The sequence below is a fragment of the Brassica napus genome, chromosome C3, assembly GCF_020379485.1.
Source record: "Brassica napus cultivar Da-Ae chromosome C3, Da-Ae, whole genome shotgun sequence".
NCBI classification, from domain to species: Eukaryota; Viridiplantae; Streptophyta; class Magnoliopsida; order Brassicales; family Brassicaceae; genus Brassica; species Brassica napus.
Window position 1 is genome coordinate 18,801,225 of NC_063446.1, and position 72,089 is coordinate 18,873,313.

Genomic DNA, 72,089 nt, shown 5'->3' on the forward strand with positions numbered 1-72,089 from the left:
ACTCATTTTGTAGCTTATCTGAAGTAGAACAACACTCAAAAGTGCAGCTGAAGCCTCCCCCACCTTCTTGTCCACTCCACCAAGTAATAAAACTAAAAAGAAAAAGGAAAGAGAAATGAGAAAACTATCTTCAAAATCGGATCACGAGTTGGGAGTTGCGTCCTCAGTTGCCTCTTTAATGATAGGCAGCGTTTGCATCAGTGATGGCTTCACCTCCTTGTGCTGTATGTCAAGTCAGATGAGTTAGAAAAAAAACAATGAGAGAGAATCAAAGCAAGCGAAGTAAGAGTGTTGTTATGTTCATATACCTGTTCATAGAAGGCTCTGATCTCCTCGTCTGTGAGGGCTTCTACCTCAGTATTGTTTTCGTCCCACCCAAGGGATTTAAGGAACTCCGCCTCTTTTTCATCTGGAAGGTCTGTCGACTCAAAAACGTTAACCCTCTCCGCAGTTTCAGAAACTTTCTCGACCCTTTCCATGACCATGTCATCTCTTTCTACACTTGAAGGGTCACTAGCTACAAGCTCCTTAGAGATGGTGCAAGAGCTTGTTGAGATGTTTGTAGATGTCTTGTTCTTCAAAGCACTGAAAAATGCATTCCTGCTCTGAGTTTGAGCCAGGGAAAGCTTCTTTTCTGGTGGCATGTTTACCGAGGATCCCTTGAGCTCCCTTGGATTGTTTGTACTTTGCGCAGAAGTAGTGGATAGTGCAGATGGAGCAGCGATCATCTGGCTAGCAGCAGCAGCCAGGCTGTTGTTTGTAGGACGTGGACTTGGAGATTCTTTGACGGCAGGTTTGAGAACCACCATCTTCTTAGTAGTATCAGGCTTGATCTGACTACCAGAATTAGAAGGAAGATTACCTAGCCGAAAAGAGGATTGCAGGTGGGTGTTTCTAAACGAAGCAAGACCAGTTTCACCACTTCGAGCCATTGGTTTGGTCTTGGATTTATCAGAAGAGCTCAGAACCTGACGAATTAAACCAAAGTAAACTGAGTATAGCCTAAGGTAACAGGAGGAAATTAATAATAGCTGCGGGAAAAAAAAAAAAAAAACTTACTGAGCCCTTTGGTGTAGAAGGCAGAACCGGTATTAGCTTAAGAGCTCGGTCTTCAAGTCTCTGTATCTTTGAAGATTCCTAATAAAAGTTAACATGTCAGATAAAAAAAAAAAAAGAAAAAAGGCAAGTGTAGTATAAAGCAACACAAAGATACAAATCATATACCTGGGGAGGTGTACCAGTTCTAGGAGGCTGCAACAATGCTTCAGCCATGTTACGAGTCTGTCCCGTTAAGGTAGCAACATTAGCAGCAACGGGGTCGGAAGCACTCTTGTCAATAACAATGGGAACCTCTGCCAGAGCGGATGTCCAAGGTTCCCCAGGAGTGAAGCCTGAGTTACCACCAACAGCAGGACTTAGACAAGGAGACGAGATTCTTAGAACGTCTTGAGTCCTCTCAGAGCTCTTTGGAGGAGGAAGCATACCATTTCTGTTGTAAAGGCTTCTACCATCTTTGAAACCCATAGAAAACCCTGGGTCGTCCTGTTTCCTTGCTGACATTGAATTAGATCGCCTTAACTGAACTTCATTTAAAAAGGTGCCGAAAGGGAAACAAGTATCATGGTCCCATGGGTGGTCTACGTAGCTCTCCCTGCTCCGATCTTTATCTCTATTGCTCCTTTGAACATTGAAGTTACTATATGCATTTTTTGTAGACCCCCTCCGGGAATTGGTGGAACAAGACCGATCAAGAAAAGGAGACCCAAGTGAATCAACATCGGTGGTTTTGGTCCTACTCTTGCTATTATTAAGTAACAAAGAAGAATCTAAAACAAAAACAAAAACAAAAAGGGAGAGTCACAATGCTATTCAAACAATGACACTAAACGTAAAGAAGAGGATGGAGCATACCTGAGCGAGCAGACGATGAAAGAATGTGATTTTTACTCCCAACACTAGAACCATTCCCTGTACTTCTCAGCCATTCAGGTACCAAAGAGGGTTCACGTTTCTCCATCAACCAATTTTGCAATTCCTCTTCCTATCTCTAATCACCTAACACCACAACGAACAATTGATTCGTTCCAAACCCTCTCTCTCTCAGATTGCTAGAAGATCATCATCACTCACTGTCAATAAGAGACTAGCACAGTGATGGCACCCTAACAACTAGGGCAATTATCTCTGTATATGATGACTATCACTCCCGATGTTAATCACCCTAATCCCAACACAGCACGATGGGTGCGAACACCAGACCGAGATTATTTGGATGAAATCGCTCGAAACGAAACAATGGCAAGGAGGGAGAAGAGAAACCTACGACAAATTTGGAAGAAGAAAAAAAAAATAACGAATTCGAGAGACAAGACGGGGAGCGATTGGAGTAGAGGATGACGATGCAATTAGGGTTTGTAGAAGCGAAATTAGGGTTTTGCGATGGGAAGACGAGACTGGTAGGCCGAATGTTCTTTTTATTTGCTCTCTCTCTCTCTGTGTTTTGGGAATACTTGGAACAAGAAAACTCATGAACAAACAGCAGCCTCTCTCTCTCTCTCTCGCTTTCTCTTTTCTAAGAGAAGAGAGGACTACTCAGTTTTTATTTTTATATATCTTTTTTTCTTTAGGTTTTTTATTTCATCTACAAGAAATTGTTTTGATACACTCTTGAAATGTTTCTTCTCAATTCAATCAGTTTATAGTAATACCAAAATTTAATACCCCTCAGATTATTTCCTTATTTAGTTATTAATATATATATTGACAATTGTAATTTAATTAAATCACTATTTTCACTATTACTGTTTATTTAGTATATATATATATATATATCTCTGAACACGTTTTAATTAATTTATCACCATAATTTCATAAACTTTACATATTTATATCATTTATAAGAAAATCTGAAAATTTTGTTCATAATTTAATATATATATATATATATATATATATTCATACTTAGAACATCATCGTCATTCACCGACCAACGCGGAATCGGACTAATGGTTCTGTGAAAGGTCGAGCTCTTTAGTTTGATTCTCGTTGAGAAGACAGATTTACACCCTTCGGAAAAAAACTATTTCGCGCATTTTTAACTATTCTAATTTAGTTACCCTATCTCTAAATATAATTTATTAGAAATAATATTACTATTATATATATTTCACTCATATACATAGCATTTTTTTTTACCTGCTACAAAGTTTTGACATTTAATAACTCATGTCTTCTTGTTATTTTTTTATAACTCGGAAAATAAAAATAAAAGGTAAATTTTTTTTTGTAATCTACTTCAAAATAAAAGGTAAATTTTGTTTTGTGACACTGCAATAGCTCGAGCTTAGGCTATGCTCTTCTAAAACTCATTAAATGCTTCTCATATATCCTCACTTTCTGTTACTCATGAGGATTTCTCTTTGACTCCTTGGAGTTTCTTTGTTATAAGGTGCCTACTGGTATCTTGATTTTCTGATTGTTTTTGTTGGCCTTGGCTATGTAAGAACTATGAACCTTACGGTTGATTCAATATTACACAAAGCGTTAAAAAAAAAAGATCACTGTTTGCTCCAACAATGTTGCATTGCAATAGTACAATAGTATGTAGTTTACTCTTTAGAGCATTATTTATGGGGTTTTTTTCAATTGTGTGTCCTGCACCCCTATAATTGCCATTTAAATCTCGCAATACCCATCTCTAAATATCTTATTTTGCTTTTATTAGTTTACTTTATTTGATATTGATTTTCTTTTATTTTTAAATATTTTTTTTAGAATATTGACATTTTTGAAAATAATAAATTAAAATAACGATTTTAACTTTTATATAGTATAAAAATAAAAAATAATTATTTATGTTGAATTTCGAAAATTTATTATAGATATTAAGTTAATACATTTATAAAGTTTTTAACCTTTTTAGTTTACATTATTTGATATTGATTTCTGTTTATTTATAAATATTTTTTTGAAATATTGACATTTTTGAAAATATTAAACTAAAATGATGATATGTCATACTTTGATCGGTGGTTTTAAATCCTATGTGGACGCCTTCGATGGCTTATAACCTCGACTTTTATATAATATATATATAGGTTTTTTGAAAATATTGACATATTTAAAAATTTCAAATTCAAAAATGTTTATTTGTCATTATACGATTGGCCGTTTAAAATACTACGTGGACGTCTTCGATGGATTATAGCTTCGACTTTTATATAATATATATAGATTATATATTGTAATACTAATTAAGGTTTTCTTCTTTTATTTAAGAAACTAGGTGTTTTCCTGCACCATGTGCAGTGATAAATTTTTTAAAAGTTAAATTATATTTAAAATGAAATTTATTAATATTATATATTTTATTATTTGTAACTAATATTTAATATAAAATTGATTATTTACGCATAAAATTAAGAAAAAAATAATTTTGTTTATTTTAAATTACATTTAATAATATATATGAAATATATTTAAAATTCGAATCTTAGATAAATTTTTTATCTATTTATTTTGGTTAAATGTACTAAATAAACTTGTATAAAATTACTAAAAATCATATAAAATTGTATAGTTATTAAAAATTATAACTAAACAATATTTATAAATTTTGTAGATATCTAAAAGAAACTAATGAAATTACGATTAACAATTTATTAATTTTTTTAAAAAGATGTAGAAAATTTTGAAAATATTAGTAATAAAAATTGTATAATTATAAAAATACAATTAAATAATGTATTTCGAAATTTATAATGCATATTTCAATATATTTATTTTATTGATGATTTATGAATTATTACCATATTTTAAGAAGTTTAACAAAAATATAAATCAACATTAAATGTAATGTATTGGTTATTGTCATATTCTATAAAGTGTACCAAAAATATATGTCAGTAATAAATGTGATTGTCCATGTCATATTAACTATAAAAAATGAAAATAATTATCTAATATTCTTTTACAGTTTTTTAGGATTTTAGAAAAATAAATTAATATTACATAATCTTTTATAATTATATTTTTTCTAGGATTTAGAAAAATAAAATTTCTATCAAATAATTATTTCTAGTTAATATTAACTATTTTTAAAAGTTTCCATTTTTAAAATTCTTTTTTTTTCAATATCACTAATATTTTTACAAATTTTCTTGTTAGTATAGTAATTTTTACTATCATCCTTATCATTAATGTTTTTAAGTATAAATTACTATTAAATAAAATTTTACAATTCTCTCTAGTTAGGATTTTGGTTTTAAAAAAGAAAAAAATCTTAATTGGTTAAAATTAGAAAAAAAATATATATTGTTTTTAGAAATCTCTTTTATTTAGGATTTTAGGAAAAGAAAAATTTATTTTCACATAATGCCAGTTTTTATTGACACATTCAAAATCTAATTTTTTTAATTGACATGTGTCACAATCATATCAGGTGAAATATTTAAAGTTAATTTTTGATTTATATTTTTTTAACACAAAATTATGAAAAGGTAAAGTTAGTTAATTATATGAAAAATAAGATTATTTTTTATTTTACTTAGACTTTTAAAAAGAGAATTAATTATTTTATAACTGGTTTTTCTTTTAGATTTTTATACAAATATTTTATTTTTAATAGAAAAAATCTGTTTATTATTTATATATTTTTTTCTTATACACACGAACACATATTTATCATATTTACACATACTCATGTACGACAACAACATCAAAAATAAAAATTACGGCAGCATCATAAAAGATAATAAGGATAATAAAAAGTTGAGTTGCATCAAGAAATTAAAAGCAAATACTTAGGTAATACTTTCCGTGTAAATACTATTGTGTTTTGTAAAAATAATTAGTGGAAGATTAAACCTAAATATAGATGTGAAATATTTGTAATTTTTTTGTCATAATTTTTTAACATACAATTATCTATTAAAAAAGAAAGTTAGTTACTTATAAGAAAATAATAAGAGTACTTTTATAATTTTATTTTAATTAGGCTTTAAAAATGTAATATTATTTATTTAAAAGTTTATTTTTCTTTATGTTTTTATTAAATAATTTATTGTACTTGTAGGATTTTACAACTCGTTTTTGTTTAACATTTTTTCTTGAAAGTTAATATTTATCTTTTATAATTCTCTATTTTTAGTATCTTTTAAAACAAACATTATAATAAAGAATAATAATAAAACTATTAAATAATATTTATCATTAATTTTTAAGAAAAATCTTTTTTATTATTTAAGTATATATATTTTTGATTATGAGATACTTTAACACATATCACATTTTCAAATATATAATTGATATTGTCACAATCATGTTAATTACCAATTTTGACAAACTTTTTATAAATAAGAATAATAATAATAATAATAATAAGACTATTAAATAATATTCATATTTAATTTTTATGAAAACTGATTTTTATTATATATATATATTTGATTATAAGATAGTTTAACACGTATCACATTTTTAAATAGATAACTGACATGTGTCACAATCATATTAATTAGAAATTTTGAAGAATCAAGATCAATATAATCTTTTATAATTTTATTTTCATTAAAATTTTAGAAAAGGAAAATTATATTAAATCAATTGTTTTCAAATCTATTTTTTTAGGATTTTGAAAAAGGAAAATTTCTAAAAAAAATACTACTAAATATTTTTAAAATTTTGTTTTCACTATTAAATAATTTTTAAATGTAGTTTTTACAAAATTCATTTTTATTATCTTATTATATATATTTTTAAATTATTATATATTTAAACACATGTCACAATATTAGAAGAAAAATTATTATAAAATAATCTTTTGGTTAGGATTTTAAAAAAGGAAAACTACTATTAAAAAGGAAAATTACTATTAAATAATATTTATATTTACTTTTTAATAAAATTCATTTTTAATATTTTAGTATATATATATATATATTTTTTAATTATGAGATAGATTAACACATGTCACAATCTTAAAATATATAATTGCCAAGTGTCACGATTATGGTAATTATCAATTTTTATAATATTAAAATACTACTAAATATTTTAAAATTTTTGTTTTTACTATTAAATAATTTTTAAATGTAGTTTTTAAAAAATTCATTTTTATTATCTTATTATATATATTTTTAAATCATTATATATTTAAGCACATGTCACAATATTAGAAGGAAAATTATTATAAAATAATCTTTTGGTTAGGATTTAAAAAAAGGAAAACTACTATTAAAAAGGAAAATTACTATTAAATAATATTTATATTTACTTTTTAATAAAATTCATTTTTTTTTAATATTTTAGTATATTTTGTTTTTAATTATGAGATAGATTAACACATGTCACAATCTTAAAATATATAATTGCTAAGTGTCACGATTATGTTAATTAGCAACTTTGAAGAATCAAGCTTTATATAATAAGATTTTATATAATATTAAAACAAAAAATTTCTATTAAATAATATTTATATTTACTTTTTAATAAAATTCATTTTTGTTAATATTTGAGTATATTTTTTGTTAATATTTTAGTATAATTATTTTTTAATTATGAGATAGATTAACACATGTCACAATCTTAAAATATATAATTGCCAAGTGTCACGATTATGTTAATTACCAACTTTGAAGAACCAAGCTTTATATAATGAGATAGATTTTTTGGAAATATTGACATATTTAAAAATTTCAAATTCAAAAATGCTTATTTGTCATAATACGATTGACCGTTTAAAATGCTACGTGGACGTCTTCGATGGCTTATAGCTTCGACTTTTATATAATATATAGATTATATATTGTAATACTAATTAAGTTTTTCTGCTTTTATTTAAGAAATTGGTTTGAGAAACTGTTGAAATGTTTCTTCGTAGTCCAATGAATTTATGGTAGTATAAAAATTTAATACCATAAAAGTATTTCCTTATTTATTCACAACCAATTAATGCATATTTTACAAGTAAAATATCATTAAATAATTATGTTTTTACTATTAAAATTTAATTAATATATCGTTTAACAGATTTTAATAAACAATTTACCATAATTTGTACACTCATCCTATCTATCATTTATATAAAACTGTTTCTGTAATTTTTGAGGAAAATAATAAGTATTGACCAATGAAAACCATTAACTGAAAAAACTGTTTTGCATATTTTTCACCATTATAATTTAGTTACAGTCTCTACAAATACATTTTGATAAATATAATATAATCAGAAATTTTACTGTTAACAGAAAAGAACATTATCATAATTTCATTTAATTCACTTATATATATATATATAGCATTGTGTATACTTTCAAAAAGGATTTGACATATATTTGACAGATATAATATATATATAAAATATTTATGCATTTCGTTTTGTCAACAACACACACATATTGGTAGTAAAAGATTTATGCCTGCCTGTTCTTTGCAAGTGGAGTGAAAATACTTCTCTTTAATTTCATTGATTTCTTTTTTTTTTGACAACATCAACTAATAACTAATTAGAAACTCCAACCGGTCTAACAAGCCAAACCGGTGTGATTGAATCGACATGAAGCAAAGCAGAAACATTGATTACGTTTCAGATGAAACCATCATCTTAGATATTGTCCTTAGAAATTATTTTAATTCTGCATGCAAAAAGAAAAACTTCATTTTAGACATCTAACTTTTTTTGAGTGATGCCTTCTTAAAATAATGCCACCCCAAACTCACATTCACAATTATATGATTTCATAGACCATATATATAACACCAACATCCTCTTTAGTCCGTTATTTTTTTGGAAAAAGGAAAGTCTTTAATCCGTTATTGATAAACCGGAAATGAATTATGGGTTTCATGTGTTAATTATATGATTATTTTGTGTTGATTCCCCATTTGCCTTTGATTCCCGATCTCAGAGACTTTGTAAGGGTCTCTATCTAGACTCGAGTAAATATCACTGTTCTATATTTATTTTTATTTTCTGACATCTGAAAAACTATTCAGTTATTCAATCAATAGGTGGTATAATAAGAATAGAAAAATCGACAAAAACAATTCTCTGAAAAGTTTGTGCAGTTTTAAATCATGACCAAATGTAATTTAATTAAATAACTATTTTCACTATTACGGTTTAATTAGTATATCTTTGAACATATTTTATAAATTTATCATCATAATTTCACAGACTTTACCAATATATACCATTTATGAAAAAAAATCTAATTTTTTTGCACATATATTAATATATATACTGATATATAGAACATTATTCACCGAAAAAACTATTTCACACATTTTTAACTATTCTAATTTAGTTAGTGTATCTATAAATATAACTTATTAGAAATAATATCAAAATTTTATATTATTCACCCATAAAGATATATATATATATATATATATATGTATATATATAGAATTTTGTATTTACCTGCAAAAAAGATTTGACATATATACTACATCATATCGATATCACCCCCTCCCCCCTCCTTATTTTTCATTTTTATGGATGAATTCTGCATATTGTCATATCTACGACTTACATATACACCATATATTACTTTTAAGTAACAGATTCTAGCCAATTGAATGGATCTTCTGATTAATTCATAGATCCTATTAATCCATGTTGACTGTGCTCGCGAAAGCATTCTCTAGAGAAAACATTTGATCTTTGGTGGTGACTGTATTTTCCATATGTTTTGTTTAGTCCTCACATCTCCATGGATTGGTAGAACATTCACATTACCTGGTAAGTGTTTTCTCATCTATTAGCCAGATCTAACAGTATAAATTCCATCCTCATTGTAACTCCACCCCAACCTATCCAATTTCGCTTTTGAACTGATTTTGATGGACAACATCTTAACGTAATCCCTGAGTTATAGCTTTAACCTTATACGTGATATATGTGACCATATCACTCTTCTTATTTCTAAAATGCTCATGTAATCCGAGGTACTTTCCAATTTCACCTACATTATGTAGTCCAAGGATGTTGCACATTTTTGTTTTCACTTCTGCAGATACTTTTTTTTTTGAACACTTCTGCAGATACTTTACTTCCAAAATTTGTAGATGATTTGTTGAGATTGAGGGCTTGTCCTGACACTGATTCGTACATACCAAATACATACTTTAACTTATATGCTGCTTTCTTGTTTGCCAAAGAGAAAAAATTAAGAATCATCTACAAATAATAGTTGATTCACTTATGGAGCTTGATATTTTACTTACCCTTTTAACAAACTCCTATCCGCCATTGCTTTATTCATTAAATGTGAGAGATCTTATGCACAAAAAATGAATAAATATAAAGAGAATGGATCTCCGGCGTATACCATTCTCAGGTATTATGTATCCCTCAGGTGAACCATTTATTAGAACATATCAGCTAATCAAACTAACACATGTCATAATTCAGCGAATTCACTTCTCATCAAATCCATCATGCGCACATGATTTCTTCCAAAATTTTCCATTCCAAGAGATCATAGGCTTTTGTGATGTTTGTCTTTAAGGCCATATAGGACTTTGCCTGACATTCCTAACCTTTAATATATGGAAAATCTCACGTGCCACAATAATGTCGTTAGTAATCATTCTTCCCGGTATGAACGCAGTTTGATTTTGATTGATTATATTCCCCAAACTTTTCTGGAGACATTTGACGAGGATTTTCGAAATAAGCTTATATGAAACATTTCAAAGCACTTTTGGTCTAAACTCAGACACATATGTAATTAGGATACACTTTTGGGATCAAACATAGGTTTGTATGATTGTGTTGTCGATCAAACTCACCTTTCTCACAAAAATCTGTGACTTCCTCATTGATCTATGGTTTTAAATCCTCCCATAACTAATGAAAAACACAGCAGTTAATCCATAAGGTCCTGGTGCCATGTGTGGTCCAATCTCATAAATTGCATGTTGAATATCTTACAATGTTATACTTTGTGTTAATTCTTCATTCATCTCACTGGAACCCCGCTTTTCAAATCCATTAAAACTTCCTCATACAGTATGTGATCCACTTGTGAAGATGAGTATAGTTTTTGAATATATCGTAGAGCTAAGTCTGCAATGTCTTTTGTCCTTTATGAATCACCCCATTATCATCTTGAATTGTTGAAATCTTGTTCCTCAAACTCTTTCATTTTGTGATAGAATGGAAATACTTAGTGTTTTATGTCTCCAGCTCTCAACCACCTAACTGTACTCTTTTGTTTCCAAAAGATTTCTTCTTCCACGTAAGCTTGGTTGAGTTCTTCTTTTAAATTTGTTCTTTTGCAAGTTTAATAGCTTATGAGTTACTATTGTATCAAGATGTCCTCTGAGCAGATCAAATTTCACAGCTGTGTTGCTCCTATTATTCCTTTTCCTTATGGAATTATATTGTCTGCAACGACTGAGAAGTTGTACTAGAGGAACTTGTATTAAGTGCATCTAACTATTTCCATTCCAACCTCTTTGAACTGAGTCTCTAAATCCATCTTTAGAAACTATTCTACTATCAAACCTGAACATTATCTTAATTAGGATGATTTGTGTCATAGGAAATGTAAGTTACCAGGGAGGGGCATCAGATTCTCCTTTTTCTAAAAACTCAGTTTCTGAACCTATATTCTTCCAAACTTTATGTATTTGCCATTTTACGGTCCAAACAACATTGACCCAGATGACTTCCTCTCTATCCCACCCAGGAGAACCGATTGCCTATGATTTTTAGATCCAGAAAATCACATGTATGTATCATTGTCTTATTATTTTGGAAAGAATAATGGGGAATCAAAGAGTACCCGACAACGGCGCCAAAATATGATATGCTCAAATATAATCCCTCTGAGCTACTCTGCAAATTTTGAGGTGCAATAAGTATTCAAGGGTCAAATCCACTGAGACTCAAAATCACTCAATAGATTTAGTTTTCTAATTAATCTAAACAATAATAGATGACAAACTAAAACAGTTGTAAGATTGATAGAGAAAGACGCTAGGCTCAGAGAAGTTCCCAGGTAAATCAGAATTATAGATCAAACGAATTGATAAGGGTTTATTAAGAACAGTTCTTGAACTCAAATCCCAATATTAAAATCAACTAACTTTCTTTGTAGAGATTATTTATGTCTAGATCTTAAAATTCCAAATTTCTTCGCGAATTTAACAATTTAGAGAAGAATTAAACACAAGTTTGATAAGTTCAAAAAATCCTTAAAGTAAAATTCTTTGCATATATGTATTGTTTTCATCTAAGACTAAGTCAGACAATCAATAATACTTTTGTATCTATTAATTATAGTAAGATCTTGATTCCAGGTTGTTAATCTAGAACTAGCTTTAAGTTCAATCCAGATGAACAATATAAGACTATCCTAATAGTTCAATCAATCTAACAATTCATCCTTAACCTTTGAAAAACCTAAATCTAACAAAATATTACTCAGACATGATCAATGAAACATAAATCATTATTTGAATAAACTGCATTAAGAAAACAAAAGGGGAAATAAATGAGTTCTAAAACTTCTCTTTACTGAGTTTTGTTTTGTCTCCCCTCCAAGATCTCTCCAAGTCTGAATAATGATGTTAGAAAACTTGCAAAACCTAAATATAGTCTAAACACACAAAAAGGACTTATTTGAAAATAGTGGAAACTTTGGGCCAATCTTCAATCTTTTGAAATTTCTGAAAAAATCCTCTGGAACTCTCGTCTGCGATCAGTGTCAACCGACACTCTGTTGAAAGAGGCAATCCGACTTGGTGTTTCAGCTGCAATTCTCTTTATACTCAAGTTCTCCAAAATCTCCAGTTAATCTTGTCCAAAACATATATAAATCTAAAATCACTCATAAAGACTCGAAACATACGTAAAAACTCTAAAATGGATGTATATCATGGTCAAAAACCCATAAAACTATGATATATCACACACCAAAGGAAGATGATGGGCACTCAACCTAATATGCGATCCTTGAGAGGAATGGGTAATACCACAAGAAGCAACGCCAAAATTAGAGGAGCTGATGGTGAGTGAATCAGACTTGGATTCTCTTATCAAGAGCATCACCAAGTTAACCAAATCTGCCTATTGAGATAGAGGAATTAGAGAATTAGAGTTGTATAGCAAGAATTATGAGGCTCTTTACATGCCATAATTCACATCTAACTTGCTATCAGTTCAAAAAAACAACAAATGATTTAGAATTCTTGGCTATGATTAGTTCTAATGATATATGGTTTCATGACACTATGTGGGGAAGACTATTTGCTAAGGATGGTATCTGTTTATTTATAGCATTCAACCATAAATTACTCATTAAGCTATGAAGTCTGATTGTCATAACACTTTTTGTCATGCTATACTTGGTCATCCTCACTCCCAAATTCTTAAACTCGTTCTACCACAATTAGATGAAGATCATGTGGATGTGAAGATTTCATCTTAGGGAAGCATTATAGAGTTGTTTTTTCCTGAGTCAACTACAATTTATGATGAGTGTTTTGATCTAATCCATTTTCATGTTTGGACAGTCCCATGTACTTCCCAAGAACATTAAATATATTTTGTTTCCTTCACTAATGAAAATTATAAATATACATGGGTTGCTCTCTTGCCATCAAATTGTTATGTCCTTGAGCATTCACAAAGTTCTACAACTATGCGTTTACTCAGTATAAAGCTAAGATGAAGATTTTCAGGAGTGATAATGGTAGAGAGTACATGAGAAATCATTCCAGAAGTTTCTTGGAGAAACATGAGACTGATCACCAAGCCTTTTGCTCCTACACACTATTTGTAAGAACGATTTATTAGTATAGGTAAACTGAGTACACACCATATTTGGGAAGAAAATATTTAGGATCAATTAAAATGAGAAAAAGATCGAAAAATACATGAATATAATAAGTTGTCACATATGAAATCATAATTTCACAGTAAACTATTTGTAGAGATGCAAGAATCTTATATTTTTGCCATCTTCGGGTAAGTTGTTAGATATGACGTGATATGTTTCTCCATGAATTTTAAAAACATATGGACCACGATATTTCTTATTCAAATCGTGAATCATTTCCTTCTTACTCGTTTGGCCATCCATAGAATAATTAATATTGATCTACATGAATTTAGTAACGATATTTTCAATTCTAAAGAATTGTCACCGCGTTATGAAACTATTAAGAGTAATATATTAGACTGTATGAGTTCTTACTTCATGATATTTTAGCTTAATCTTTGTTTGCACCTCATATTATTATTCTACATTCTTATGCATTACATAACAAAAATCATTAGTATACAAATAATATAATAAAAAATTTCAAAATAACAAAACTCAATATTGTAGTACCTTAAATTTTACATCTGCTTGTATACAGAGATTTTTTTTAATAGAAAATTACAATATAGGTAAATAAAAAATATGTAAAATATGACAATTATGGAATGGTGAATTTGGTATTCAGTGTAGTTAACATTCATCTGCATTAGATATGAATAAATAGTACATGAATGAAAGAATAAAGAATATTAGAGGAAATTAGTTAATATGTTTGGTATTCTGTGTAGATCAAACATATCAATATTAAGTGGTATATTCATACAATCGATAGAATATCCATATCAAACAATTGATAGAATAATGATAGATCAATAATAAGGGAAATTCATTAGACGGCCAGAGTACTCACTTTATTATTCATTGTCTTTTTCAATTGTTTGGTATTCAGTGTTGTCAAGATTCATGTGCATTAGATATGAATGTTAGTACATGAATTAACAGCATAAAAATACAAAGTGTAGCTAGGAAGGGATCTCAATTCATTATATAGAAAAGATCACTATACATATCCATATATACATGGCAATTGAAAAATATACTCTGTTAGGAAAGGATCTCATTCATCATATAGGAAATATTTGGAAGGTGAAAATTCTTTGAGAAGAATCAATTAATATTTTAAACATAATATTTAACAAAAATTTCAAATACATTAAACGAATATTCGTGTCTTGCATTCTTTACTTGGCGTATTATGTTTTTGAATAAGATTTACTAGGGTGATTTAATTTAATATATTTCGAAACCTATATTATATTTCACACTAACAAGTAACACCTAAAATAACCATAAACTTTTGACATCAACCTCAACCCTTAATCCACAAAGCACATAACATGTAACTTTAACATGAGAATAACGTATTATCAATTTTTGTGTAACAAACTGAAATTAGAGGATAGCAACCCATCGAGTTTTGATTATGATAACCAAAGAATATTAATACAAACTGAGATAACCGAAAACGATAATTAAAGACAGTTTAGGAAAGCTAATCCCGCAGTACACATGTCAGCAAGTGTAGAGAGGCTTAATGATGAGTCACCATCAAATTTAGCTGAATCACAAAAGCGAGCTAATGATCATGTTATCACTTAATTGTGTTCTCAGCGAACAAATGATCATATCAAATTAACTTAGCTGATATACTGGTAATTAAGCTTTTATTAATTTTTAAACTCCGTTTTTTTATTATCTCTAAGTTCAATCAGAATGTACTAATAAGTTACAACTCTAAACGAATTTCTGTACAAGTCTTATCCGAAGGCCAGTCTTCTTGACGTCATGGATGATGCAAGCAGATGGGCTAACTAGTTTTCGTATTTAATTGACGTGTAGGCCAAGTCGTCATGCATGACTACTACAGTGAAATAGTCAACGTGGATGACAAAGTTGATTTTTATCTGAAATCCACTCACAATTAAATCATCACATGGACTTGAAAATTGATTTTTTTTTTTTTGAAAAAGTTGAAAATAAAGTTGACCTTTTGATTAAAAAAATAAAAGGTCAACTTTATTTAAGATGGATAATTTACACTTAAGACGTATTACTTTTAATGGCCGAATCTAAACATTGAAATGATTATGGATTTTAATTTACTCTGTGAGGAGGGAGGGTAATCAACGGAAGCATGGAGAATCTCCTACACCTTCATCGATTTTGATATTAAAAAAAGAGATAAACTGGTGCGCAACCGCTTAACATCAATACGGAGTATGAATGGCCATTCTTACGACAGAAGGCTGCAGGAATGGTTTGCTACGAGACAATATCTACTGCTAGATAATTAGTCTTTTGATCTAAACTCTCATAAACAAAGTTACATACATTGTGAAAACATTTTTTTGTTTGAATTAATTTAACATTCTTTTAAAAAAAAAAATTTATGGATGAAAGCTTCTTATGCTTTTACATATATATCAAATTAAAAGACTTTTGAATAGTGGCAAAGTAACTATATATACAGTGGGAAATGGCCGGGATAGAAGTGACTAAAATCTAAAGTGATTAATATTAATATTAAGACTCGCGCCTTGCGCGGAATGAATGGTGTATATAGATACTATTTTATGCATTATTATTTATTTGTGTTTTTTACTTTTATTAAATTAGTGAGAGGTTAGTGACTATTATATATAAAACTAAACTGGTGCGGACATAAATATCAAAATAATCATTGTTGTTTAAAATTATTTTATGGTAAATAAATCTGAATAATATTTTTTATCTTTTATATTGTTTATAATTAAATTTAAATTGATATCAACATCGATGTATAGTATATTTATTAATATGACTATTTATTAAATAAAAAATTTCTTTTCACATGGTTTTATGATCATTTGTATTTTTATAACAAAAAATTGAAACATTGATAACAAAATTTTCAATATGAAACTTTTACTAATTTATAATCATTTTTAAAAGTTCAATGAAAAATTTGAAACTAAAATATTAAATTCTAAGTATTTGTTCAATAAAAAATTTTAAATTTAAATATTTATACATTTTATATAATATATAATTTAATTTAAATGATATTAATATAAATAAACATAATATTTAATATAATATTTATTAAATAAAACATCTTACTAATATAATTTTATGAATATTTCTATCTTGTTATAAATAAAAATTAAATCATTGATCACAAATTTTCAAAGTGAGTTTTATTTAAAAGTTTATTAATTTATATTCGTTTTTAAAAATTGAAAATATAACATATATAGAAAAATTGAATTTTTTTATTATTTGGTTAATTTATTGTCTTATTTATTTTAATAATAATAATATAACAAAATGATAGAGGATGTATAAATTATTATCAAATCTTTATTATTTGAAATCATTAATTATCATATATATTTTGATCAGATTAGGTAATTCCGTTTGTTCTATTTAAGAAAATAATAAAGAATATTTTTATATTAATAATTAATTATATGATTAGTTTAATGAAAAACATATTATATGTGTAGATGGACCAACTTATTTTTTAAGGATTTTGAAATTGATTTTCGTGATGACATGTGTTATGGTTCAAATGTTGTAATGTTTTTTTTTTAATATACGGGGATATAATAAGGGTGGAATTAGAACCTAATGTTTGTCAATGATTTTGGTTGCATGTCGCCTTTATGGTAGGTAGATAATCTATCATCCATTTCTTGGTCCCGAAGCAAAAATGGCTTTTACATTTCCCATTTTATTTTATCAATAAATTTCCCATTTTCTACGTTATTATTTCCAAATGGGAAACCAACAAAAAAAAAAAGAAAGCACAATCAAAATTGGCATCCCTGTAAGAAAGTTCCATGTAAGTTCCCTCACACAACCTTATAAATAAAGTCATCCCTAAACCTCCTTAGACTCGCATTCTCATTATCCCCAGTAAAAAAAAATTCAATTAAATTTCAGACCATTTTATTTCTCAAATTGATTGGCAGTCTTGCTTGCGGGAGATGTACGGTGTTGGTGGATCGGGGACAGCGGGGTTGGCAGAGGTATACGCGATGAGAAAAATGTATAAGGAAAACATGAAGAAAAAAATTGAGGCCGCAGCAGCAGCAAAAGAAGATAAATACAATGTTGTAGAGAAGACCAAAATCGGGGAAATGAAGAAACCAAAGAAAAGTCTCCAGACTAATTCGAGGGTTTCCTCCGTAGATATTTAACAATCTCTGTAGCTTTGCATTTAACTTTTAACTGTTTTATGATGGGTTCAGTTTGTTCTTTCCTGTAATTTATTTTTCGTTATCAATAATGTTTTTTTTTTTTGCTTTTAGGATTAAATCATTCGAGAAATATATTATACAGTCTGTTAAACAAATTTATGTACTCATATTCACCTGAAAGTTAGCAAGTTTTAGTTCATCAGTCATACAGATTTCGTGAAGAGAGATGTTTACCAGCTTGAAAAGAAGGAGATTTTCCCATTTTGATTTGGAGATTAATAATCGTAATTTAAAGATAAGAGTCTTCTTTCAAGATCTTCTCAATATCGTCTTTTATTTTTACTGAATTGTCCATCTCTACTATCTTCTACGTGTTCCTCTCAGTTATGCTCCCACATGGATGTTGGATAAACGTGAATAATACTTGAATTACAAGTTTTTTTATTATATATGTTGTGTTTATCTATAAGGGATTAGGAAATATCTAGTTGTGTTAATCCTAATGATTTTAGGATAATTAGAGAGTTATATAAGGAGATGCTAATGTGTAGCATAACTTAATGAGTTTGTGAGTTTGAAGTTTTGAGATAGTTTCCTCAAGAGATTAATAAGAAGAGTTCTTATTTGTGTGATCTTACATTCGAGTTCGTGTTATTGTGATCGTGTTCTTCAGACCTATATTCTACATTTGGTATCAGAGCCACACAAAACAATGGGTAATATAGTTGCAGCAACCGGAAGAGCCAAGGAAGGAGGAGGACCGTCGTCTATACAGTGTCCTATGCTCAACACAACAAATTATACTGTATGGACCATGAGGATGAAGATTCTTCTTAGAGTCCATAAGGTCTGGGAGGCCGTGGAGACAGTAGTCGCAAACACCGAGAAGAATGATATGGCGTTAGCCCTTCTGTTTCAGTCAATTCCCTAGTCTTATACTACAGGTCGGAGAGCTTGGGGCAGCAAAACAAGTGTGGGATGCTATCAAAACTCGGCATGTAGGAGCAGAACGGGTCAAAGAGGCAAGACTCCAAACCTTAACGACCGTGTTATGATCGTTTAAAGATGAAGGAAACATAGAGCATTGATTATTTTGGAGGAAAGTTGTCTGAATTAGCGTCAAGATCAGATGCCTGAAGAGTGACCATTGAAGAAACAAAACTCGTTAAGAAGTCATATCTCATACCTTAAAACGCGGACAGCCATAAAATCGTCGACCTGTGTTTTCGTCAATCCAAGCTTGACTTATACGCGCCGGTAATCCATAAAAATACAATCTTTAACCAGAATTTTGGCTCTTCCTTGACGATCCCGAACCCACTTCCATCTTCACTTTTTGTGGCTGAGAAGTGCAGAAAACGTGAAGGCGAAGAAATTCAATTAGATAGGAGAGTGGGTCGGGTTTAATTTAATGGTCGGATTTAGATTCGGATATGGGCGGGTTAAAGTTTCAAAAATTCGATTTGATCCCAAGGAGTTTTTATAAGATCTAATTAGACCCTGCATGGTTAATTAGCTACATTTAAAAGAGTTTATGTAGCCCGAGACACATTTTAATACTTCAGAAGGTTTAAGATACATTACCCAATAGTTGGTATAGCTAGAAATCTTTTTCCATAAATTACTTATTTTCAAGGGGGATTTACCAAATATGACTCAAAACTTGACTTTGATTGCAAAAGTATATACAAACTTGAATCAAATGCAAAACTAACCTAAAAGCCTTGTGGAAAAAACATAAGCCATTTTTAGGAATATAGCCCCAGTAAGTCGTCTGAGTCGTCTGAGATGCTCGAAGTCGTCTGGTGTAGTTGATCTTAAAAATAATTTATAAATTTTATAAAAAATATTTTGGCAAATGAAAAATTAAAATCATTTAATTATAAAAATTTTTAAGTAATGTAAATTAAGATATAATAAAATTGAATAGTTTTCAGCATAGATGAGTGAAAGTAGTTAATCATGATATTCTTTGGTTTTATGGTTTGACAACATATGTTGTAGTATTGTATGTATTCTTAGAGTTATATTTAGGAAAGCTTGAATGTTTTTTTGAAAAATTAATTTTTTACCTATAAGTGTTTATTTTTGTGTATAGTAAACACTTTTGAAGTTTAATTTGATTTTATGAAGTGTTTAGTTAGTTAATTAAGTTTAGGGGTTATGTTTAGGGTCTAGACGAGTAACTTGTAAGTCGTCTGGTGAATAATTTAAACCAGACGACTTACATGTAAGTCGTCCAAATATTACCGCCTAAATTTTTTTAAAAAATTATTTTTCCGTTTAAATAATTTAAACCAGACGACTTATCTAGGAAGTCTTTTATTTTATTTTCCCGCTAAAAATATTTTAGTTTCGCTAAAAATATTAAAGTCTTCTGGGTGACTTACAAGTAAGTCGTCTAGGAAGTCGTCTGAATCAAAAATAATTAACCTAATTGGATTTTTTTTTGTCTCCCTATATAAAGAAATTTTACAATTCTCTGTTTCTCTCAAATGGCTACAACAAAAATGTAATGTTCATCATTCTAAAACTCTTCAACCTCTCTCTAATCTCTTTGAACTTATAAACTCTAAGCTTTATATCAATTTATTGTTTTTGTCTCATGTCTTTCTCACTAATTTATCTTGTTTTTGCAGGTTTTTCATCACATGGTTCTCATCTTCCACTCATTTAAAGGTAGATCTATCAATTTTATATATGTATTTTTGTGTGTTCTATAAAAGTAGATTTATCTAATCTTCCACTCATTTTCTCTGTTTTTAAGTCATTTGAACGTTTTTGGATATGCAGGTTTTTCATATCTAGATTTGGATATGCAGGTTTTTCAGATCAGGAAGACGTTTGAGACCGACTTACCTGTTAGTCGTCTAAAATATAATGCGCTAGACGACTTCCAGGAAGTCTTCCTGACGACTTCGTCTGACAGAGTCTTCTCCCATGTCTCTCCCTTTCATAACAGATCTGAGCGTTTTGGTAAGTTTTTATGTCTGATTTTTTTTCATTTGGTAACTTTCTGTTGTATAAAGTTCTTACTTTATTTCTGAACTAAAACTCTCCAAACCCACTCTAATATCTTTGATTTGAAAACACCAAACTTTATATGAATTTTTCAGTTTTATCTCATGTCTTTCTCACTAATCTATCTTTTTTTGTAGGTTTTTAATCAGATTGTTTTCATCTTCCACTCATTTAAAGGTAAATCTATTAATTTTATATATGTATTTTTGTGTGTTCTATAAAGGTAGATTTATCTAATATTCCACTCATTTTCTCTGTTTTTAAGTCATTTGAACGTTTTTTTATACGCAGATTTTTCAGATCTAGATTTGATATGCAGGTTTTTCAGATATGGAAGACTTCTGGGACGACTTACCTGTTAGTCGTCTAAAACATAATACGCTGGACGAATTCCAGGAAGTCTTCTGACGAATCTTCTTTCATATCAAGTGGAGTCCAAGTTTGTCTTTGTAGAGGAATGATCTATAATAATTTTGTTTGTGGTGTTTTTTTTTTATTTGCATGTCTACTCTTTTAGTTGTGAATTTTTTGTAAAATCAGTAATAATGTTTCCCAATATGTAATATATGTGCTAACAATGTGTTTACACATTTACAAATCAATGAGATAATATACTTCAATAGTCTTTTTCTTATCTCTGGATCTCCCATATGCAATAATAAACTCCAATGGCCTTCTTCTCATCTTAATAAACAAGAATGTTGGTAGCCTCATATTGATACAACATTTTAAGAAGCATTTGAACCTTTCTTCCAACTCATAACAATAATCATCATTGGTGTCTATAAGAATAATTAATACTTAAGAGATGGAAACAAACAATAGTAACTAGTCAAAGCATATCACATTTATTACAAGTTTGTGTTGAAAAACTTAGTCAAATTTAGTAAAACTAAGGGAGAAAACATATTTTGAAAATATGAGTTTTACATATCTTGAAGTTATTTATCACTCTTAAATATACAAGTTATTCAAACACTAGCGTAGAAGACTTCTACGGAAGTCTTCTCGGATCAGTTAGAAACTTTAATTAACGTGAATGTTGGTAACTTCATAAATATCACCAATTAAGTTATAAATTTTATTCAGTAGCCCTAATATTGACTAATATACATGAATTAACAAAAAAATATTAAAAAGTCTTTATAAGTTTAGAGAAAATGAAAGTTTATTAAACATTGACGCAGACGACTTCCACGGAGGTCGTCTGAGTCGTCCATTTAGGTTAGTTTTGCAATTGATTTTTAACCTAGACGATTTACATGTTAGTCGTCCACCTTTGTTTGTAAGTCGTTTAGGGAAAACGGGTTAGTTTTGCATTTGACCGGAATGTGTCAGAAATTTGACTTTTCCTGGACGACTTACAAGTTAGTCTTCCAGTAGAAAATTAAAAAAAAAATATATTTTTTTTTTCCTAGATGACTAACTTGTAAGTCGTTCCAGGTTAGTTTTGCAATTGAATTATTAAACAAAAAAATTGTTTTTTCTAGACGACTTACACGTTAGTCGTCTCGAGTTTTTTTCCTAGACGACTAACATGTAAGTCGTCCAAGATAAGCAAGGTTTGACCAGAATCACGGAATAAAATCCTGGACGACTTAGATGTAAGTCGTCGAACGGACGACTTCCGTGTAAGTCGTCTAGAAAAAAATTCTTATTTGTTTAATATTTCAATTGCAAAACTAACCTGAGATGAGGAAAAGTCAAAATTTTAACACATTCTGGTCAAATGCAAAACTAACCCGTTTTCCCTAGACGGTCTCGATTTTTTTTCTATCAAACAAAGGTGGACGACTAACCTGTAAGTCTAGAAAAAATAAATTAAAAGTTAATTGCAAAAATAACCTCTACATTGACCAGACGACTTCCAGGTAAGTTGTCTACAGCCAGAAAACTTACCTGTAAGTCGTCTGGACGAACATATCTGGAAAAAATCTCAATTTCATAGTTTCAACCAGTCAGATAACTTGTTTAGCACATATAAGTCTTTTCCAAACACCCAGAATCTCAAACAAAAGTGACCCACCAAGAATCACAAGCTTCAATGGATTTATGAACCATAAAAATTTTAGAATCAAAATCTTGGGATTTTTTTGGATGAATATGGAGAGAAAGTGAAAGAAATGTTGTTTTTAGTTGATAAGAATTGAGAAAAAGAAGTGTAAATCGATTTGAGGTGCATTAAGAGCTTCAAATTGGTTGTTCATGGTGGTTGATGTATTGATGGTAATGACATTCTTGTAAATACATGAAGATGATGAGGTTGAGAGAGTAAAAATGTAATTTCGAAAAAAGAAAAAAAACTAATGGCATTTCGTAAATAATGTGAACTTGTGGGGTGAATAGGACAAAAGAAAAAAAAACATAGGTTAGTTTTGTGGTTGACTTCATGTTTTGAGTCAATTTTGTAAAAACCCCTATTTTCAATGGTGAAACGTGCTTAATTGACCTTTAAAACCTCATTAATCCCTTAAACATTATTTGCAAAATGATTTGCATATGTGGCATATCTACATTCATTTTCGACAAGAAAAAATGACATGTCTTTTGAAAATTATGACATGACATCAATCTAATTATAACATGTATAATTTTTCGTATAAAACTTTATATTTTCTGGAAATGTTTTTAATTTATGGTCATGATTAATAACTCTTATATCATCATTAATGTAAACTTTTTGTATAAATATTTTTAAGGCAAGACTATAGAAATGTATTATTAACTGATAACTCATATATCACAATTTCTCTAAACATTATTTGCGAATTTATTTGAATATATGTCATCACCACATTAAATCTCAACAAGTAAAGATGACATGAATTTTGAAAAATGTGACAGCCCATCAATCTAATTATAAAATTTACAATTTCCATATAAAACTTTATATTTTTGCAATGTTTTAAAATATGGTAATGATTAATAAATCTTATATCGTCATTAGTGTAAACTTTTCTACAAATATTTTTAGCAAAAAAATTGAAGTATATTAATAACTGATAACTCATATATCATCTTTAAAGTAATATATATAGCAAGTTAATAAAAAAGAAAATAAGTAGTGACAAATATATATATATATATATATATATATATATATCAATTAATATATCATATTTTGTTTAAATTTGTATGTATATATTATTAAAATTAATTGTAAGTGTAACGTTAACAAATAAAAAACTAAAGAAACACTCATCAAAAAAAATTTGTTGATAATTAAATGATAAAATGTTATTTAAATTTATATATTATTAATTTACATATTTATTTTAATGTATTTGAACTATAACAAAAAGGCAGAATTTATTAATATTTATATATTTAAATAAATACATATTTAAAACTAAAGAATAAGAGAAATATTTAGAATAAATAATCATTAAATATAATATAATATTAACAAATTATTTTATAAAATATAATTTTAACTTTACTAAAATTTAAACAAAATTAAACTGAAATAGTTAAACCTAATTAAAAGAAACAGGACTACAAAAAAATAAATTGAAGATTTATTCTAAACCGATTGAGTTAGAATATAAAATAATAATATAAGTAAATTTTAAAATAAAATAAAATTGTATGATATTTAAAATTATTATTTCTGCTCATGGAAAACTCCTAGTACATTTAACATTACAGCGAACATCGATTTGTAGAAATAAGGATCCATCATATAACTTTATCCCCTCACAAATCCCTAAATTCCTATCTTAATCTCCAAATTCTCTATTCAAAATAGTCTATTTATCTACCTCTCAATCTAAGACAATGAAGGTCCACAAGACTAAACTAAGAACGTTGTGGCGTAATACTGATTTGGGGTTATATCAAGTGGATTTTATTTTAGAGAAATCAAGCACAAATCCAATATCTATTGAGTTGGGAAATTTGAAATTTCCATTTCTTGATATCGTGTTTGGTTTGGCACACGAACAACTTGAGATAAAGAAGTTGATTCTTGAGCTATAGAGAAAAGGTATCTTGTATATTCATAACAGTGGCATTTGATGTAACAGAGATTTTGTTTGAATAAAATTTTACATTCGTTCAAAAAAAAAGAAATTTGAAATTTCAGGATATTGTGCAGTTGTACACATATTTGATTTTCTTGAGAAAGCAGGACACAAAATTCAAGCATATAAAAAATTTGATTAACCAAGAACATCAAATTAAAACAGCATCAGTCATGAAATCTCAACAATAAAATGTCAAACGCAGTAAAAATATATATGAGATGTGAAAAATACAATTAATTAGAAAAAACCCAAAATGTATGTTATAGAAGACACGATAATGGCAAAGAGGGTCAGTGTTGAAACTGAGAGCTGGTTGGTGCCAGAACTTGAGGGAGACGGTGCCGTCATTCCAGGCGACTCAGCCAAAGATGGTGAAGATGTTGGTGACTCGTCTGAAGATGGCGATGTTGGTGACTCGTCTGAAGATGGTGAAGTCATAGGTGTTCCAGCTGATGGTGAAACTGCATTCATATTATCAATCATATATTATACTTCTTAGCATAAATATGATCTACACAAAACAAAAAGCTGAGAAGGGAACTTACATTTTTCACAAAAAAATAAATAAATCAATATAGTTATAAATGTAAGCCTAAACTGATTGATGCAAATGCAATATAAGTGAAAAATGAAAACTGTGGTATATAAAAATATCATGGAATCTGAATAGATTAATTGCATTTGCTGGGAAAATCTAACTACTAAACTAACTAACAATACGCAAATAACGTTCTAGCCTAATATGTAAATTATCTTTCATTTCATTTTTGTTTTCCTTTCTTCCCCAAATTCAGTTTTGATTACGAGTATAATAGAAGAAAATATATCATTTATTATAACATATTAATAGAAGAAAATATATCATTTATTATAACATATCAAAAATGTAGTTTACGTTTTAGTTATTGCAAATGCAATACAAATACTTGACAATTATAATTCTAGTGACCCTCAATGAAACATGAAATATATTTGTTACCAGAAAATTTAATAAATATACTAAAAACAAAACTGTAACTAATAGATTTTTAATCAAACTGGATAGAATATTAAAAAAAAAAGCTTCAATCTTAAGTATAAAACACAATAATTTAGTTATCTAAGAAAAAAAATGAAAAATACTTAATGAGTACTCGGAGACATACCAGGAGTAGATGCACCCGGTGCTGACGCGCCCGGTATAGCTACACCAGCAAGAAAAAATTAACTTCATAACATTGAAAACAATACGCAAAAAACTAGGAATGAGACACATAAAAACTCACCACAATGGGGAGCAGCAATGGGGAGCTTGCAAGTCGTGGGCATGGAATGAGCTCTAGTGCTATTAATTTCAATCCCCATATCTTTGGTACTCGCTAAGCCGACGCAAACACACTTAGGATTATATTGTAAAACAGATAGTATTCCCCCACAACACACTTTCGTGGGACTGGTATCATTTGATCCGGGGGTTATGTACGATAGACAATCCATCATGTCATATATTACGCTCGAGCAATCAGAATTTGACGGTCCTGGCGCCGGAGTTGCTACCGGTGAGGGAGACATTGCGGAATGTGATTTGTTGCGGGCGTGGATGGGAGCAAATGATGGTGATAGTAGTACCAAGATAGAAAGACATAGATATTGCTTCATTATTGATATACTGTTTCTTTAAAAGTGCTTATCACTATTATTTCTGTTGTTAGATTTGTTTCATGATAAGAGAAGAGGAGGTTTATATATAGAAAGTAAACTCGGAAAATAAAAGGATAGGAATTTATGAGTTTGTTTTTCTTGTTTTTAGGATTTGAATCCGGTTCCTGTTCCTTATATTTTGGGAGTTTAAAAATCGAGTTTTTCTTGGGTTCACCTCCTAGGGTGGTTCACCATCCACTAATAAGTTGCCAGCTCATATCTAGTTTTTCATAAAAAAAAGAAGGTAAAATATAATTAGAAATATAATTATTAACTTAAAAAAAAGGAAAACGAAAAAAAGGAAACAAAAAAAAAAACAGAACACGGCGGCTTCTAACTTGTTTTGATTTTCAAATTAGTTTTTCAGTCTTAAATTTAAGAATCTATCCTGTTAATTTAAATTCTTGCTTTTATCTAATGATAAAAATGTTACTAAAGTTCTAAATGGTCCAATAAAATATTTATTCTATTAAAACAGAGTCACAAAAAATGTTAATATGACTTATTCGATTATATACATTAATAAATTAAGTATACAATATTTCTATAAAATACGAATCAATTAAATATACAATATTTCTAGAAAATCTTAATAATTTATAGAGGTACTAATAATAAATAAATTTTATTTAGCTTATAGAAAATTATGTGGAGAAAAAATATAACAAAATCTTATTTAATATTTTAAATATTATTTTTATTAGATAATAAATCAATTAATTTCTTAATTACTTATATAAATATATTATAAATAATGTTGATTATTATTTTATTATAAACGAAAAGTAAAAATTAAATGCAATTTATAAAACAGTTTTATGGCTTTTATATTTATAGTTCATATATTATATTTAAATAGAAGTACTGTATGAACTAAATATGAAAAAGTTATATTAAATTGGTAAATTAATTTATTTTATTATTAAAAGTATTTTTATTTAGAAAGTGAGACAACTATATAATATATTTTGATAACAGGATGCATGTTTCATACAAATAATCAAAGAGAAGATAACAGAGATGTGTGTTTCACACGTTAACCCCTCGATATTATACTTTCTTTTTGTTGATGATAACATTTTTTTTTGTAAAGCAGAGCACCATAAATATAAATAAATTATGAAAATAATTAAAAAAATATAGAAAAATTTCAGGTCAATGCATCGATTTTGATAAATAATCATTACTATTCAGGTTGGGTTGAGACAGGAAAACGAATTGGCGATGGAAAACAGTCATATGTAACTAAAATCTATCATTTCCATCATATTTTGTTGGTTTGGTAAAAACGAGGAAAAGTATGAGGTAGATATAGACAGCTTCACAAGAAGAAGAATTTAACTATACTCTTCTCGGTGACATATATCAATATATGTGTGATAAGACTGGTTATAAATACCATTAATTTTTAATTAAGGTGATGATTGTTTTGTTAGATTTTAGATTTTGGTTTTTGGATTTTGATTTTTGGTTTTTAGTTTTTGGTTTTCAGTTTTTGGTTTTTGATTTTGCAGTAGATTTTGGTTTTTTGAAAAACTTGATTGGTGGTTTTTGATTTTGGTTTTTAGTTTCTGTTTTTTGCTTTTAAAACAAAATAAATTTTAAATATTATGAATAGTAAAATATCTATTATTGAAAAAAAACAATACTATCATCAAAGCATACATAATTTTTAAAAAATATATTTTAAAATAAAAAATAACATTATCATTGTAAAATAAAATTAAAATAGTTACATTTTAAAAAATGGTAAAAATAAATATTTATGTTATTCAAATATTTTAACATAAAAACTATTAGTTTTTAAATAAAAAAATATTATGTAATAAATGTATAATAACTATAACTAACAAATTTAATTAACTTAATGTAAAATTTATAGTATAAATTATTATTTAAATAATTATAAAATAAATCAACCTAAAAATTGTTTTATAATTTTTATTCATGTGTTTTAGAATAAATGTAGCTTTTACAAAGTAGATATTTTTTATAAAATTAATATTTTCTGAAAAAATTAAAAATTAATAAAATAAAACTATTAATAATAACATATTATTTACTATACAATTATAAATAGTACTAAATATTACCACAGAAAATAGTTACTTTTTTAAAAATAAACTAAACCAGATTTTAAATATATTTTTTAGAAGTGTATAAAATTTTATTATAAAAATATTTAATTAACTTTTCCTTGGGTTTTAAAATAAAAGGAAATTTAGAGGTAATAAATATATAATATTTACAACTAACAAATTTAATTAACTTTTCTTTGGGTTTCGTGATACAAAATATTAGTTATTATATCATGGATTTTAACTTACCTAAAAAGACTCTCAAGTTTGAGTTGTAGATAATATTATTTGTAAACCATTTGTTGATGTGTTTTCTTTTATTTTAGATGTGATTCTTTTATATATAAAATAATAAATGTATTGTAAAATGATGAAAACTGACGTAGCACTTGGGAAAACCCATAAAATGTGGATTCTGGTTTTTATGTACAAAATGGTTAAATAGTTGAAAATCTGGTTTCCCTAAAAAATAGGAAATCTACTTTACTTAAATCTTGATTGGGTGAAAACTAGATTTTGGAAAAACAAAAACTAAAAACTACTCTAGAATTTACAAACAATCAACCTATAAGTCTAATCCATTTAGACCATATATAAATGTCGTACTTAATCCTTCCCTGTTGGCGGTGACTGGAGTGGGACAAATCCCTTTAAGGGTTTCATGAAATCTTAGTCTTTTTTCCCAAATCCCCTCATATTGAATATGATATTTATAAAAGTTATAACAAAATCTGTGGTTATCCCCTATATATTAATAGAAAAAACATTATAATTTTTTTACTATGATATGTGTTATCACTAAAATGCTTTTTAAAGTCTCTAAAGAAATATGTTGGTCTACTAAACAAATATTATATACTTTTCATTAATTAACTATAAAATTAATTAAAAATCTACAATTAATATTTTTCTTTCTTTCCTTGAATAAAAGCTAATGAATTACCAAAAGTGAATAAAATATAGTATATCTTACCATTAATGATTTTAATAATAAAGATTTGATAACAATTTACATATATATCCTACATTGTTTTTTTTAATGTTATACTATTAAAATAAATTAAACAATCAAATTATCCATATATTAAAACGACTATAAATTACGAAAACTGTTAAAAGTCTCACACTAAAAACTTGTGACCAATTTTTTAATTTTTTGTTATCATAAGATACAAATGATCATAAAACCATATGAGTAAAAATCACATTTATTAATATATATATTAAACTATAAACCATATATAAATACATAAATATTTTAATCTAAAATTATGCATTGAACATGTATTGAGAATTTACTATTTTAATTTCAAAATTTGCATTAAATTTTCCAAAAATATTATAAATTATTTAAAATATTAAAAGTTACCAACTAAGTTGTTTGTCATTAATGGTTTAAGAACTTTGTTAAAAAACACAAATGATCATAAAACCATATGATTATGAAATTTCATTTAATAGAGATGCTTATTAAAAATATATTATATATTTATGTTAATATTATTTAAATTTAATTAAATATCATACAAAATAGAAAAATAATTGTTTAAATTTTTTTTATAACATCTTAACTTTATTGATATCAAATCAATATAACATATTACATGAATCGAAAATTACATAAAACATGTTGTTAAAAAGAACTTTTAGCAGAGGCAGTAATAACACGATGCTTCCTAACGCATTCGTAGGAAAGGCTGATTCGGTAGTTTTCCTCCACTTCGTTCTTGGTCTTGTAAGATTTTTCTTGTGGCTCTCAGTTTTTGTGAGTAATCGCCTTTTATCTCCAAAAAGATTATTGGAAGCGATCCATCTGTTACATCGCAATCCGTCCCGAACACTCCCGCAGCAGGAGATAACATTTTGTTGTAATTATCATGGCATTGAAATTTTTTTGATTTGAAACCAAAAAAGCTATATCTTGTCTTGTATTGATTTTTCGATTCTCCGTGAATGCATGATACCCGGATTCCAAATTCGCTGATCGGAAATCGACAAATTTATTTGAAATCTGTACTCAATCCCTCCCATTGGTTGGAATTGGTATATACAAACATCATGAAAAGTCAAACCACTTTCCACGGAAATAACGGGCTCGCCATAACACAGATGTAAACAAGAGACGAACCAAGAAAAACTCAACTCCAACCTTGGAGGAGATGATAAGAAACTTGTAAGTTTTTGCTTACTAAACGTAACTGACGATGATCGCTGGACCAACCTCTCCGGAGGAAAACTTTGAACATTGAAGGGCAAAGATCGTGACTCTAGAGAGTCGTTACTACCGTGCACCGTTGTGATGTTAACGGTTGTGATAGATTCGTCATCTCCATCCCTCATAATCAGAAATTGGGCCACGCAGAGCCAACACTGGATAGAAAGGAACAAGATCAACGTGCGTAAATCCATCGGAGATTGATTTGATATCTTGCTCATCTCTCCATTCTTACGTGGAGCCATCTTCTTAGTTTTATCAATAAGAACTAGTTTATGATAACCTAACTACAGGAAAAAAGAAAAAGAGTACGACCGACGCCGGAGTCGAAGTCGGCCGGCGTAAAACAATGAAATGGTTTGTCTTTTAAAATTAGCTTTGAAAGTGGCCATGCACCCGAGCCGTTTAAATTTATTTACCACAAAATGATTGTAAATAAACAAAAGTAATTTTTTAATTTATGTATTTGTGTCAATTTATATATATACATAACAGTTAATATTTTTTCAGTTATTCAATACATCTATTAATTTATTTTATAATATGTAAAAATATTAAACAAATAAATAATACACAAAATAATTTGTATATAAAATATTCATCCCGTGCAAGACGCTGGTTGTTAGAAATAGTTTTTTAGAATTCCTATTAAAACTCGTCAATGATTTACATCAAAAATTAGTTTGGATTATTAGAAAAAATGATTTACACTACAAATTTAATAAAAATAATACCACTTTTGGAATTTAAAAATAAAGAAACAAAAACACTTTCCATCTTCTGTCGTACCTCACACAATCACAACAATGGCGACGTAAGCTTATTTCACAACCATATTTATGTTGCTCTTATCTTCTGCTTTCCACACCTTTCCCTGGAGTTCCTTTGAAAAGTTTGGAAAGAGCCATCACAGTGCTCCGCGTCACAGATCTGATCACCTCTTTGATTTACTCTCTATTGAGTCCCTCACTCTTCACCACCACCGATCTCGACATGACTCATTCTTTCCTTCTACGTTCCTACCCTCTCTCTCCACTCCGTTCCTTTAAGCCTCCCGTCTCCGATCCCTCCCCAACGCCACCCCTCTCCCGACGCTACTTCCCTCCCCTAACCACTAACCTTCTTCCTCCAAAGAATCCATTTATCTCGACAGTGTCAACCTTCTCCCTGGTTTGTTCTATGCCATCTCACGGTTATGGTGTTGTACAACACCTTATAAAGTTTCTTTATACTTCTGCATATGGTTATGGTGTTTGTTTAATATATACATGCACCTCTGTGTTTGTACATCCCAATATCTTATGTATTAACTTAAAGCAGTGGAGATTCTACTCTATGATGAAGGTTTATTAAGTACAATTCTCTCTAATGTAACAATTAAAACAAACAGTGGATAACCTTTAGCATAAGAAATTAATCATAGCTTTGTTCATATTTTACCAACACCCAGTTCACTGCTTAACAAGCTTGATAAGGATATCAATTTCCTTTGCCATGAGAGTCAGGTTTGCTTTGTTGTTTTACTTTTCAGAATATATATTGTCTGTTACCGTAAGAAAAAGGGTTTCAGAGCCGCTTTTATTATGTGTTTGCAGAGAATGGTACTCGTGGCACTTCCCCAAGCTACGTCAAGATAGTCAATGACAACTACCTTTATGAAGCTGGAAAAGGCAAACGCTGTCGTTGAAGCTGGAAAAGCATCTATGGGTAATAATCTGACAGAGCTTGTTCTATGATAATCATGATTGTTTTTTCAGTGTATCTATCTATTCTTTCTCTTGTTCTCAGACATGTTATGTTTACCTCTTTCAAGGCCAGGATTTTTCTCCACTCAATCTGATCAACGTCCAGGCCTTTGCTTAGAGAGTTATGGACCTAGCTGATTACATACCTTGTTTCTAAAATGAGCAACATTGCTCCAAACTTGGCGGCCTTGATCAGAGATATATATGCATTGGAACAACTCCTATTTTAAATCTACTACTCCATTCGATGGAAATTCCTAGGCATGGTGGAATCAGTTGAAATATTTTTGGCTTCAAGATTGGATCCTTCGATAAGTATCATCTGGGATTTCTTCTTCGTTCCCAGAATAGCAATAGCACCATATTGGATATACAGTGCAACGAACCACACATGAGAAATGCCTCGAGTCTTCATTGTATCGTCATCAGCTTCTCTACTCCCATGACACCAATAACAGCATATTGAGTTTTTTGTTTTAAAATTCTACCAAATCCTCCATTAAAACCTCCATCAAAATCTTTAAAATCCACCAAATCCCACCAGATCGAAAACCCTCAAAATTTTGTGAAACGCCTAGTACAATAAGCCCCTCTTATTAAAAAGGACCTGAGCAATCCTTGTGGAACGGGTGTTTAGTTGATACAAACAAGTTTTTTTTTTGGTTTCTTGTCTCAGTTTATACTCAGTTACCTACTCACCATTTATTTACTGGATCAGATCGAAGGGAAATAAAGGGAAATGATCTATGTGAGTAGATCTATAAGATAGTTTAATTGAAATAATATTATTGACAATGAATGTGATGAATACAAAGAATAAAACACAAGATTATACAGCTCGAAGAGAGTACTCTAGGTCTCAGATGAGTACGTCAAAAACATATGTAAAGTGCTGGTATTCGCTTGTACTTTATATTCATGCTCGATCCAACTATCTGCATATCTAAGGCGTTCGTGTTGTGCCTTACTCCGAAGATCCGGCCTGTTGTGTAACGATTAGACCGCGAGGTGACTGGATCTTAGTTGTTCTCTGTTAGATGTGGAGTTTGCTGAAGCTTGGGCTACTGACGTGGGAGTTGGCTCTAAGTTATTTATGCTTGGTCAAAGGTGAAAATTACAAAGGGTTGATGTAAACAACTTAACAGAGATATGGCTTTGGAAACATTAAGCGAAGAACCAAGGAATCATTACAGGAACTTCAGGAAATCGAAACCACCTGATGAAAATCTCTTCAGAGCTGCCAGGGAGAAGCGGGTATTCTTTACTTCTACAGAACGAAATCTTGCATAAGATGGCTCAGTGAAGGTGACTCGAACACTAAATTCTTCCACAAATCAAAAACTTCTGTGTTTTTTATGGCAGTGACTCTCACCATATCTCTGATGCAGCTAATGCCCACGGTATGAAGACATGGCCGGCTTAACATTATTACGGGTCCTAGGACAAATTTTTTTTTTTTAATGTTTAAAATATTTTAAAATTTTAATCAGTATTATTTTGTATATTTTGTGATGAAAATAAAACTATATGCATATCAAATATTTTTGGGCATTTTTTAATTTTGTTTATTATATTTATATCTTTTTTTATATAAAAGTATAATTTTTTTAAAAAAATTGAACCACTTAACTATTAATACACTACAAGAAAACATCAAGGATTCTGAGGGAAAAAATCGTCGGAATTTCGTCGGAATATCGTTATTCCGACGCAATTCCGACGAAATACGTCGTCGGAAATAATTCCTCGGAATTTCTTTTTTCCTCTGAAATCCCTCGGAATTTTCCGACGGAATTCCGAGGAAATAAATTTCCGAGGAAATTCCGAGGATCCCTTGTTTGTCGGAAAAGTCCTCGGAATATACCGAGGTAGAACTTCGTCGGGATAATTCCTCGGAAGTTCATCGATCGCGTGTTTGGACATATATACATCGATCGATAGGAGTATACCGACGGACTTTTTCCTCGGTTTATTCCGAGGAACTGTTCCCTCGGTATATTCCGAGGGATCCGTTCCTCGGAATTTTCCGAGGGAGTTGTCCCTCGGAAAATTCCGAGGGAAATGTCCCTCGCTATATTTTAAAAAAAAACGGATCGATCGATGCGTTTTTGTTCAAAAACGCATCGATCGATGTAGTGAAAAATATAATTAATTTCCTCGAAATGTAAAAAATATTAATTTTTTTGAAAAAATAAAATTTCTGAAATTTAAATTCGAAAATATGAAATTAAAAGTAAAATTGAAATCATACTAATTAATATTCAAAGTTTCACAAATAAAAATAAAACATTCCGAGATTGGGGAAAAAAAAACTACGGGTCTGGCACGTCCGGGAACACCTCGTTCGGGTACATCCTCTGCATCATCTCCATCATTTGCTGGTTCAGCCTCCTCTGTGCCTCATAGCCCGCCTGTTGAGCCGCCATCTGGGTCTCCAACAAAGATATTCGATCATCTTTGTCCTTCAACTGAGCCGTAAGTACTTCTGGATCAACAAAGGGCGGTGGTGCAGAAGAAGGAGGAACCGACCGGGTGCGACGACCCAAACCGAACAAACGTCCCTTCTTCTTTGGAACCGACTGAATAGAAAAAAGCCAAATTTAGAAATTTAAACCAAGAAATAAATGAATTGAACTTAAAAAAAAAAGAACTTACGGATTCAACGATTTCGTTGATTCGAAACCGGGACAAGTTGGTCGAAGCCGTCGAAGCGTCATCCTCGGTTTGAAGCTGAGACACTTCGTCTACCACCTGAGTTTGGACCAGGTCGACCACGTCCCTCACAAGACCGTCATCAATCTGGCCGGTCTTCTTGTTGGTATACGCCCTCCTCATTAGGGCGAGATCATCGACCGGCTCGCCACCATTTTCTTCCGCCTTGAAAAAAAACATAAAATTAAAGAAACATTAGAAATTAGAAGAAATGCACAATAAATTTAAATTCTGAAACTCAAATAATTGAAGAAAAAGCGGTTAAATTTTTTTAATAAATATATAAAAATAGTTCTAATAAACAAAAATAGTTTTAATAAATAAAAATTGTTTAATAATTACAAAAAATAGTTTTAATAATATATATATATATGAAAAATATTTTTAAATCCCAAATAATAGTATTTAATCACAAAAAAGTTTTATAGATATTTAAAATGTTTTGTAAAATCCAAAAAATCGAATTTATATAGAATTTTTTTTTGTAAAATCCAAAAAATCGAATTTATATAGAAAAATCGTTTTGTAAAATACAAAAATCGATTTTATATACAAAAATCGATTTTATAAATACAAAAAATAAAAAAATTATAAAAAAATTCTAAATCAATTCAACAAAACAAATTATTCAACCAAATCACAATTCTAAACCTATTATACAACCAAATCACAATCCTAACCAATCACCCTAACAAAAATCTATCAAAACTACACAAAAACCTAACAAATAGAACCTAAGAGAGTGGGATAGGGTCCTTACATGATTTGTGTAAGAGAAGAGGGAGATCGCCGGAGATATCGTCGGAGAGAAGGGGGTTTTCGCCGGAGAGGAGGGAGAGGAGGCACAGAGGAAGAAGAGAGAAATGGGGAAGAAGAAGAGGCTCGTGGTTATAAAACCTAGGGTCCGACGGACATTATCCGTCGGAATTCCGTCGGAATTCTAATTTCAATTTTCGCGAAATATTTGCCCGGTAAAATGAAAATATTCCGAGGAAATTCCGACGGATAGTAAAATATCCATCGGAATTTCTTCGGAATATTCCGAGGAAATACCGAGGAACTAGTGTTTGGGGTTTCAAAACATCAATTTTTTTTGCCGTATTTCATTTCTTATATAATTGTAATGCATACCATTGAGGATTCTTTGTATACATGAGCATAAACCATGAAATAACAAATTTCAAAACTAATTGAAAGTATTTCCTTTACCGTTCGTTAAAAGGTATAAGTGTTTCTCTTATGTTGCGAGATTTCGTTCATACAATCGGAAAAGTGTTAATTATACGGTAAGGAACAAATTTTTGGCTTCATAATGAACGTAAGACACTTAATAAGGGTTATATAGGTGTTATTCAAATGGCAAAACGTTGTTTTCGGTTTAAAAACCCTATTTCCTCGGAATTTCCTCGGATTATTCCGAGGGAACTCCGAGGAAACCCTCTTCTTCCTCGAAATTTCCTCGGAATATTCCGAGGAAATTCCGACGAACTAGTGTTTGGGGTTTCAAAACGTAATTTTTTTAAAAAAAACGCATCGATCGATGCGTTTTTGAACAAAAACAAATCGATCGATTACTAAGATGGCCCGGGCCGTAAGATTGTGATCGATCGATGAGAGTATCCCATCGATCTATCGACAATCTGAATTGTTCCTCGGAATTTCCTCGGAAAATCTTGTATGTTTTTTTAAAAATGCATCGATCGATGCGTTATAGAACAAAAACGCATCGATCGATTACTAGGATGGACCGGGCCGTAAGATTGTGATCGATCGATGAGATTAACCCATCGATCTATCGACAATCTGAATTGTTCCTCGGAATTTCATCGGAAAATCTTGTATGTTTTTTTAAAAATGCATCGATCGATGCGTTATAGAACAAAAACGCATCGATCGATTACTAGGATTTACGGGGCCGTAAGATTGTGATCGATCGATGAGAGTAACCCATCGATCTATCGACAATCTGAATTGTTCCTCGGCATTTCGTCGGAAAATCTTGTATGTTTTTTTTAAAATGCATCGATCGATGCATTATAGAACACAAACGCATCGATCGATTACAAGGATGGACCGGGCCGTAAGATTGTGATCGATCGATGAGAGTATCCCATCGATCGATCGACAATCTGAATTGTTCCTCGGAATTTCCTCGGAAAATCTTGTATGTTTTTTTAAAAACGCATCGATCGATGCGTTATAGAACAAAAACGCATCGATCGATTACCAAGATGGCCCGGGCCGTAAGAATGTGATCGATCGATGCGTTATAGAAACAAAACGCATCGATCGATGCGTGTTCGGAAAACAGAATTATAAGGCAAAACCCGACCTTTTTTGGATCTAAACCTTAGAACTCTCATCCCCTCCGATTTCCCCTATAATTCGCCCCCCCCTTTCTCTCTCTATAATCATCCGATTTGAACAATTTTGGGCTCTATTCCACTTGATTTTTCGAGCTCTACCTGATTCCTACACTCGTCTTCACCCTAAGACAGGTATACTCCGCGAATCTCCACATTCTGAAATCGTGTTCTTGAGCAATATTTGGGTTTTGTGAATTTCTTATTTCCTTGTTGATTCCTTGATCAAATATGCATGAAACAGATGTTTAAACACGGAATAGAACACAATTGTCTGTGATCAACGAGTTTGGAACACAATTGAGATGATTTAGGGATTGAGAATTTTTTTCAATTTCGTTTTTTTTATCACAACTCGATTTCGCCTTTCATTTTCATGTTGCTTTGAGTTCTTAATTGATTATAACCATGTTGAGAGCAATGATTCTATTTTGTAGAGAATGAAGCGCACGAAAACATCAGCAAAGAAGAACACACAAGAAGAGGGTTCGTCTCAGCGAGAGACGCAAAGGCCAAAGAAGTGGGATAAGTCTGATACGACCCACTATAACAACATGAAGAAGGTAGCCGTTCCGGCTACACAACTAGCATGTCCTGAGACGATGACAATATTGGGAATCAAAGCAGACATTGAAGGACTGTTCCAGAACATGGGTCTAGGCCAACTATGCAACCTCAAGGAACCCACTTATCCGGAGTTGGTACGCCAGTTCATAGCATCCGCATACGTCACCCGTCCCGATGATAGCCATCAGGAAGGTTTTCTGGCATTCGTAGTGCAGAAAGTATACTATGAGGTATCTTTCACAGACCTCTGCGGACTATTTGGATTGAGTGCGGGGGAGAGGACATATGGTCTTTATTGGACTTCAGAGCTGTTGAACTTCTGGGAAACGATTGGCACAGGGGTTTATAGATCTTCTCAGGCAAAGGAGTCACTTATCCGGAGCCCAGTACTGAGATATGCGACACGCCTCATTGGCTCATTGCTATACGGGACAACCACAGCCGCATCAGTCACGCAATGGGAGTTGTGCCTCCTGTACCAAGGTGTGAGGCATTTGCTACCGGTATTTGGAAACTCTACATTCCCACCTGCTACTGCCTTCAACATGGGAGCGGTGCTGGCCGCAAACTTAGCAGGATACAAGGGGAAAGTAACCAAATCCAAGAGCAATGCATGTGGATTTGGTGCAGTGATTACTCGGATCCTTAGACATGTGGGTGTAGACTGTGAGAACCACCAGGTAGCACTGGACAGATCGAACAACATTGCTTGGAACTACCTGGATGTCATTTCTCTAGTAAGTAAGGAGTTCATAGCTGGTCCCCACTCGAGGATCGATCGGGATGGTCCTTACGTCTACGTATTCCAGGACCGAGCGAAGAAAACACTCTACTGCCACCTGCCTCAGATCGGCCTGACTGCTCTACTTTCAGAGGCTGCAGTTGAGTTTCTACCCCCTGCTACCGCACTAGTAGACAAGCCATCCTTCTTCACGCCAAAATATCAGACCAAAGGCAAGGGCGTGGTTGATGAAGAAGGACAAGATGAGGCTGCACAAGCCATTCCAGATGATTCACAACCCCATCAGCTACTCCCATCAGACTCCAGCCAGTACAAGCTGCAAGAGCTTCCACCGAACGCCACTTCGCGCCAGCAACAACATTGGAGAGATCAGAGCATAAAGACAAACAACGACATGCTACACAAGATCTGGGCTGCCATTTCACGTATCAGGCCGTGTCGTTGCCAAAAGGATGATGTAGTTCATCGGGACAACTCTCCATCCAGCTCTGGTTCGGGTTCGAGTGGTACACACATGGTAAGAAAGAGGTCCAAGAGACCCAACGATGCAGGAACATCTGGAGCAGGAGACGAGGAGTAGGAGCTATCACCGGCTATTTTATTTTCTTTTCTATTCTAACGTTTTATGGTCTTATTTTCTGTTAATTTTGAACTGAGTTTTTTTTTAGGTTTCTTAATTATGAGTTCGTATTTCTTTTACATGGTTTCTTTGTTTTATTTGGTTGTGTTTTGTGTAGCTTTTAATTCGTATTCAGCTTTGCCTTGCTAGATAAACCAAATAACTATTATCCAAGGAAAGAGGTTATATCAAGTGTTCCTCGGAATTTCCTCGGTATTTCTTAAAAAAAAAAAAAAATAAGTTCAATGGTAGTCTGTTTCCGAGTCATCATCACCAGATGAATCTGAATCTGGATCTTGGTGAAACTCTCCAATTACTGGTTCATCCTCTACGTGAACGACGGCTTCCTCTCCAAAGTCGGTTAAATCGACTACAAGGCCAACTCCAGCTAAATCTTCTGCTGCACTACAGTTGCCGGATGTGCTTGGTTGTAGTGGGTCTTCCAGCTCAGAACTTCCCTGAACTCGGCCTCTCGGGTTGAGTCTTGTAACAGTAACCCATGGATCATCTCTGTTCCTTACCCGGGGGTACTTGATATAACAAACCTGTAACATTTAGAAAAATTATAAATTAATACACATGATGATGAATCATTCTGAATAATTAACATTTAATTACCTGATCGGCCTGGGAAGCAAGAATGAAAGGATCATAATATTGCAGCTTTCGCCTCGAATTTACTGATATAACACCAAATGCATCTGTTCTCACACCTCGATCTGGGGTGTTGTCGTGCCAATCACAATAGAAAACAGTACAGCGCAATCCAACCATGCCCAAATACTTGATTTCCAAAATCTCATGTATGTGTCCGTAGTATACATCATCTCCTGATGCAGAACAAACGCCAGCATCATAAGTCGTACTCGAACGTCTCCTCTTCTGAGTTGTGAATGCATATCCTCGAGTACAAAATCTCGGATATGACTTCACAACAAAGTTTGGTCCAACGACCATCTCACGTATCCAATCGTCAAATGTTTCACCTCTGGCCAAACCAGCAGACACCTATTAATAGCACATATATATATATTATATCAATAAATGTGAATTAGTATAAATATGTGATAAAATATATTTTAATTTGTTTAAAGCACTCACATAAGTAAACATCCATCCAGTAAATTCTCTCTGCTTCATTTCTTCTAGTTCGTCCTCTGTGGCGTATCTATACTCGAACCGCTTTTCTGCCATGAAAATCCTGTATATGATGACAATAATGTAATTAATTAAGATTTAAATTTCAACTTGTTAAAATAAAAATTTGTAAGCTCATTTATTTACCTCTCATATTGAAGAACGTCTTCGCAGTTGGTGAGCAAATATGTTTGCAAATGACTGCGCTCCTGCTCAGTAAGTCGACGGTCCTTTGGTTTTCCGCTAAGTCGTCCAACGTCTGTGAAAATGTCTGGAACCGTAACATGATATGTTGCCCGTTCGCCTCTATCATCATGCCGAGCAGGTCTTCTGTTTTTGGTCTGAACTTCTGCTGGAAAGTAGTACTCGGCAAAGTTTGAAGTTTCTTCATTGATCATCTGTGCGACTATAGAACCTTCCACCCTACTTAAATTTTTCACCATCTTCTTCAAATGGAACATATACCGCTCATACAGATACATCCATCTATACTGCACAGGACCACCAAGTTCCAATTCTCTTGCCAGGTGAATAACAAGATGCTCCATAACATCAAAAAATGAGGGAGGAAATATCTTCTCAAGGTTGCACTGAATCACGGCTATGTTAGTCTTCAAATTTTCAATACCTTCAAGAGTCACTGATCTCGTGCATAAATCGCGGAAGAAACCACTTATCCCTGCAATTGCTTCATGAACATTTCGTGGTAATATTTCCTTGAAGGCGAACGGAAGGAGGCGCTGCATCATTACATGGCAATCGTGGCTTTTCAAGCCAGTAAACTTTCCTTCCTTTCTGTCGATACAGTTACGCAAATTTGATGCGTAACCGTCTGGAAATTCCACATCGTTTGAAATCCAATCAAAGAACGCATCTTTTCCCGCTGCATCAAGTCGGTATATGGGAAAAGGAGCCCTACCATTCTCATCAACATGAAGTTCTGAACGAGCACATATATCGACTAAATCCAGTCTTGACTTCAAATTATCCTTTGTTTTACCTTGAACATTAAGGATCGTGTTCATGAGATTGTCAAAAAAGTTCTTCTCAATATGCATGACATCTAAATTATGCCTTAGCAGATGATCCTCCCAGTATGGCAGATCCCAGAAAATACTTTTTTTGTGCCAGTTATGTAGTTCTCCAACAGCATCTACCGGAAAACGCTCATGTCCACCGACTTCTGGCGTCCTTTCTGCACCAAAATCTCTTAGTTGTATCTTCAAATCTTTCCCACAAATTTCCGGAGGTGGACTGTCAAACACCCTCTTGTTCTTCGTAAACAAATTCCTACTCCTACGATATGGATGATCAGGTGGTAGGAATCTCCTGTGACAGTCAAACCAACACGTTTTCCTTCCGTGCTTTAGTTGGAAAGCATCAGTGTTATCTTGACAATATGGACATGATAGCCTTCCATGCGTTGTCCATCCAGACAACATACCATATGCTGGAAAATCACTTATTGTCCACATTAGTACTGCCCGCATTTGAAAGTTTTCTTTACACGAAACATCGTATGTTTCAGCACCTTGAGCCCATAGTTGTTGCAACTCATATATTAGTGGCTGAAGAAACACATCAAGTGATCTCTTAGGATGCTCTGGTCCGGGAACGAGAATCGAGAGAAACAAAAACTCTCGTCGCAAGCACAAGTTTGGGGGGAGGTTGTATGGTGTAAGAATGACGGGCCATAGAGAATACTGTCTTCCACTCTTGCCAAACGGACTGAAACCATCAGTACATAATCCAAGGTAGACATTTCTTCTCTCATACGCAAAGTCGGGATACTTTGATTGGAAATGCTTCCACGCTTTTGCATCTGAAGGATGTCTGATCTCACCATCTGTTGAGTGCTCCGCATGCCATCTCATTGGTTGCGCTGTGCGTTCAGACAGATACAACCTCTGCAACCTTTCCGTCAAAGGTAAATACCACATCCTTTTATATGGCACTGGAACTCTTCCAATTGTATCTTTATAACGAGGCTTTCCACAAAATTTGCATGTAACCCGCTGTTCATCCACCCTCCAATAAATCATGCAGTTGTCGCTGCATACATCTATTACCTGATACGATAAACCAAGACCAGCTACGAGTTTCTGAACCTCGTAGTATGAACCAGGAGCTACATTATCCTCGGGTAGAATACCTTTTACAAAATCAGCAATCGCATCCACACAGTCTTCAGCCAAATTATAATCTGTTTTAATGCCCATCAATCTTGTAGCAGATGATAAAGCTGAATGACCATCTCTGCAACCTTCGTACAATGGTTGCTTTCCAGCATCCAACATATCATAAAATCTCCTAGCTTCTGCATTGGGTAAATCTTCCCCTCTAAAATGATCATTTACCATCTGCTCAGTACCTACACCATAATCTACATCCGTTCTAATTGGTTCTTCTAATCTAACCGCTGGCTGAGGTTCACTAGTACTACCATGTTCATAATCAGTTTCCCCATGATGATACCAAATTTTGTAACTTCGTGTAAACCCACTCAAATATAGATGAGTCCAAACATCCCACTCTTTAATAACCTTTCTATTTTTACAATTAGAGCAAGGACATCTTAACATACCTGTTTTTGCTTCCGGTTGTCGGTGAACTAACCCCATGAATTCAGTTATACCTCGTTGGTATTCTTCCGTAAGCAATCTCGTGTTCGGATCCAAATGAGGTCGATCGATCCAAGAACGAAAATAATTTGAAGAAGACATATTTTTTATGAATCAAATTCGTGTGTAAATAGAGTAAGAGGGAGGATGAAGATATGAAGTGAATGAAGAGGAAGAGGAGTGCTTGTATTTATAGTTTAAATCCTGCCGACATACCGAGGAAATTCCGACGGAATTCCGACGGACAAAACTAGTTCGTCGGAATTTCCTCGGAATTTTGTAAAATCCCCCAACGGCTCTCCAACGGCTATAATACTTCCTCGGAATTCATCGGTTTTTTCCGAGGAACAGAGTTTTCCTCGGAATTTCCTCGGAATATTCCGACGGACTGTAGTTTCCTCGGAATCCCGTCGGTATATTCCGAGGAAATTCCGAGGAAACCCAATTTTGTGTTTCCTCGGAATTTCCTCGGAAATTCCTCGATATATTCCGAGGATTTCATTTTCCGTCGGAATGTCCGTCAGAATATCGCTGTTTTCTTGTAGTGATATACGGGGGACAATCGTACCGTTTGTCCCTCTACTCAGCCGGCCCTGTTTGAAGAGAGGATCTTCTCTGGTTTGCTACCTAGGGGTACCTCTAAAACAAAGTTATGGAAGCAAGGTTACCAACCATTGCTGGATAATCTCTAACCGTTTCTCTAACTGGACAATAAAGTATATGTCTTTCGCAGGACGTCTTCAACTGGTTCGGTCTGTAATCTACTCTACGGTCATGTTCTGGACCTCTATCTTCCTTCTGCCTAATAGGTGCATGTGGAAGATGGAGAAAATGTACTCTGGTTTTCTGTGGCGACAATGTATCTATCTTGGAAAGAGAGGAATCAACGCCTCCATAATGCTTGCAGCATCTATCATTGCAGAGATCCAGTTTCTGCTTAGGGCAAAACTAGATTCATTCTCTCACAGCCAACAGAACCTGCTTTCTACAGTGACATTCCTCTCTACCTAGTTCCACATCTTCGATTAATTACCAGAAAATTCTTTGGTTTTTTTGTATTGCTTGTGATATGAGCTTTGGTTTTGTCAGTCTGGACTATTTCAATTTAGAAAAAGAAAAAGATAAAAGTTTAATCTTGAATCTGTCACGAGTTTGAAGCCCATCCAAAAATAGGTCAAATAAATCTGTAACCGACGCAGCTGCCACGAACCAAAGTGCAAAGCCCAACCCCAACCGACATGTATGATGGCAAAAGCGTAACCGACTTTAACTTGCTGCATCTCGGCCGTTCATTCGACTTCCTTCACCTCTATTTAAGAAACGAAACCTCTTCATCTTTTTTTTTTTTTTTTTTTCCTGAACAACAGAAACCTCTTCATCTTTTATACGGCGTTTCAGACAAAAAATGATCTCTAGCTTTTTTTTCTTCTAATTTTAATATTATTTCAAAACTTTTTGATCATCGAACTTTCAAAGAAAATTCGACAACCCAATTAAATAAATAGAGAAAATCTTTACGAAAATATAGTTTTCTACTGATTTGCCTCTAAGTACTTTTCGAAACTTAGGTTTATTTTCAATAAGTCAATAAGGCAATCTTGGGTAAGTGTTTGCGTCTTTGTGTTGTGTCTAAGATGATGAATCCACTACTTCCTCCACCGTCGCTGATGATTAAGTCTCAGATTCTGAGTCAGAGTCTGTTATTAGGTCAATCTCAGGGCTTGAACCATTGGAGCATGGCTATGAACAAGCAAAAACAAGTGATAAACATGGCTCAATCTCAAGCTAAAGCTATGCTGAACAATCAGCCTCTAATGGTGAATCCCCCAAACTTTAGCCTTAACCCTAATTCGGTAAACCATAATAACTATGGTCATAACTGGAATTGTATTCCTATGGTTCCAGGTGGTAACAACAGACTGTACAACGATCAGAAGCAGCGACATGGTTCATGTTCAGCTTGTTACAAGCCTCGGGCTTTGAATAAGCTTCAGTCTAAAAACAGGAAGTTTCACCTAAAGAACAAATATGGTAATAGATATGTTCCTTATGCTCCACGGAACACAAGCTCTTTTATTATCCGGGCGAAGAAATCTGGTGGCATTGCTGATTCAGTGTCTCCATCCCTTGTAACACCGTCGGTGTTGCCTTCCCCGATGTTCTCTCCATCGGGAGAGGTTTTGGGCAATATGGTAAAGGAGGAATGGGGAGTTGATGTGTATGGATCAATGGAGGGGTTGGTTAAGCTGAGATCTGATGGTATTCATGAATTAGAACCGTTTGATGAAGATGAAGGAGGCTCGTGTAAGAGTGATGTGGAGAAGCATGCAGAGGTTGAGACGAGACTAGACAAGGACTTGAGCCAAGTTGAGATGGTATGTCCGAATGATGGTGGTAGGTTTGAGTATAACAATGACTTGGAAAACCGAGTTAATGATCAGATTAGGCATACTGCTCAATTATCGAATGGTGGTGGTAGGTTTGAGTATAATAATGACTTCGAAAACAGAGTTGATGATCAGAATAAGCATATTGCTCAACTAGAGGAAGAGAACTTAACTGTGAAGAGAGGTTGTTGTTGATGGAGAGGGAGTTTGGTGATTTTAAGAGAAGGTTAGAGTCTCTCGAAAGGCGGAATATGGTTGTTGGTGAAAATGGTAATGGGGAGGTTGTAGAGAATGAGTCTGAAAGGGATAGTCAAACTCATAGCTCTAGTGCCTCTCCTAGTGGGGAGGCAAGGGAAAACTATTTGCCTGCTGAAGATGTTTGTATGCAGGATATGGTGAGGGACGAGGCTACGGGGAATGGAATCAACAACACTGACAAGGGCAAGGTAGGTGAAGCAAAGAGTACAAACAGGCAAGAAATTTAGGATGAAGCTGAAAAGAATTCTGCAGGACAGCATCGTGAAGAGGCCAATTCTGATGTGGTTGGGAACTATGGAATGCGTATATGATATTTTCGCCAGGCATTATGATTGATGTTTTTCTCCTACGATTTAGATTCTCACTTTGATCAAGTTTTTCTTACTTATTTATTTATTTGGGTTTTTTTGCAAACTGTAACTGAAATCCAATTTTGACCATATTTGCTTTTTGGGTTTAACTAATAATTTCTTTGATTTAGAAAAAAATGTGCCATATTTAAAAGTAAAATTTTGCAATATTAAATTTGATATATAGGGCTGGAAAAAAAACCTGAATCCGAAAAACCAAACAGCATCCGATCCAAAAAAGTAGAACTAAATCCGAATCGAACTTGGTTAAATATCCGAACGAGTTCAAAATTTAGGTATCTAGGGAAACCAAAACTGAATCCGGCCTAAACGAAGTATTTTGGGTACCCGAATGTATCCGAAATAAATTTACATACCTAAATGTATTAATTTTTAAAAAAATTTAACAAATAAAAATATCTAAACATGTAAGATATTTTGAAGTTGTCCAAAAGTAAATGTTTTAAATAGGTAAACAACACTCAGAACGCTAACTAAATCTCTCCAACAAGGCTAGAGAGAAAGTCCAGAGAGAAAAAGTAGATCCGATCTTGGGTCCGGCGTACGGCCGGTGCGTGAGCGAGCGTGCCGTCGCAGGAGCCCTTCGCTCTTCCGTTGAAAAGTTTCCCTGCTTCCCCTACGCTTTCTCTCCCTATCGCCTTGTCGGAGCTCTGGTCCAGGCCTCCTTCGTCGTCGTCACCTCAGGGAGTGAACCGGCATCACTGATGACGATGCGTCTGGAGTAACGACGCGATTGTATGGAGGGTTGGTGGGTGAAGTCGGCTTGTTAGATTAGGTTTCGTTTCCGGGAGATGGCGGCTTCTACAGATCCATCACCGCCGGCTTTGTTCCCGGGAGGTGGAGGCTTCCTCAGCTCTGCTTTCGCCGGCTTTAGTCTCCGGGAGGTGAAGGTGTTCTTTGCCTTGCATCGCCTTCCCTAGTTTCGTTTTAGGGTTTTTTAATTTTTGGTTTTGCGATTTCGGGTTGGTTTTGATGGAGGAGCTCGCGTCGGAGGACGATTGACGCTCTCCGGTGGTATTTGGTGATGGTTTGTGCGAAGCCTTCTTCTCGGTGTTGGTGATTAATGGTGGCAGATGAGATCTCGTCCTTGCGATTGATGCTCTCCGAAAATAGAATCTCCGGTTTTGAAGGCGTTTGCGGTGAAGATGATGTGGAGCTGGCGAGATCTGGTGTGTCCCGGTGGATCGATCGATGGATGTTTCATCGGGGGTTTTGCTTGATGCGGGGGGTCGTCGTGGCTCGTAGCAGTGGTTCACGGGAGCGGCGGCACCCTTTTCGGTTTCTAGGGTTTTTTTAGTTGGGCTTTTGGACCTTTGTTTGTGTTTTTAGGTTGTTTTTAGTGGCTGACCTTGTATCTTTTGGGCTTGTCCCATTAATTAATGAAATTATTGATGGAAAAAAAAGATTTACAAATAGCATTTGCATGTCGATTCAAATTTCTCGATTTTGACAATTTGAATTTCTTGATTTGTTATAAATAATAATATGTAATACTTCGTACAACGCTGAAAAATAGCAACGATATCTCTTCATTTGATTTAATTCTAAGAGTTGCCGAAACGAAGTGTAAAGTACATAACTGAAGGAACTTATGATTTTGGCAATTTTAATATTCTTATGAAAAATTGAGATGGAAGCTAAACAAAAAATTTATTAATTTTTGAACTATAATGTATGAATAAATTGAGATGAAGCTAATGATTAAATATTTTTTAGCATTATCTTGATTTATATCTTCATTCGATATTTGTCAGTTTAATTAAAAAAAATATGTCCAGTTTGAAATTTTGCCGTATGTAGATATTTGTGTGTTTCTTTTTATATGTGCGTCTTTGTTTCAGATTTTTCTTAAGAAGTATTCAATTTTTTTACTTGGATAAATATATATTAGCCAGTTAATTTGTTTTTTAATGGACTGTGATCTTTTTTTTTTAACGAATGGACTGTGATCTATGAACAATATTTTGAACACATATACGTTAGACGAAGACATTGATTAACCCGGAGTTCTAACAGTGGAGTTTTTACCGGAACTTTTAACTAAAAAAACTAAGAAGTAGTTCTTAAAGTTTTTATTTAAGAACCGGTTCTTAGTTTTTTTAGTTAAAAGTTGAGAAACAGTTTTTTAACTTCCGGTAAGAATTTCATCCTAAAAACTCCGGGTTAATCGTGCATAATTGCTTCCACTATAAAATTTGTTAGACACGTCATATATAATTGAGTGATTTTGAGAGTTGCGGCATATGAGTCTAATCCTCGATTGCCACTAATTCCGTAAGTAATTATGAGTTGGAGAAAAAGCAAAAGAGGTAATTATGTCAATTATCATCTTTACTAATACTACGCCGACAAAAAGAAAAAACCTTTAGTGGGACACAGCAGTAGTCGTCTACGGTAAGACGTATGAATAAGCTACACTCCAGCCAATAATATTACGCCACCTCATCAATAGCCTAATAATTTTAACAGCAGTCAGCAACGGTTTAGTTCAGCGCGTAGGAGAGAACACCACTCACTTCACACGCCTCAATCATTCTGTTTTATCGACACACAACACAAGTGCCCACTTCGCCATTCACACCTCAGCCAAATCTCAGATCTTCCCACAGAAAAAAGCTCATCCTTGTGAAAGTTTTCAAGATACTGCGATGTCGAAAGCAATTCTTCTGGTTGCTCTCTGCTTTTTACCGGCTCTAGCCATGTCGGCTCGTCCGAACAAGAACCCTTTCGTCGTCAGAGGCCGTGTCTATTGCGATACTTGCCTCGCTGGTTTCGAAACTTCTGCCTCTACTTTCATCCCTGGTACGTACGAACAAAATCATCCGAGATCCATTTTTCATCATTCTCTGGTTTGATCCGTTAGGTATCGATTCTGATCTGAACCTTCGATCTATTGATCCTTAGGTGCGGTGGTTAGATTGGAGTGCAAAGACAGGAGAACAATGGAGTTAACCTACAGGCACGAGGCGAGAACCGACTCAACAGGATCGTACAAGATCTTGGTTAGCGAAGACCATGAGGATCAGTTCTGTGATACAATGTTGGTTAGTAGCTCTCAGTTACGCTGCTCCAACGTCTCACCTGGTCATAACCGTGCCCGTGTGACCCTCACTCGTTTCAACGGCATTGCTTCAGACGAACGTTTCGCTAACAACTTGGGCTTCCTAAGGGATGCAGCATCACCAGGCTGTGCTGAGATCATGAAGCAATATCAAGAAATTGAAGACTAAAATGCTCAATCAGTATGTTTTATCAGTGTTCCCGCGACATGTGGGATTAAAATTATAATTGCAGCTTGTGTTTCGTGCATTGTATGGTTTTATTACTTCCGAAAAAAAATTAAAATATATATAATGAATCTCATTGCGGAGGAGAACAAGATGAAAAAACATACAATGTCTCAGAAGAAAGTCTCATTAGATAAATTCATGTGACGTTACAATCACTGCATACCATCATGGGATAGATTCTTTCTTCTCACTCATACCGTGAGGCTGATGCTCGTCCTCGGACACATCTTCAGAACCAAGATGAGCACTGTCAGAGGTGGCACCATCAGAGACCGATAAGAAGCTGAGTGAGTCGAGAGAAGGGGAGGCAATATCCTTCAGCGCAGCCAATCTTTTCTTGTCGTCTTCTTTCATCCTCTCAGAGTGCTTTTCTATGTTGAAACCCGAGTCATCGTTTCCACCAAACGCTGACTCCAGTTTGTCCATGTCGAAGTTCTCCTCCATGATTTGCTTGGTGTTTGGGTCGTCCGAGTAAACAAACTTGACTTTGTTCCGTGTCTTCGGTTCTAAGAAAGGTCTTGCCACCTATAACCATTACATATTAGACCAACCTAACTTTAGTTTAAGTCAGTGTTTTGAAAATCGGACTGGAACGGCCGGTCGAACCAGTCCGAAGCCAAGTCCAATTCGGTTTAAAATCCCAATTTCAGAAAAACCGGTAAAACCGGCTAAAAACTGGTGATCCGGGTCAACTTCAGAACCCTGTTCTAAAAAAACAACATATAACTTTTTAAGTAATCATGTAGGTTATAGGTTTTACCTTCCAGAAGGGTTCAAAGAACTTGGGAGGATTATAAAGAATGGCCAAAGATAATCTCTCAGGGTAGTGTTCTTGTAATACATGAGCGGTTTCTCTGGTAGTTCTTAAGGATACATTCGCCAAGCTATAGCCGTTGAAATCTATCATCCACACCATTTGTTCCTCCCCTGGTGGCAAATTCTGGATTGCGTTCTCCATACAGTACACAAGGTATCTAATCTGGCCTTTCACCGACTTCGAATTCTGAACAACTCAAGATAATGAGAACCAACTTAGACCAAGCACAAACTTTGCATTAACAAACCTCAACACTCGGTCTCATGATAAGAACAGGTCGTCCGTGTTTGTCCACACAACTAGATCTATATATCTTCCCTGTCTCTGCTTCATCAGCTATCTCCTCCTATAGAGGATATATAGCCCATTAGTCATATGTATCCAGTAGAATGTTTTAGTAATAATTTAAAATATGTACCCAACAGATTTCCTCAGGTTTGTATTGAACTCTCCATTTCAAGGTTTCTTTAAGCATCTTGGCAGCTTTCTTGACATGCCAATTGCGAGCTCTTAGATACCTCAAAACTGCATCATCCGAACAAAAACTCGAGAGTTTCTCCGGCAATGGACCTAACAGTTTTCTCAGTTCCTCAATCTGAAATCAAATTATAACAAAAGAAGAAAGACTCGCAGATCTGATTTGTAAGATTTCTCTAAATTAGCTAAAAACAACGACCAAGTTATAATAAGGTTTACCTTTCCCTTCTCTTCTTCTGTAGGAACAGGTTTCACAAACCCATTAGAGACTTGATTAGGGTTCATAACTTCTGATATTTACTTCTTAATTTCCCTACAAAAATGTTTTAAAAAATTTCATTAATTCCAAACGTTTAGACGATTACCATAAACATCAATAATTACGAATCTAAAACCTAAGTGGGTGAGCTAAGTACAACTTAGCCGTCAGGAATCCAAAATGTTCATATTAATCTTACCGACCACAATCGTAAATGTCGGGTCGGTAAGATCTTTGTCTACACGAACTTAGAACATTGAAGAAAGAATTAATATCTGAAATAGTAATGAAGCTGATGAAACTACGAATCTAAAACCTAACTAAGAACCCCAAGTTGAGCTAAGATAAATTAGCGGTCTGAAAAAAAAACAAATGTAGATCTTAATCTGACCTACCAGGATCGTAAATGTCTGGTCAATAAGATCTTTGTCTACACCGAAAGTACAGAATTCAATTCCGAAGGAAAATAACCATTAAATCACAAAACTGGAGCATGGAAGAAAAAAATCGAAGTTTAAGAACTAACCTCTGAAACAGTACTAGGAATCGAAGCAGAGGGAAAGGCTCAAACGATCGTCTAAGTTCAAAGTCAAACAAACAAAAAGAATGGTGCCTATGTGAAGAAAACAACGAAATGGATATTCGACTATTTTATAAATAAAATCATATAAAAGTTAGGGAGATGTAATAACACGTTACCGATTATAGAAGAACAATACTTGGGGTCATGTGAATGGTTGAAAGTTAAAAGTTAAAATATAACAGTTATAGAATACTCTGCTATTATATCTTGTTCCTTTTTTACCAATATTTCTTTCAAGTTAAAAGTTAGCTGCAATATTATGTTTTTTTTACGAACCCTATCGGGTGATCCGGTCGGTCTCGGGAGGAACGCACTTAGTGTTATAAAATGGAATGACTACCACACTGTCTGATCCGAGTTTGCAATACCTTCCGACTAATGCTATGGGGTGAACCGATCATCTGTTACGATCCACCTTGTAAACCACATGGACCGAAACTCAATAGCTTATAAAATAGCTTATTGTATGATTGAATAAATTTTGTTGGCTAGTAATATTATTATCTAAAATAAGTTTTTATTATATTTTATATATTGTCTCATTTATCATAAAAACATTAATAATTAACATAATTATATAAAAAGTTTTTTGACAATTTTTTTTAATTTTTATTGAAATTATTTAATCATTTTCATATATTTATAATACCGCTGAAAATAAATCATAGAGTTATTTTTTCTATTACATAATTATTTGTAGTTAAAAAGTATATTAGACGAGGATGGATGACCGAAACGATAATTGCATTTAGATGACATATGTATCAAAATCAATTCTCTTAAGATTTCAACCATATAGTAAAAATCAGGATGTTACAATTTACTTCTGAGAGACGCAACATCCACGTTGTGCCCTAAGATCATAACTCAAGTTAGTGTGAGCTACATTTGTATGAGCTCGGTTCTGATACCACTTGTAACGTCTTGACTGTCCATGGCTAATGGATCTCTCACATCCATTTACTCGTCACGTGGATCCATTCTGTGCGACAAACAGTGCATCAATATTTCGGTGGATGGAAAGATTAGTTTAGTGACCCTACAATTATCAAATAATCTTTTCTGTATTTTGGTCTCACTATCACGATATAGTTAATCACTTTCTGATATGTCAAATATCCTTCCACTATTCTAGCTCAATCACGTTTAAATCTATAGTTCTTTCTAGATGTATAACCAAAATGGTAAGTGCATTTTGATAACATATATATTGAAATCAATTATATTAAGCATTTAACCACATACCACAAATCGAAATGTTTCAAAATAAGCGTAAATAATACTTAGGTATTAAAAATTTTGATTGTAAATACTTGAGAATTAAAAACCCATCTTTTCGTTATGTTCCATATAATATTTAAAGTCAGGAACACCAGTCCTTGTTCTTTTAAAAAAATCATAATTAAAAAGATTTCCAAATTGAAAAGAACCAATATACGAGATATTTATATTCATAAGAAGTTTTTTGAGTTTTTACAATGATATATAAATTAATAAAAAATAATTACAGTTGCATCATTGCTGACGTACTTTATGCTTATAAATCACCTATAGATGATTTTGTATTGTTTAGACAATCATATATTGTACATTGCATCTGTAATCTAGACGGACTGCAAAGAGCTGATAGCAATGATAAATGAATTTCATGTCTGGCCTAGCTTTGCGACGGAATTGAAAAAGATAGAGACGCTGATGATTTGCTTTCCGGATTTCAACATCATTCATGTTCCACGAGCGCGCAACCAGTTTTCAGATTTTTTAGCTAAGACTGCTAGATCCTTCCATAGGAAGTTACATTTTATTGGTTGTTCTATTCCGGTCTGGTTACCCAGTCCACCTCAAGCTTGAGAAATAGAATGACCGTTTGACATAAAAAAAAAAAGATAATTGTGTGTAATTTTTCTACTCCAGACAATTATATGTTGTACATCAACAATACAATGACAATATAACTATCTTATATTATTATACCTTATAAAAACTCAAAATTAGTTTTTTCAAGATTAAATATCTCGTATATGGTTCTATCTAAGTTGAGGATTTTTTTTTAATTAGGATTTACTTTAAAGATCATTTTAAGGTGATATTATAAACATGAAGTACATAAGCAATACGATGCAACTTTAAATATCTCGTATATTGGTTTTATCTAACTTGACAAACTTTTTAATTATGATTTTTTTTAAAAGGATTGGCATTCCTCACTTTAAATCTCCTATAGAACATAACGAAAACAAAGAATTTTTAATACTTCAAATATTCGAAATCAACATATTTGATACTCAAGTATTATGTGTGGATATAACTGTTATTTTAACTCTAAAAATAACTATTCTGTGTGGATATTTATTTCTTAAGTAACTATTGATTGTACAAAAAGGATTAAACTAGTCAATGGTTAAAATTTGACGGAAACTGTTAATTTTCTGTTCGTCGGTTAACGGTCGACTATTTTATTTTCAAATTTTCTTAATTCGTCTGTTATTAGTTAAAGAATAATTATGTACAAAACAAGAATTGAAGGTGCCGCTTACAAATACTTGAGGCATAAAATTCTTATTTCCCGTTTTGAATAGTAAATTTTTTGGCAATTATCCACATGCAAATTATGCAAGAGCACTGTTTTTCAATTGTATATTATTTAAGGTATTAAATCTATAGAATGAAATAATCATACTATTACTTTATTAAGTATTTCTGCTTTATAAATATCAGAAAATTGACTTTTCTGATAATAGATAATGAAAACAATTTTGGTATTGTTGTGAACGAAAAGGACAACTTGTGTGTATTATTAGGTCGACCAACTGGTCTTTATATACATATGGTAATGACGGTCTAAGTACTGGATCGACATGAGATCGTACTTATCCTTAACTAGATAATGACTAGCAATACGTAAGATAAACACCAACTATAATGTAGATAAACACAAGAGTAGATAGGCGCCAGTATGATCCTGCGGATGGGCTTGGCCCGTCTTGCTACACGGGCTGATAAATGGGTCGATCACTAAATGGTTTATAACACTCCCCCTTGATCGACACATCCGGTCAAGGTTCATTCATGCTTTGGATGTTGTCTCATTAAAACCTCTCTTAACAAACCCAAAACCCAATGTGGTAAAAGGGAAAACAAGATAGGAAAAAAAGTACAACACATGAACTCCCCCTGATGAATGCATCACCGAAGATCCTTCAGTCGACGCATGCCTATCTTCCATATGAGCTTCTTGAACGTTGAGGTTGGTAGTGACTTGGTGAAGAGGTCGGCTGAATTCTCACTCGAACGGACTTGCAATACTTGGACCTCTCATGCCTTCTGAAGCTCGTGTGTAAAGAAGAACTTAGGAAGAATATGTTTCATCCTATCTCCTTTAATGTATCCATCCTTAAGCTGTGCGATGCATGCTGTGTTATCCTCGTATAGGATGGTCGGTGGATCCTTTCCTTTGATCATACCACAAGTGGTACGAATATGCTGTGTCATGGATCTCATCCATACACTCTCACGGCTGGCTTCATGCATGGCTAATATTTCTGCGTGGTTAGAGGATGTGGCTGCCATGGTCTGCTTCATGGACCGCCAGGATATAGCTGTCCCACCGTGTGTAAAAACATAACCAGTCTGAGATCTAGCATAATGTGGATCAGAGAGATAACCTGCATCAGCAAAACCAACTAAATCTTCCTTAGATTTGTCAGTAAACATAAGACCCAAGTCTTTCGTTCCTTGTAGGTAGCGAAGTATATGTTTAATCATGTTCCAGTGCCTTTGGGTCGGACAGGAGCTGAACCTAGAAAGTAAGTTCACAGCAAAGCTGATGTCTGGTCGTGTGTGGCCAGCTAAATACATCAGAGCTCCTATGGCACTGAGATAAGGCACTTCGGGACCAAGGACTTCCTCATTTTTCTTCTTCGGACCAAATGGGTCAGTGTCCGGACCAAGACTTCTCACGACCATGGGGCTAGTCAATGGGTGAGACTGGTCCATATTAAATCTTTTGAGTACTTTTTCTGTATATGCCTTTTGATGCACAAGAATTCCATCTTTCATATACTCAAGTTGCAATCCAAAAAAAACTTTGTTTTTCCAAGATCTTTCATCTCGAATTCTTTCATGAGATATTCAACAGTTTGAGAAATTTCTCCAGAGGTTCCTAGGATATTTAAATCATCTACATATACTGCAATGATTACAAAACCCTTATTGAACTTCTTTATGAATATGCATGGGCAGATCTGGTCGTTTTTGTATCCTTCTTTCAGGAGATATTCGGACAGTCTATTGTACCACATTCGACCTGATTGCTTTAATCCATAAAGAGACTTCTTCAATCTGATACAATGTTGTTCTCGAGAACTCTCTTTGTTTTTCAATTCAATACCATCTGGAATTTTCATGTATATCTCATTATCCAGTGGACCATATAAGTAGGCAGTTACAACATCCATTAACCGCATATCAAGACCTTCTCTTACAGCCAGACTTATTAGAAATCTTAAGGTCGTAGCATCCACCACAGGGGAATAAGTTTCCTCATAATCTATTCTTGGTCTTTGTGAGAATCCTTGTGCAACAAGTCGTGCTTTATATCTCACAACTTCTCCTTTCTCATTTCTTTTTCTCACAAAAACCCATTTGTATCCCACTGGTTTTATGTTGTGAGGTGTCCGGATGATCTGTCCAAACACTCCTCTCTTTTTCAGTGATTCTAACTCCACATTAATGGCTTCTTTCCATTTCAACCAATCTGGTCGTTGCATACATTCTAGTATAGATGTGGGTTCTAGATCCTTATTATCCATCAATTCGACTGCTACATTATAAGCAAATATATCATTCATGTCGACATGTTTTCTGTTCCATTTCCTTTCAGACATGACATAATTTATTGAGATCTCATTATTGTCAGGAACTTCATTACCTTGATTCTTAGCGTCCCAAGTATCTTTTGGTGGTACATGAGTTTCCTTTTCCATGTCTAGAGTTTCCACTTTGTCGGATTTCTTTGCACTCTTTCTTTTCCGAACTTCTTTGTCTTTGGAACCTACTGGTCTACCACGTTTCAATTGTGGTTTAGACGTAGTAGCAGCCTGATTATGTCCATCACGGACATCAAGTCTTATTGGTGCATTTGCAGCTGGTATGTATGACTTGGTTACTCTATTTGGGTCAGCAAAGGAATCTGGCAATCTGTTAGCTAGCTCTTGAAGATGTATAATCTTCCGGACTTCTAGATCACAATCTCTAGTCCGAGGATCCTGCCATGTTAAGGATGTTTGATTCCATTTTATATCCTGTACCAGCTTACCATAATCTCCCCCTAATGCTGGATACTGGGATTCATCAAAATGACAATCCGCGAACCTGGCCTTAAACAAATCACCTGTTGTTGGCTCTAGGTACTTAATAATAGAAGGGGAATCGTATCCAACATATACTCCCATCCTCCTCTGAGGTCCCATCTTTGTTCTCTGTGGTGGTGCTATAGGCACTTGGACGACACATCCAAAAACTCTTAGATGGGATATATCTGGCTCATGACCTGCTAGTAGTTGGGATGGCGAGTATTTGTGCTCACTAGATGGCCTGATGTGAATTAGCTCAGCTGCATGTAGTACTGCATGTCCCCAAGCTGATACTGGGAGTTTGGTATTCATTAAGAGTGGTCGGGCAATCAGCTGGATCCGTTTTATAAAGGATTCAGCCAGGCCATTCTGAGTATGGACATGTGCTACAGAATGCTCCACACTTACCCCCATGGACATACAATAGTCATTAAAAGCTTGGGAAGTGAATTCACTTGCATTGTCTAGACGTATAGTCTTTAATGGAAAATCTGGAAAATGTGCTCTCAGTCTTATTATCTGAGCCAGCAATCTTGCAAGTGCTAGATTACGAGTTGATAGGAGACAAACATGTGACCATCTTGTGGATGCGTCAATCAGGACCATAAAATATCTAAATGTCCCACAGGGTGGGTGTATTGGTCCACAAATATCAACTTGTATTCTTTCTAGGAAATTTGTCACTTCCTTATTCACTTTGGTACGTGATGGCTTAGTAATTAGTTTCCCTTGTGAGCATGCTTCACATGTGATATTCTTAGGGATAACTCTTTTTGTTTTCAAACTGTGACCATTTGAATTTGATATGAGTTTTCGCATCATGTTCGAACCGGGGTGTCCCAGCCGATTGTGCCAAAGAGTGAACTCTTCTTTGAATTCTTTATTCAAGACGGCATTAGCCTCAACAAGACTGGTCTGGGCATAATAAAGACCAGTCCCACACGCAGGTATAGTCTCAAAGACTTTCTTATTGCCTTGGGTGATTTTATAAATCTGTAGGAATTCTTTACTTCCTTCACCCATTGTTTCGATGTGGAAACCATTCAGTCTTATGTCTTTAAAGCTCAATAGACTTCTGTTTGAGCTAGGTGAGTACAAAGCATCTTCAATCTCAAGATGTGTACCTTTTGGCAATAAGATATTGGCGTGGCCATAGCCTTCAATTAAGCTAGCCGTGCCAGCTATAGTGGTGATGTTTGCTACCTTATGTGTGAGATGTATGAAAAATTGTTTGTCTCTCAAAATGGTGTGGCTGGTGCCACTGTCCACCACGATTGTATCCATTCCACTTTTCATTCTTCAAAAACAATAATCATAAAGTTAATGAACAATAATAAAATTTTCAGAGATGGTATCTTTAATGATCTAATTCTTAGGCATATGAGAAATGAAAAAAAAAATTTATTCATTCATAAGGATAAAGTTAAATTCAAAGCCAAACACTGATAAACAATCTTAAAGAACACCAAATCCAGGGGAAGACAATAAAAAAAACGATATGAAATTTTAATTCCTTATTTCAGTATGTCTGAAGTTTCAAACTCCATGTGATCAACTTTGTCTGACTCGTGCTGGTGATCCTGGACGTCTTCCAAGTCATCATCATCATCATCATCATATCCCGGGTCTCGAACCATGTTAGCTTCCGGGTTTCTTTTTAAGCTCTCCATGTAAAGCTCACACAAATGCTTAGGAGTTCGGCAATTCTTTGCCCAATGATTACCCATACCACATCTGTGGCATCGATCAGCTTTGATCTGTCGTTTAAAAGACACACTACGGCCTCGGCCACGACCACGGCTAAAGTCGGGTGTGGTACCGCGACCACGTCCTCGCCCGTGTGCTTTAAAAGAACCACGACCTCGTCCTTGACTTCTTCCACGGTTTGGACCGGGATGGTCATTGTGTTGGACAAGGTTACTCTCTTTCTTTGGCTCTATAGCCAGCTTAGAGATGTCGGGTAATGGAGCTGTACCAGGAGGTCTCATCTCACTGTTTTTCAATAACAGTTCGTTGTTAGCTTCAGCCAACAAGAGACATTCTATCAACTCAGTATATGTGGCGAAATTCCTCTCTCTGTACTGCTGTTGCAATACCATGTTGGTTTGAGGAAACGTGGAGAGAGTTTTATTAAGCATCTCTTCCTCGGTTACTTTTTCACCACATAACCTTAACAAGGACACAATTCTGAACAGGACTGAGTTGTACTCGTCTACTGATTTGTAGTCCAAGAACCTTATGTGTTTCCAATCATATTGAGCCTTTGGAAGCAACACCGTTTTCTGGTGGTCATATCTTCGCTGTAAAGCGATCCAAAGGTCATATGGATTTTCCATGGTCATGTACTGAGTTTTCAAGTTCTCTTGGAGATGGTGGCGTATCATGTAGATAGCTCTATACTTGTCTTTGTCACTGGAATTGTTGTCTTCAGTGATTGTGTCACCAAGATCTTTTGATCGCAGCATGATCTTTGCATCAAGCTCCCATTCCAGGTAGTTGTCACCATTGCTTTTCAAAGCACTGAAATCAAGATTCGCAATCTTTGACATCTGAAAAATATTTGTAGTTTATCCCCATTAGTAAGAAAATAATCGGATCATTCACATACTCTTTCAGTCGGGTACAAGCAATGCAAATAAATAACAATATTTTTTTTTCAATGATCCAAACGATTTCATGTATATGCAGGAAGTTAAAGTTAAACCTATACATCTAGGATAAAGTTAAATCCATTGCATGAAATCTGATCAGTTTTATAAATTTTCGACGTGAAAGTAAACTAATCAGTGTGAATGATCTATCCTAATCAGATGATTTCATGTGATATGCAGGAAGGTAAAGTTAAACCTATACAAAATCGAGATAAAGTTAAATCCATGCATGAAATCAGATTAGTATACATTTTCAAAAAAAAAAAATGCAATCATTTCTTACTTTTATTTGTTTTCGATATTTATCAGATTAAATATAATGATTTGATAATGCTAGTATATCAGTAATAATCCGAAATTTATTTATTTTCAGATAAATACTAGCAATTCCTAATCCTAGTAGGATTAGAAAAAAAAATAAATCGATATTTTTCTGGTAAATGCAGAAAATCCTTTTTTTTTAAGATAAAGATATAAGGTTTTTTTAAAAAAAGGAAAATCGAATTAAAATATATAATATATTGTTTTCAGTCGGATTTATAAAAAAAATCGGATTTATCTTTAAAAATTTCAGATTTATCTATAAGAAAAATCGGATTTATCTTAAAAATATTTAAAAAAAAAATTCTTTCAAATTTGAGACAGGTTCTAGTCGATTTCAACATATCAGAGAAAGACTTTAAACATTCAAGAACAAGTTTCTAATGCAAGCAAACAATCAGATTAAATTGATGCAGCAGTCGGATATGTAAAAAAAATTGGTGTAATTGTCAACCTAAAAGGTTCTAGCAATTAACTCACATCAGGAAGATTAAAAAAAATCAAACAAGCTTAAACAGGGTGAAACAAGACGAGATTTAAGCTTTGAAAATAGATTAGGGTTTTATATTTTACTCTGCAAAGACATACGGCTAGATGTAGCTGTATGTATGCTGCTGAGGGTTTAAATCCTTTTTGGTTTTGTTTTGAGTTTTCTGAAGATAGCTGAACCTTTTGTGATGAGTTGAACGGTCTGTGAGGAGAGAGAGCTGCTGCTGGTTGCTGACAGAGAGAAAATGAGGCGACTGGAAGAGCTTTAGGAGTCACAGGAAAATAGCAAGAGATCGTTTGGTTTCTGATTTATGGGTGGTGGATTTTTGGAAGGGTTTAGAGACAAGGTCGTGCTGATAACGTGTTGTGAATGAAGAGGGGAACTTGTGTGTATTATTAGGTCGACCAACTGGTCTTTATATACATATGGTAATGACGGTCTAAGTACTGGATCGACATGAGATCGTACTTATCCTTAACTAGATAATGACTAGCAATACGTAAGATAAACACCAACTATAATGTAGATAAACACAAGAGTAGATAGGCGCCAGTATGATCCTGCGGATGGGCTTGGCCCGTCTTGCTACACGGGCTGATAAATGGGTCGATCACTAAATGGTTTATAACAGGTATCAATTAAAATTCTCCAAACAGTTTTCTAATGCAAAATGTAAGTTTCTCTTTTCTATGTTTCACAAAAAAAGAATACTGAATAAAACTATTGTCATGTATGATTAGGCCTGAGAATTTTAACCTGGACCCGAAAACCCGAACCGGAACCGACCAAAAAATATCCGATCCGGAACCGAACCAAAAATTTACGAGTACCTTTTGGATCAAAATTTATTTTACCCAAAATAACCGGAACCGAAAGGAACCGACCCGAATAGATCCGAAAAGAACCGACCCGAATAGATCCGATCCGATAAGAACCAATTTGTACCCGACTTAAAAACATGTATATCTAAAACTATGATTTTTTGTGTTGGATTTTATATATATTATTTTATGATTTAGTTGAAATATATTTTGTTAACAACATCCCATATATATTAATAGAGAAACATTTAAAAAGTTATAACATGTAGTTTGTACTAATTAAAAAAGTGTTCTGCTGAGTTGTCACGTAATTAGAATGCTAATTTTGCTTACGTGGCGGCTTGAAAATCAATTGATAATTTTGTTAATCCAAATTAAATTGTTAGGGAATGTTATATTATATAGTATGTCCATTATGGACTATTCATTTATGAAAATGAAATTATTATATATTTTTTCCTTAAAAAAAACTTACGAAATTACCTAATGTGATTAAAATATATAAGGCAATTAATGATTTTAATTAATAAAGATTTGTTAACAATTTATATACTTTCTATCATTTTTGTTTAATTATTTATTATTAAAATAAATTACACAATTACATTAATCATATAATAAAAATTTATATTTTTTTCTATATGTTGTATTTTGAATTTTTCAAAACGAGTTTAAATTAATAAAACCGTTAGAAGTCTCACATAAACATTTGTGATCAAAATTTAAATTTTTTTCTATAATAAGATACAATGATTATAAAATCATATTAAAAATAATTTTATTTTAAAATTTGTTTATATTAATATATATATATATATATATATATATATATTTCATATCGTTTAAATTAAACTATACATCATATGAAAATACATACTTATATTTTGATATCTGTGTTGAACATATATTGAAAAGTTAATGTTTTAATTTTTAAATCTTCATTTCTTTTTCTAATGAATATAAATTATTGAAACCACTAAACATTCCACCTTAAAAAAAAATCTTTGGTATAAAATTTTGCTACACAAATATGTAAATAATCATAAATCATATAAGTAGAAACCTCATTTAATAAATATCCATATTAAAAGTATACTATATATCTATTTTAATATCATTTAAATTTAATTACATATATCATATATGATAGATAAGATTGATTGTTTTGATTTGTTTACCCTAAAATGATTGCGAATAAACAAGAGCGGTCTTTTGATTTATATGTGCATGCCAATTTATTATATAATAGTAACTGATTTTTTAGTTATTTAAAATATAATAATTATTTCATAATATGCAGAAAAACATAAAATAAGTAATAAATATAAAATATTTATTCTGCACAAGACGATAATCTTAACCAAAGTATGTATCTCTTTAATAATTTTAAATCTTAAACATTTTCCAAAATCTTAAAAAAAATTCTAAATCTCAGCCCAAAACAAAATAACGAAATGAGAATAAACTCAAAAATCAATATTTATTTTGAGCAATAACCAAAATGAAAAAAAAAAGACACAAAATGAGAAAAATATTGAAGATAGATAGGATTGACACATGAACGTAAACTTATCATAATCATAATTAACTTTTAAATTGCTAAATCATGATATAATACCGAGGTGACATAGTTTCATTGTAACCAAATAGTAGGCATGAGATTCTTCGGCCTAAACGTTAAGTTCTTATGCGATAAGTGATTTTTTTACGTAAAATATTTTTAAAAATGGGATCAGCTCATCAATAAACGAATTATGTAATTAACAAAAAAAAAATTATTCAAGGGCCAAAAATATTAATTCGATCAAGAATATAAATTTTATTTTTCCATACAATATTTCGTAAATAATTTTTATATAAATTCACCCAGCGCAAAGCGCAGGTTTTATCCTAGTTTGTTATTATTTTGCAACATTTTTTAAATAATATGAAGCTTTAAAATGTAAATTTTAAAGTTTCAAAATGTTTTATTTTAATTATTAATATTTTCATTTAATTTATTTTGTAAAACTTTAGATATATATGACAAATATCGACTAAATTTGATGGAGTTGGTTATGTCATGTCCTTTTCAGATCATAAATATCCAAACCCGATCCGGACACGAAAAATTACGAGTATTTTATGGGTGTTTTAATTATAGACCCGAACCGACCCGGACCCGAGAAGAACCGATCCGAAAATTTCTAAGTACCTATTAGCTCTAAATATTTAAGACCCGAAAAACTCGAACCCGAAAAGAACCGGCCTGAACCCGATCCAAAGACCTGAACACCGAGTCGTATGTATGATAATGAATAAAACGATTGTTATATATGAATTGTACATTTTAAAGAGAATGAGATTAGGTTAGTGTAATAGCATTGGTGGGAAAAAAACTAATTGTTGTCTTTAATGATCTTGATCTCCAAACCGACCTAATAAATTGCATACTTTATATATCACCGTACTCATTTTTGATCTAAGATTTGTATAAATTATCACCTTTTTGTATGAAAACTTTTAAGGGGAAAACTGGTGCAATAGAATCATTGAGATAAGCAAACCTCATTTCAAAATCTCTTATAAATTACATCTTTAGTTATATATGTAATTTAGTGCAAATTTCTATCTTAAATTTTCTTTCTTTGTTCATCAACTGTTTCGAGTAAAATCTGATATTTCAATAACATATTCACCATCTTTTCCATTCATTGTTAACCCTGTTCGAAAATGCGGCCGCTTAGACGGCTGCCTAGGCGCTGTTCGGAGGCTGATCGCGGCGATTATGCCCAAATCAGTGTAGCCAGGCGTTGATCCGCGTAAGACTGCCTAATTTCTGCGTTGACTGCTTAATTCTGACTGCTTAATTCTCGCCTAATCCACCACCTAAGTTTTTTTTTCCGTCCGTGTAAGTTAAAACACGGTTGGTTATTTTTTACTCATTATTGATAGATTTTGTGTAATTACTTATTACTAAATAATTATAATTAGCTATCAAACCCAAAACAAACACATACATACATACTACATTTAGGAATTTTTTTCATACCAAGCCCATCATTTACGAATAAAAAAAAGACTGTTTAAAATTATATATAAAAAATTATATATTTATGTCTAAGAACTTGTATCATAGTGTTTAAAATTAGCTAAATATATCATAAATATATTAAATTGTATTTAAAAATAAGTTCCACGTAATTCCCGAATACTCTCTGATTTTTCGATAATTCGCTAGGTTCGGGATTACCGTTCGACTAGCTCCAAACAGGGATGTTTAATAATGATTCACCTCGATGTAACAGCAAATTATTAATACATATACTTATAGTTAGATAAGAAAATATTTTTATCAATAATCTACATAAAATTAAATTTTTCTGTTTAATGATTTTTTTTCTATGTAAAAATGTAGTAACATCATTTTTCCGTAAAACCCGGTCTGTCAACAACATATTCACCATTTCTTTCATCTATTGTTAACAATGATTCACGTTCATTTATATCTTATAATAATGTATATTCCAAGGCATATACATATAGTGAAGACTCAGCTTATTATAAAACATGAGGCATAATGAAAAAATATATTTAATGTAAAAATATATAAATATTTAATATGGGGCACCTAATGTAATAAGAAAATTGCCACAAATACCACGTAATATCATTTTTCATGTTTACACTAATCACATTTACCCTCACTTTTAATGAAAGGTAAAAGACATTTATACTACTAGGATTAACTAATCTAGACTTATGATTTAGAGTTGAGAGGTAGGGTATGGTTTTTGGAATGTGAAATTTAGGATTCTAATAAATATATAAAAAATACTTAAAATATATATAAAAATTATTTAAAAATAGTTTCAAACATAATTTTCGATTTTCAAAAAGAAATTTAGAAAAAAAATTCAAAAAAAAAATTATAAAAAAGTTCGAATTTGAAAAAATATAATTCGAAAACATAAAAAAAAATTATTTATTTATTTAAATAATGATTTATTATATATATAAATAACAAGGGTATAAAAGTTTTTTGCCACTTAATGAAAAATGTATTTTTGAAAATATCCATTTAGTGACGGTAAAGATGAAAAATGATACCATGAAAGTGGTAAACATAAAATTTCTCCAAGTAATAACCATATAAAATAAGGGCATTTGCCTATATTTTGAACTAAAATCGTTTTTCTTCGAAACAAAACGAGTGTAGCACGTGTCACACCCTCCCACATCCGCCCTATAGTGAACTGATCGTGTAACATTTTTTACTATTTTCACATGTTGAAAACCTAAAGATTGGGTTTGGAACAGATGTTGATGATAGGAGTTTACCACTTTCATGGTACCATTTTTTACATTTACCATCATTAAAGAGATTTTTTCAAAAATATATTCTTCATTATGTGGCAAAATACTTTTATAGTCTTGTTATCTATATATATAATAAATCATTATTTAAATAAAATAATAAATAAAATAATAACTTTTTATATGTTTTCGAATTATACTTTTTCAACTTCATACTTTTTTATAAATTTTTTTTTGAATTTGTTTTTTTGAATTTGTTTTTTGGAATTTTTTTTTAAATTTTTTTTTCAAAATTTCTTTTTGAAAATCGAAAATTATGTTTGAAACTATTTTTTAAGTATTTATTTATATATTTATTAGAATCCTAAATTTCACATTCCGAAAAACCTGCCCCACCCCTCATGCTTTTATTTTAAAAACCGAATCTAAATCCAAAACATTATAAAAGGAAATATGTTAGCTTTAGAAAGGACTTTCTCTATAGATCTTATACAGTGCTCTGAAAAATTTCTACAGCAAAATAAATTAAAGCTAAAGCTAAAAATCTAGAGTCTAAATCTTAGAGCAAAAAAAAGAAAGCCACAGCCTCAACCAATCACCCCCTCTAAGTCTAGATTTGTTAACCCTAGGGTATAAGTGTCTTTTACTTTTCATTAAAAATAAAGGTAAAAGTGATTAGTGTAAACATGAAAAGTGATACTATGAATGTGGTATTTGCTGTAATTTTTCTTTATTTTGAGCTAAATGTTTGGGATTATTAATCCAAGAGCTGATCCTCATGGATAGAGTAGGACGCTGACCTCTTGGATCCTGATTTCCGGCCTCCGGATCATGTGTTTCTTTTGCCTCCGGCATTCCATATTTTTTGAGAAGAGAAGTCATCAGATGTAAACACAGCTGGAAAATAAATATAAGAAAATAGAATACAAAAATATTTTTAAAATAATGTATTTCTACAATAATATGTTATCAAGTAATATTTACTAGGGATGGGCAAAAAACAGAACCGAACCGAGTCAAACCGAACCAACCGAACCGAAATCGATTCAAACCGAACCAAAATCTATTTCAAACCATTCGGTTGAAGATTTCTCCAACTCTAATGGTCCGGTTCAGTTCGGTTATTCGAGAAACCGATGTGTTTTATAATTATTTAAATTAAAAATATTAGTAATACCAATATACTAAAATTCTAATACCAAACTACGTATTTTCCATTTTTCGTTCATTAACACATATTCTTTTAACCTAATATGTAATCATCAAAATATTTGATTTAAAAAAATAGAAAACTCGGTATTTTCATATTCTTATATATGTAAACGTGGATGTTAAATCTAAACATAAAACATGAAGCAAATTTTATTAAAAACAAAAGTTTTTCTCCATAGCGTCACATAGAAGATGATTCATTGCAGACTTTTTAATAATGACATAAGAGACATTACTAATGATGTTGGCTTTTTTTTTAGTTAACTTTCATTTGCTTTAATCTTTATATACTTTTGTGACTTCTTAAAAGGTTTTTGCTTCAGTTTTATATTTAATTTAGTTCTCATAGTTTATGTTTACATAAGTTATGTTTTAAAACATAATTTGTTTTACAAAAAAAATAAACTAAGAAGAACCTAACTAAACTGATGCAAAAAACAAACCGAACCAAACCGAATATAAACCAAACCGAACCGAACCGTACCAAACCAAACTAACTATGGTTTATTTCAGTTGAAAAAATACTAGAACCGAACTAACCAAACCGAACCGAGAATAACCGAAGTGCCCACCCCTATGAAGCAATATCAAGAAATTGTGGCGCACACTTTTTAATTCTATGTTTAATCTAAATTATTGTTAATGAGCTTTTATTTTTCATTAACTTTCAATAATATAACACATTTACTGAAATTTATGTTTTAAATATGAGAAATTCCCTAGGATACCTCTTTTTAAGATTTTGTCACAAAAATAGTTTTCAATGAAAAATATGACCAAAAGAAATTTTATTAAAGGGTAAAAATACATTTTACCCTAGGGTTAACTAACCTAGACTTAGGGTTTAGAGTTAAGGAGGTAGGGTTTTGAAGATATGGTTTCAAATTTTAAGAAATAAAAAATAAATATTAAAAATTTCAAAAAACAAATGAGCTATTTTGATTTTTTTTTTTTTTTTGAATGCTATTTTTGTGACAAAAACTTAAAAATGGTTATTCGAGTGAATTGTACTTTAAATATTGATCTTAAATTTACAATATATATATTTACTAATAGAACACACAATGACGAATGCATCCTTCTTGAGTTTTTCTTGCTCTTTGAACTTCCAAATCATCGAGAGTATACCAGATTGTCTTAACCAGTAGCAAGACCAAGAGAAAAATATATCCAAACCAGTCTTGAAGGAACAAGAAGAAGATGAAGAAGGGTGCGAAGAAGCAGGAAGGAGACGAAGAGGGAGATAAAGAATCGGAAAGCCAACGGTTTGGACAAGACTGGAAATCCATTTGCTGTTTCCTCCTTGGCCGTAGTAAAACCGACCGAGGAGAACAGCTACGGCTTGAGCCGATATGAGGAATATGAGGAAGAAAATACTGATGAAGACAAAGATCCACCATTGACTTCGTTTCAGCTTCATTAGTTGATGAATGACGTTAGTTTCTTCTTCATCTTCTTTCTCTAAAAGCATCGATTCTTCTTCATCTGTCATCAACAAACAACACATAAAGTCCATAGCTATCAACGTTCACGCGATTTATTAAGGAAAAACCAATTGTTTTCGTCACTGGAATTGAAAATGAAAATACATAAAACATAAAGATTACCCATGTTGGTGGGAGAGTTGACTGATGGATGAATCATTTATGCTTCAAATTCGAGAAGTCTGAAGCTGTTGCTGTTTTTATTATTATTTTTGTCCAGCCACACCATTAGAGGGGTGGGCGCAAGGAGAATAGTTGTTTTTTTACGTGTACTTGATGCTTGATTTGTCTTAAACGAGTAATGGATTTTTCGACTTGTACTTGACTTGTCCGAAACGAGTACTTGTTATTTCGAGTACTTGTCCAAAAATATGTTACTTGCAAGTTATTTGCCTTGTTCGATTACTTATTACTTACAAGTACTTATTAATAATTTGAATATATTTCCAAGTTTGTAAGAATTATTTGATAGATAATAATCTATGAGAGAAGGTTATGAAAGTTTGTTTTATTTACTTAACTTGTTAAAAACACCAGAATTATTTTAAATAAAATATTTGCACCTAATATAAAAAATAAGAAGAAACTTAATACATATATTTCAATACAAAAGTATTGTTTACTTCTTACAACATCGAAATATATGTTTAGAGCTTGGTTTTTATAGTTTAGTTACCATTTTTTCAGTTATAAAACAAGTAACGAGTAATATCAAGGCGAGTCGTAATTTTTTTAATTTGTGATACTTGTTACTTGCCTTGTACTTGCAAGTAGCAAAACTTAACGACTTGATATTTGACTTGGCAACGACGAGTACTTGGAAAAACACAGATCACGTAACGGGTATAAGGCCAGTAATGAGTATTCGTGCCCAACCCATAATTAGAGCAACCTTATTGCTTGGTATCACAAGTATCTTAATAATTTAATACATCTAAATACATTTTTCTTCAATGATTAAATTTTAAAACATTAAGAAGGATCAAGTCACTAATAATGGACGACAAGTGGACAAGTGGCAATATAGATCCTAATGGCCGAATGGGGTTTTTCATGAATTTTCACTTTAGAACTTCATCTTACATTCTTTCTTATTTGTCTAACTTTTGTATTTATTTTATTAGTATGATACTCACTCGCACACTTCCAATGAAATTGTCTTTAAAATATCATAAAGATGTATGAAAGAAATATATTCGAAATGACGCCTACAGTTTGAAAATACTTAAAGTGCATGTTTTAAACGTTCGAATCCGTGGCTTTATCAAATGTCTAAGGGCAAGCGCAGTGGTGAGTTCTCACCCAAAGTTTTCTTACTTAAAAATAATAAAAAATAATAAATTGAGAAAAAGAAAATAAGAACATGATTAACCCGGAGTTCTTATGATGAAGTTCTTAAACTTATGATGAAGTTTTTAACAGAAATTAAGAAACAGTTTTTTAACTTTCGCTAAGTACTCCATTCTAAAAACTTCGGATTAATCATAGTCTAAGTAAACAAAAAAAAAGTAAGAGACAAGTGCTCTTATGTTAGAGAAACAAAAAAAATCTAAGAACATGGTTTTACATGTGTTATACAATGAATGATCAAATTACACTTTTATTTAAAATTTATTTATTTAGAATCCAGATATTATTATTATTATTATTATTATATTGTAAGAGATTTTGGAAAAAGTTTTTCCCACTGATGATACTCTTACAATATAATAATAATTTCTAGGAAAAGCTTTTTTCAAAAGCTTAGAGTATCATCAATGAAAAAACTCTTTCCAAAAGCTCTTACAATATAATAATACTATATAGATTGTAAATAAATAAATTTTAAAGAAAAATATAATTTGACCACCTATTGTATAACACATGTAGAATCATGCTCTCAGATTTTTTTTTGTGTCTCTGGCATCAGAGCACTTGTCTCTTATTTTCTTCAGTTATCTCACTTTATTTTTTTTAATTTATTACTTTTTATTATTTTTAATGATGAGGGCTTTGGACGAGAACACACCAATGCGCTTGCTTGCTCTAAAGCTCTCTTTTTTCAAAAAGCATCATATTATTAAAAATAATTTGTATACACCATCTTCATTGCAATTTGAAAATACTATTTTCTTGAAAAAACTTTGATAGGGTCAGGTTTTAACCAATAAATATAAATTGTAAGTGCACAATAGTGTGCAGTATTATATAGAGACCGAATCCGCAAACACCGATGACCACACATAGAGTTTCAGAAAAGGTACTAACTAAAATGATAAAAAAAATACGTTTTTTTTGGTTTTCAGTTTCTTAAATTCAATAAAACAAGAACAAGCAAGCAAAAAAACAAGCAATTAACTTAAGTTTGTAAAAAAATAGATAAATCTCTTGGTAATGGAAAATTTTCAAGGATCTCTTTTTAGTATTTAACACAGAACAAACAGACATGTATCAAATTACAGTGACGTCTTGAACTCAAATCACAATGGTGGAGCTAATCTACTTCCCTAGCGCTAGCATTCTATGCTCTGAATTCTAAGGACTAGCTTCCACTGTATCTCAGATTTGAAACAAGTTTTAGATTCAGGTTATATCAATTTACAAGGTGCAGTAACATCAACTTATGTTTGTTACATAAACTTTGCTCATCTACTGATATTTTGGGAATTCAATCCAGCATTTTTGGTGCGATAAAAATCCTAAAATTATAGGCTAAGAGATCAGTCAACTCTCAGCATTAAGAAATCAGTACACAAAGATCCAACATAATAAATCCATAATCCAACAGTTTCTAGATCAATACAACAAGAAATTCCCTATGATAAATCCCTTAAGCAAACTAATAGACTTCTAACTCATAATTAAACAAGAACAACAAAATAATTTCAGAGAAAACATGATACAAGTGTATTTAAAATGAGAGAACGATAATAAAATTTTCTCCAAAATGAGTACAAGAGGAATCTCCTTCCAAGAGTCTAAAATAATGATCCAAAGTCTCACCAATCTCTCACAAATCATTTTCAGTCTCTCTCTTGCCGTTAAGAACAAAAATAGAAGTAAAATACATAATGAACTCGATTTCCAAGGTTTTCTGGTCTTTAAAACACGTCTCTTTGCAAATTTGGAAAGTTGCTATGATGTGTCACCGATCAACCAATCCATGTTATCCGGATCGGTTGATCCATGTTATGCAGATTGGTCGATCAAGGATCGGCCGTTCTTAATGAATTTGATCGGCCGATCGGTGTCAAACTGGATCAATCGATCCCAATTATAGATCCACAGATCCTCATCATTTTTCAGCACATCTCGACTTAATGATCCATTTTACTCCAAATTCTTGTCCAAATGCATTCTGTCCCAACAAGCTAATATGTAACTTGTAATATAACTGATGAGTAGCAAAAGACTCCAAAAAGCCCAAAATACCTTTAAAACCAACAATTCTTTATTGAAAACCGAGATAAAAACTGATAAAACACAACACACTTCACT

General features: G+C 32.4%; 8 protein-coding genes across 9 annotated transcripts in view; 3 read left to right on the forward strand and 5 right to left on the reverse strand.

Moving 5' to 3' along the window:
• LOC125583633 overlaps positions 1–2,599 on the reverse strand; it is a 2,773-nt gene extending 174 nt beyond the window's left edge. Inside the window, exons 1-5 of the mRNA XM_048750921.1 lie at positions 1,912–2,599; positions 1,225–1,826; positions 1,060–1,137; positions 309–968; positions 1–222 (exon numbers count right to left, since the gene is read on the reverse strand). The exon at positions 1–222 is cut by the window's left edge and continues 174 nt beyond it. Of these exons, the coding sequence (XP_048606878.1) occupies positions 142–222; positions 309–968; positions 1,060–1,137; positions 1,225–1,826; positions 1,912–2,017 (1,527 nt within the window). The 5' untranslated portion in view covers positions 2,018–2,599 and the 3' untranslated portion in view covers positions 1–141. The remainder of the gene's footprint in view (positions 223–308; positions 969–1,059; positions 1,138–1,224; positions 1,827–1,911) is intronic.
• A 15,002-nt stretch (positions 2,600–17,601) lies between these two features.
• On the forward strand, positions 17,602–18,126 carry BNAC03G28160D. The gene is made up of 2 exons (XM_022698129.2): positions 17,602–17,658; positions 17,789–18,126. The coding sequence occupies exon 2, from the start codon at positions 17,804–17,806 to the stop codon at positions 18,014–18,016; it is 213 nt and encodes a 70-aa protein (XP_022553850.1). The 5' UTR covers positions 17,602–17,658; positions 17,789–17,803; the 3' UTR covers positions 18,017–18,126.
• A 7,121-nt stretch (positions 18,127–25,247) lies between these two features.
• On the reverse strand, positions 25,248–26,777 carry LOC106387017 (non-specific lipid transfer protein GPI-anchored 4-like). Its single transcript, XM_013826843.3, has 3 exons — positions 26,328–26,777; positions 26,208–26,246; positions 25,248–25,523 (listed from the first exon to the last, which is right to left on the reverse strand). The coding sequence occupies exons 1-3, from the start codon at positions 26,698–26,700 to the stop codon at positions 25,300–25,302; spliced, it is 636 nt and encodes a 211-aa protein (XP_013682297.1). The 5' UTR covers positions 26,701–26,777; the 3' UTR covers positions 25,248–25,299.
• Positions 26,778–44,011: 17,234 nt separating this feature from the next.
• Positions 44,012–48,217, forward strand: LOC106384066. The gene has a single exon (XM_013824085.3). The coding sequence runs from the start codon at positions 45,176–45,178 to the stop codon at positions 46,121–46,123; it is 948 nt and encodes a 315-aa protein (XP_013679539.2). The 5' UTR covers positions 44,012–45,175; the 3' UTR covers positions 46,124–48,217.
• An 821-nt stretch (positions 48,218–49,038) lies between these two features.
• On the forward strand, positions 49,039–49,930 carry LOC106388527 (pollen-specific protein C13). Its single transcript, XM_013828619.3, has 2 exons — positions 49,039–49,359; positions 49,462–49,930. The coding sequence occupies exons 1-2, from the start codon at positions 49,206–49,208 to the stop codon at positions 49,785–49,787; spliced, it is 480 nt and encodes a 159-aa protein (XP_013684073.1). The 5' UTR covers positions 49,039–49,205; the 3' UTR covers positions 49,788–49,930.
• On the reverse strand, positions 49,884–52,088 carry LOC106388526 (phosphatidylinositol transfer protein 3). Of its 2 annotated transcripts, none has more exons than XM_013828618.3 (6): positions 51,927–52,088; positions 51,361–51,454; positions 51,083–51,259; positions 50,912–51,010; positions 50,608–50,850; positions 49,884–50,372 (listed from the first exon to the last, which is right to left on the reverse strand). In XM_013828618.3, exons 2-6 carry the CDS (start codon positions 51,424–51,426, stop codon positions 50,013–50,015), a joined length of 945 nt encoding a protein of 314 aa, XP_013684072.1. In that variant the 5' UTR covers positions 51,427–51,454; positions 51,927–52,088; the 3' UTR covers positions 49,884–50,012. The 2 variants fall into 2 exon arrangements, with proteins under 2 accessions (XP_013684072.1, XP_022554973.1); XM_022699252.2 differs by lacking the exon at positions 51,927–52,088 and adding an exon at positions 51,796–51,814.
• A 6,763-nt stretch (positions 52,089–58,851) lies between these two features.
• Positions 58,852–59,886, reverse strand: LOC106384811. The gene has a single exon (XM_013824721.2). It carries the CDS (start codon positions 59,884–59,886, stop codon positions 58,852–58,854), a length of 1,035 nt encoding a protein of 344 aa, XP_013680175.2.
• A 6,744-nt stretch (positions 59,887–66,630) lies between these two features.
• On the reverse strand, positions 66,631–68,877 carry LOC111203982 (probable purine permease 13). Its single transcript, XM_022698162.2, has 2 exons — positions 68,736–68,877; positions 66,631–68,613 (listed from the first exon to the last, which is right to left on the reverse strand). The coding sequence occupies exons 1-2, from the start codon at positions 68,770–68,772 to the stop codon at positions 68,141–68,143; spliced, it is 510 nt and encodes a 169-aa protein (XP_022553883.1). The 5' UTR covers positions 68,773–68,877; the 3' UTR covers positions 66,631–68,140.
• Positions 68,878–72,089: the final 3,212 nt, after the last annotated feature.

Bases quoted from the DNA above. Each gene is read 5' to 3' on its own strand.
- BNAC03G28160D (XM_022698129.2), top strand. From the start codon at position 17,804: ATGTACGGTGTTGGTGGATCGGGGACAGCGGGGTTGGCAGAGGTATAC.
- LOC106387017 (XM_013826843.3), bottom strand. From the start codon at position 26,700: ATGAAGCAATATCTATGTCTTTCTATCTTGGTACTACTATCACCATCA. The intron at 26,247-26,327 runs GTGAGTTTTTAT...TTGCTGGTGTAG, and splicing joins CATTGCTGCTCCCCATTGTG to CTATACCGGGCGCGTCAGCA. The intron at 25,524-26,207 runs GTATGTCTCCGA...ATATGAATGCAG, and splicing joins ACCGGGTGCATCTACTCCTG to TTTCACCATCAGCTGGAACA.
- LOC106384066 (XM_013824085.3), top strand. From the start codon at position 45,176: ATGATGAATCCACTACTTCCTCCACCGTCGCTGATGATTAAGTCTCAG.
- LOC106388527 (XM_013828619.3), top strand. From the start codon at position 49,206: ATGTCGAAAGCAATTCTTCTGGTTGCTCTCTGCTTTTTACCGGCTCTA. The intron at 49,360-49,461 runs GTACGTACGAAC...ATTGATCCTTAG, and splicing joins TGCCTCTACTTTCATCCCTG to GTGCGGTGGTTAGATTGGAG.
- LOC106388526 (XM_013828618.3), bottom strand. From the start codon at position 51,426: ATGAACCCTAATCAAGTCTCTAATGGGTTTGTGAAACCTGTTCCTACA. The intron at 51,260-51,360 runs GTAAACCTTATT...ATTTGATTTCAG, and splicing joins CAGAAGAAGAGAAGGGAAAG to ATTGAGGAACTGAGAAAACT. The intron at 50,851-50,911 runs GTTTGTTAATGC...TGAGTTGTTCAG, and splicing joins TCATGAGACCGAGTGTTGAG to AATTCGAAGTCGGTGAAAGG.
- LOC106384811 (XM_013824721.2), bottom strand. From the start codon at position 59,886: ATGTCAAAGATTGCGAATCTTGATTTCAGTGCTTTGAAAAGCAATGGT.
- LOC111203982 (XM_022698162.2), bottom strand. From the start codon at position 68,772: ATGATTCATCCATCAGTCAACTCTCCCACCAACATGG. The intron at 68,614-68,735 runs GTAATCTTTATG...TGTTGATGACAG, and splicing joins CAACTCTCCCACCAACATGG to ATGAAGAAGAATCGATGCTT.